Here is a 72,089-nt window from a genome sequence, read left to right as displayed (position 1 = left end):
GTTTAAGTCTACTTGCAGTATCCAAGAGTGCATGTCAGCATCCAAATGACACCCAATTTCAATCCCACTAGGTTTCTCTGCAGAAAATAACAGAGAGCGTTAGAGTGGGTCAGTCATAACATCCCTCTGCATACCAGAGAGGCAAGGCATGAAAGAAGTGTTTTCAAGGACACAACAGCTTCCGCTGCTCACAAATTGTATAATAAAAATTCTTTTGCTCAGTAGCCTGTTAAGTTCTCTTCTTGCATGAGCATCAGTCTCGCTCTAGGGCAGGGGTTCTCAATCCAGTCCTAGAGATACAGCTAGCCAGTCAGGTTTTCAGAATACTCCCAATGAATATGCATGAGATAAATTTACACACAATGGAAGTAGGCTAGGCAAATTTATCTCATGTATATTCATTATGGGTATCCAGTGATGTTTCTTGGTCAGCTGTCACCTGGGGTGGATCGCCGCTGTGCAGCATCCCCCCTGGGGTGCTGCTGCGTCGTCCCCCAGCACATTACCCCCCCCCCCCCCCCGGTGCATTGCTCTTACCTCCTGGGGTGCTGGGAGCATCCGAGTGGCTGTCGGCTCCACTGGTTCCCTGCTCCCTTTGCCCCGGAACAGGAAGTAACATGAGAGGGAGCAAGGAACCGGCGGTGCCGACAGCCGAGTGGCTGCTCCCTGCACCCCCCTACAGTCTGCACCCAGGGTGGACCACCCCCACCGCTCTGCCCTCGGTACTCCACTGTGGGCATCCTGACAACCTGACTGGCTAGCTGTGTCCTGAGGATTGGGTTTAGAACCCCTGCTCTAGGGCCACTTCAGATAGATAGATAGATAGATAGATAGATAGATAGATAGATAGATAGATAGATAGATAGATATTTCTTTTAATATTTACTATAAGATTCCTGTGAAGCACATGAAGTTACACTATATTCAAACCCTCTGATATTCAGCCAGCGTCAGGCTATGAGGTGTCTGGCTGCCCAATACCGGTGCTCGGACCGAATATTCAATTCTGGCCCATATCTGATGACCGGCATTGAATATCTGGTTTCACTTTTGACTGCAGCAACATAACTGGTTAAGCTGGCTTTTATGCATCCTACTTTAACTGCTAAACATAGCCAGTTTGGTGCTGAATATCTGTGCCTATCCAGCTATGTCGTGCGACATATCCAGTTAGCAGCTGGACACTAACCATGGATATTCAGAGGATATTCGATGAATAGTTACGCTCTGGAACTCTTTGCCAGACGATGTGGTATCAATGTTAGCGTATCCGAGTTTTAAAAAGGTTTGGACAAATTCCTGGAGGAAAAGTCCATAGTTTGATATTGAGACAGACATGGGGAAGCCATTGTTTGCCCTGGGATTTGGTAGCATGGAATGTTGCTACATTTTAGGGTTCTACCTTATGTTGCTGTTCTTTGGGATTCTACATGGAATGTTGTTATGTTTTGGGTTTTTGTCGGGTACTTGTGACCTGGCTTGGCCACTGTTTGGAAAACAGGACACTGGGCTAGATGGACCATTGGTCTGACCCAGTATGGCTACTCTTATGTTCTTGTGATAACCGGTTATCATCCACTTAATATCTGCAGTTAGGCACTAAAACGGTATTTAATTGGACAGGAGCCGTTCCTGGCCAGTTAAATAGTTTTGAATATCAACCAGTAAGTAATTACAGCAAGCTCTCTCAGTATAAGTTACAATATCAGTTGCAGTGCAACTGATATTGTAACTACATTCCTGAAATGTTAGTCCATGATCAATCATTGTTTATTGCCTTCAGGTGCCTTCATCTTTCACCTTCTGCATGAGATCTTTATTGTAAGAGAATTGTGCATAGAAAACAACAAAATTTGCCATTTAGAAAAACACATAAGTACTAAAATAGATAATATCAATAATTGTATTAAGTGGTATATAAAGTAATTAAATCAAATCAAATTTGCTTGGTAGCCTGTTAACTTTTCTTCTTGAAGGAGCAACAGTCTCTTTCTAGGGCAACCGCCAATGAATAGATTTCTTTTCACAGATATAGATAGATAGATAGATAGATAGATAGATAGATAGATAGATAGATAGATAGATAGATAGATAGATAGATATGGTGTCCAGAAAAAATGGGACCTCAAAGGTTTTCTAAATAACCCATCACAAGATGGCCGGCTTCGTCCAATAATGGAAACAAGAAAGCCGGCCCTGACTAGCATTTCGCCGGCTTCACTTGGTCCCTTTTTTTTCAGGACCAAGCTTCAAAAAGGTGCCCCAACTGACCAAATGACCACTGGAGGGAATCGGGGATAACCTCCCCTTACTCCCCCAGTGGTCACCAACCCCCTCCCACCCAATAAAAAAATATATATTTTGCCAGCCTCTATGCCAGCCTCAAATGTCATACCCAGCTCCCTGACAGCAGTATGCAGGTCCCCGGAGCAGTATTTAGTGGGTGCAGTGCACTTCAGGCAGGCGGACCCAGGCCCACCTCCCCCCCACCTGTTACACTTGTGGTGGTAAATGTTAAGCCCTCCAAACCCCCCAAAACCCACTGTACCCACATGTAGGTGCCCCCCTTCATCCCTAAGGGCTATGGTAGTGGTGTACAGTTGTGGGGAGTGGGTTTGGGGGGGATTTGGAGGGCTCAGCACCCAAGGTAAGGGAGCTATGTACCTGGGAGCTATTTTTGAAGTGCACTGCAGTGCTCCCTTGGGTGCCCGGTTGGTGTCCTGGCATGTCAGGGGGACCAGTGCACTACAAATGCTGTCTCCTCCCATGACAAAATGCCTTGGATTCGGCCGGGTTTGAGATCGCCGGCATTAGTTTCCATTATCGGCGAAAACTGATGCCGGCCATCTCAAACCCGGCGGTCTCTGACATTTGGCCGGCCCCAACCGTATTATCGAAACGAAAGATGGCCGGCCATCTTATTTCAATAATACGGTTCGGGACCACTGTTTGTAGCGCCGGCCAAATTAGATGGCCGGCCATCTATTTGGCCGGCGCCGTTCGATTATGCCCCTCTATGTTGATTTATAGCATAGGCTCCAACAGGCACAGTTATAGAATTTCCCCCTATATCCCCTCATTCTATAAAAGTCACCAAAAATCACACATGAAAATTTAGGTGCGCATGCAATTTAATTGAATAACGAGCTAATTGCACCAATAATTGGCTTTTTAACAAGCAATTATTGGCACTAAGTAGATTTAATTGGAATTTGTGTGCAAATTTATGCTAGGATCGGTGCCTAAATTATACAAGCAAGTAAAAAAAGGGGGTGCAGAAATGGGAAGGTCAAGGGCAGAACAGGGGCATTCCTAGTATTTGTGTGCATTGTTATATAATAAGGGGGGGGATACACGCCTAATTTGTTAAATTGTATTTTACTAATTGTAGCCTGCACTACGCAAACTACTGAAGACCCATCTCTTTAACAAGGCATACCACAAAGATCAACAAATGTGAACTCCTATACATATATCCAGAACTGTCTATAACACTTGCTTACTACTACTACTTAACATTTTTAGAGCGCTACTAGGATTACGCAGCGCTGTACAGTTTAACAAAGAAGGACAGTCCCTGCTCGAAGGAGCTTACAATCTAAAGGACGAAATGTCAAGTTGGGGCAGTCAAGATTTCCTGAATTGAGGTATAGTGGTTAGGTGCCGAAGGCTTGTCAAACTACTATCATGTCTCATCATTATCAAGTTACCAACATCCTTCTGTTACACTAAATGTATACTGTCTTGCATATTTCCACTATCCATGATGTATTGTAAGCCACATTGAGCCTGCAAAAAAGGTGGGAAAATGTAGGATACAAATGCAACAAATAAATAAATAAATATTGTGTAAGCCACATTGAGCCTACAACTAGTGGGAAAATGTAGGGTATAAATGTGTTAAATAAATAAATAAATACTTCAGGTGCAAAGATTTGCACCATGTTTCAGTTGGTGCAATTGACCATGCCTAAAGTTAGGCGCGATTCTTGGCAGTAAACATTATTCTATAGCCACGCCTAACTTTAAGCACAGCTTATAGAATTGCACTTTTTTTCAGCGTCATGTATAGAATTCACCCCATAGAGGACAGGTTTATAAAGAAGTGAAGAGTATAAATCTTCTGTTTACTATATTAAAGTCTCAACGTTATGGAACAACACTACCGATCGAGCTTCGCTCAGTGCAGAACCTTGCTCAGTTTAAGAAAGATTTAAAGACCTGTTTGTTCTTTCTAGCCTATGACTCATTATAATAATGATTTTGGTTTCTGCTGTTATGCATTGAGAATCATTTGTTGTTTTACATTGCTGATTGTTTTATTATATTTTATGTTGTATGACTTGTATTGTTGATTTTAATCGGTGTGCACCTTTGTTCCCCACTTAGAATAGCAAGATATTGTGGGTTAGAAGTAAATGTTGTTATTATTATTATTATTATTATTAGGACTTTATGAAATAACTTTCCCTGATAGAACTGTAGCGTAACTGGGTATATACGTACATATCTTGTTCCCATCTATATATCTGCACTTGGCCTGTCAGCTAGATAGAAAAGTCTCAACATAGTAACATAGTAACATAGTAGATGATGGCAGAAAAAGACCTGCAAGGTCCATCTAGTCTGCCCAAGATAAACTCATATGTGTATACCTTACCTTGATTTGTACCTGTCTTTTCCAGGGCACAGACCGTATAAGTCTGTCCAACAGTATTTCCCTCCTCCCAACCACCAGTCCCGCCTCCCATCACCGGCTCTGGCACAGACCCCGTATAAGTCTGCCCTCCCCTATCCTAGCCTCTCAACCACCAACCCCTCTTCCCCCCCGCCACCCAATTTCATCATATCTATGTTATTTGAATGTTCTATTGTGTTGCTTATTAGGTGTTTAATTGGTATTTTGCTTATATTGTATTATATCTATGTTATTTGAATATTCTTCCATGCTGTATATTATGGTATTGTTTGTATTGTGCTGACATCATATTTCCAAGTTTACTTCATTTATGTTTGGTCATTTTACTATTGTTACAATGTTAACAAAATTGTAAGTTTTATGTTAAACTGGACCTGCTGTAAACTGCCTGGGATGAACCTGTTTTTAAAGGTGGTTAATAAATCTCAATAAATAAATAAATATGTGGTAAGCATTTAGCTCTGCTCTAGAGCTGGTATAAATGCTCACACCTAGATGCTCGAAGATACTCACGTAATTTCTAAATTATGGAGTAGAGGAGTGGCCTAGTGGTTAGAGCACCGGTCTTGCAATCCAGAGGTGGCCAGTTCAAATTCCCCTGCTGCTCCTTGTGAGCTTGGGGAAGACACTTAACCCTCCATTGCCTCAGGTACAAACTTAGATTGTGAGCCCTCCTGGGACAGAGAAATATCCAGAGTACTTGAATGTAACTCACCTTGAGCTACTATTGAAAAAGGTGTGAGCAAAACTGAAATAAATAAATATGTGTTATTGTTACTCCCACACACACAGTCTGCTCCAACTCCACCCATGTGTATGTCTACCTGTAAAAGTCCCAGAAAGCAACAAGGCAAACGATATGCAAAATCCAACGTGGAAAACAAACCAGCAGATCAGTATAATATCCAAAAAGACTTTATTGAGGATACCGTGTATGAAACAAATGCCCGACACAGGCTGTGTTTCGCCCAACAATAGGGCTGCGTCAGGGGCTAGTCTGCATCTTTCTTAAATAAGATCGGTATCAAATTATATGTCAAAACAAGAATATAAGGAATCTTCTTCATAAAAAACCAGCATGAGCAGCAGAAAATAGAATATCCTGGATGACGCCAGATAGACAATGAATAGCCTTCGTTAGCAGGCTATTCATTGTCTATCTGGCGTCATCCAGGATATTCTATTTTATGCTGCTCATTCTTGTTTTGACATATAATATGATACCGATCTTATTTGTGAAAGATACAGACTAGCCCCTGACGCAGCCCTATTGTTGGGCGAAACACAGCCTGTGTCGGGCATTTGTTTCATACACGGTATCCTCAATAAAGTCTTTTTGGATATTATACTGATCTGTTGGTTTGTCTACCTATAAAATACATGCTATGTAACCCACATGCATATTTACAGAATAGCATGTAAGCAAATTTTTGGCATTTACACATGTATGTGCATGCATATGATGGTACTTTAGGAGCCCTTTTACAAAGGCACACTGAAAAATGGCCTGTGGTAGTGTAGACGCGTGTTTCGGGTGCACGCAGAATCATTTTTCAGTGCACCTGTAAAAAAATGCCTTTTTTAATTTTTGCCGAAAATGGACATGCGGCAAAATGAAAATTACCGCGTGTCCATTTTGGGTCTGAGACAGGGGCTTATCTGGACTTCGCCATTAGGGGGGTCCAGAGTCGAGGTGAGGGGGCACATTTTAGCCCCCCCCACCGCCATTGCCGATGCCGCCCGCCATTGCCGACACCCCCCGCTGCCGCCAGAACCACCTCCAACAACTGTGGCCCACCCGCCGTCGCCGTGACGTCGTCTACCTTTGCGGGCGGGGGACCCCCTGCCAGCTGAAGTCTTCTTGCTTCGTTTGGTTTCTGAGTCTGTCTGACGTCCTGCACTTACAACGTGCAGGACGTCAGACTGACAGAAACAGAACGAAGCCCCGCAAGGCTTCGTTCTGTTTCTGTGAGTCTGACGTCCTGCACGTTGTGTACGTGCAGGACGTCAGACAGACTCAGAAACCAAACAAAGCAAGAAGACTTTGGCTGGCGGGGGTTGGGGTCCCCCGCCAGCAAAGGTACTAGATGACAACAGCAGGTTGACGGCGGGTTGGTGGCGGGGGGGGGGGGGTTGAGAGGGTCATTGGCATTGGGGTCCAGGGCCAAATCTACAGGGGCCCTGGCCCCATGGCCCCATGGCAGCTACACCCCTGGTCTGAGACCTTACCGCAGGCCATTGACCTAGCAGTAAGGTCTCATGTGGTAACCGGGCAGTAATGGCCTACAAGCGTAAAATGCCGATTACCAGAAAATCGTTTAATTTTATTATGTCACCCATATTCTATATGTAATATCAATTGAATGTTTTCTTTTTTATCTGATTGTTTATTTTATTATGTCATCCATGTTCTCCATATTATACTAATTGTATCTTTTACTCTGGAATGGCGAAAGCCATTACGGAAAATTGTAAGCCACATTGAGCCTGCAGATAGGTGGGAAAATGTGGGATACCAATGCAACAAAGAAATAAATAAAATAAAAATATTTTTCCGGAGCGCGTAGCGGACGCGTGTCAAAAATGAAATTACCGCAAGGGCCACGCGGGTGACGTGTGCTGGGTGCACGTAGGCACCTACGCGGCTTAGTAAAAGGGCCCCTTAGTCATTTGCGCATGTATTTGCCGCAAAAATGTTCGCGCCGTATTCATAGCATTGCCCCAGTACGTTTTTGCGTTCTTCTGTTCTGCTCACTTCAGACAACAGTGCCCAATGCTTTAAGCTTCCCTGCCTGCAGCCCCTGACTTGGAAGAAGCAAAGCCTTGTAAAGTGGGAGGGTAATTCTGTCTTCAGTGCTCACTTAGGCTTAATAGCTCTTTTGAGCAAACACTGCCAAATGTGGTTAACTATAAGCCTGTGTGGTGGGTTTGAAATATGATCGGCTGCCTGGTAGGCACTAAGCTGAGATCAATGAAAATCACTAATTTCTCAGTGTTTTATGGGGTTTGTGTGGACAGACTTTATGGAAGGAGAGACAGAAAAAGCAAACTTAAATCTCATCAGCCGGTTTTCTAGGCAGTCTAATGACATGGAGGCAAGCTTTGTCTTTTTCTGTTCAGTAAAAGTAGAAAATCAAAATAGTAAGGAAAACACCGTCTAACATCAAGATGCTACTGTTTCCAGCAACTTATATAGTTGTTCTAAGATGTTTTGAAAAGGTTTTACCATACGGGTCACCTATACAGAAAAAGAAACCATTAGGCTCAAGTCTCCAATAAGCCATAGATTCTCATATATACTCTATGTTTTATGTAAGTTTTAGCCAGTACACTGCTCTCTGCTCTGGCAGCTATAGCACTCTAGCAAATCACAACAAAGTATAAACTATTCCTGGTAGGTGACCATACATGGTCCTCCATAGGAAGAAACGAGGGAAATATCATTTTAGAATTAGACCTGATCTAGGCTACTATTAAGACTTTGTTTTCTGATGCTGGAGGATGAGATTCATAAGTGGTTTGGGCAAGTTTCTGGAGGAAAAGTCCATCAAAAAATTATTAGCCTGGTAGATCTAGGAGAGCTAACATCTATTTTGGGGGATCTGTTTGGTGTTTGCATCCCCAACTGAGCACAATTGGAGGGAGGATGCTGGACTCAGTGGTCCTTGGTCTTGACTCAGCATAGCTTTTCTTAAGTTCTTAAGGATTCATTTGATCAGCTGGTTAAACCCTATTCCAATGTCTAACAGCCTCCCGATGTGTTCCCAGTCTGCATTCGTATGAAAGGGTTAACAAACACCTGTGAGATCCACTAACATGTTCCAGGCCTAGTGCAAGGGTATTAAGCACCCTAGGCAAACCTTCAGCCTTGTTTCCCAATCCCTCAGACCCTTCCCAACTTAACTTTCAAGCTCCTAGACCCCATCTCCCATCCACACAATATTTTAAATTGTGATTGTCCCAAGACCCCACCCTCCTCCCAGAACAATGCTGTAAAAATGCTATTTGTAAAGCATGGCTATTTGATAGCTGCCAACCTTCCCGTCAGTAGAGGTATGTGTTGGTGCTATGAGAACTTACTGTACTGCACGATTTCAGCTGCTCATTGTTGCCCCCAAGAAGCTGCTGAGCTAGGTAACAGCCTAGTCTTGCTTAAGGGTTAAGCCAGTCCTAAAATGTACAAATCTTCTTTATTTGCAGCTGGTTGTAGATTTATCCCAGATAATGCCACTGAAAATCTTTACTGATCACCCCAATATACGATATACGAGGCGCCTGTCAAGGTTTCATGTGACTTATTAATTGATCAGTAAATGCTCCATCAATCGATATATTATGGAACATCTATTGATTGACCCCTGAAGAAGGCTGATACAGCCGAAACACGGACCGTGTTGGGTCCTAATAAAGGTTTTTCTGGAGCATCTTACCCTTGAGCGTGGTGACTGATCTCTTGACATTGGGCCCTCTCCACCCCCCCCCCTTTTTCTGTTGTGTTCGATTGCTGTGGAGAGTGTGAACCCCATTTTGTTTTTCTGAGGGTAGTAGGGGAGCACATCAAATCAAACAAGGACTGTAGACACACTTTACAAATATATTCCAAAGCGAAGAGGAACTGAAAGGGATTGAGTGGAGGAAAAGACCTCAAACCATCTAGGTGGTAGGGCTTACTCCACGCCCAGTGGCTTCAAAGCACTCTCCGGACCTTAATTCATCACTGGCCCAAAAATCTCCTCTCACAACACTTGCCAAGCAGGACAGGAATACAAGCATTGGAGCCGACTCTGTGGGTGCTGTGGGTGCTTGAGCACCCCCAATATTGAGAAAATTCCTTGTATGTGTCCAGGGAGGGGTTATTTTCATTGGGCTTAGCACCCCCAATAATTTTGAAAAGTTGGCTCCTATTAATACAAGCACAGCACAGCTTAGATTTCCTGAGACCCGCACAGAGCCAGAAGTTGGTAGGAGGGTAAGAATAAGAAAATGAAGGGAGTGGAAGCAAGAGAGACAGGGCTCCATTTTTACGGGGACTAGGCACATGCCTAGTTTGCCTGTGCCTTAAATCAGCCCTGCTTACACTGGATCCTGAAAAATGTGTTTGAAAACCTCTATCACGGGCTGATGGACTATGGTGTTGGATCGCAAACATGCTAATAAAATAATAGAGTAAGAAAGGAAGTGGGAATAAAAAGAATCTCTCTGTAGTTATTTGCCCCTGAATTCTAGAAATGGAGCACAAATTTATGTGCGCAAAATTACACGCTATCATGAGACGCGTGCATCAGTGGCGTAGCTACGTGGGGCCTGAGGGGGCTGGGGCCCCCGCAGATTCGCCCCCGGACCCCCCTCCCGGCGAACCCGCCCCCGCCGCCGCCTACCTTTACTTTTGCTGGCGGGGGAATCCCACTCCCCGCCAGCCGACGTCTTCTCAGTCCTTCCTGCTCTTCAAATTGTTTGCTGACGTCCTGCACAGCACGTTGTACGTGCAGGACGTCTAGGGTTACCATATGGCTCCAGAAAAAGGAGGACGGATTGAGCCAGCCGGGTTTTACTTCCATTGCTTTCAGCAATGGAAGTAAAACCCGGCTGGCTCAATCCGTCCTCCTTTTTCTGGAGCCATATGGTAACCTTAAGGACGTCAGACTCAGAGAACAGTTCTGTCCTGCACGTACAACGTGCAGGATGTCAGCAAACAAATTGAAGAGCCGGAAGCGACTGAGAAGAAGACGTCGGCTCGGCTGGCGGGGAGTGGGATCCCCCGCCAGCAAAAGTAAAGGTAGGCTGCAGCGGCGGCGGTTTCGCGGCGGGAGGGGGGGGGCGGCGCCGGGGGGAGGGCTAAAATGTGCTCCCTCCCCCCGGGCTCTGGACCCCTCCCCCATGGGAGGCTGGCTACACCCCTGGCGTGCACAACTAAATCGGCTAATGAGCCAATTATCAGGTGCTAACAATCAATTGTTGATGTTAATTGGCAACAACTTGGATTTGCGTGCACATTTTACTACGTGCTATTCCATAAAGATGTGCGTGCAAATCGTTTAGCATGTAACTCAAAGGGGGCATGGCCATGGGAGAGGCATGGGCGGGTCAGGGGCGTTCACTAAAGACACACCCAGTGTTACTGAATACCGGAGATCTGCAACTAACTTACGTACCAGGATTTATATCAGTTGGTGTAAATCCTCACACCCAAAGCTTGGCGTGGAAATGAGCTGTGTGTCCTATTCTATACGTGGTTCACAACTCCGAGTGCCGTTTACAGAATACCGCTCTGTGCTATTTTTCACCATTCTATTCAGTGGCGTAGCCAAGGGTGGGCTTGGAGTGGGCTCAAGCCCACCCAGTAGCAGCACACCTGTGATGTGACGGGCAGGGATTCCCAAGCCCCACCAGCTGAAAACTCCCAACCAGTGGCGTAGCAGGGGGGGCTGCCACCCATGGCGGGGCGGTTCGCCGTTGCATCCCCCCCCCAGGTGCAGCACGATGACACCCCCCCCCCCGACCAGCTCCCGCACCCTACCTTTAAAAAGAATATCGGGAGGCGAGGCGCAGCGCCTCGCGCCTGCCCTGCACATAAAAGAAATGTGGACCATCGGGCCTTCTCTTGCTCTGTCTGTCCCGCCCTTGCGGAAATAGGAAGTTGCGTCAGCGGAGGGCGGGACAGATAGAGCGAGGGAAGACCCGATGGACGGTCCACATTTCTTTTACATGCAGGCCGGCAGGCGCGAGGTGCTGCGCCTCACCTCCCGATATTCTTTTTAAAGGTAGGGTGCGGGAGCTGGTCGGGGGGGGGTGTCGATTCGCCAAGGGGGGAGCTGGCAGGGAGCAATCCCCCCCCCCCGAGCTGACACCCGGGGCGGACCGCCCCTCCCGCACCCCCTTGCTACGCCACTGCTCCCAACAACTGTTCGTCCTGCATACCTTGTAAAGAGCAGATCTTCGCCTGCAGCAAGCAGCGACTGATACATATTGCTCGCACCGGCCCCACAGCCTTCCCTCTGATGCATTCCCGCCTATGCAGAAACAGGAAGTTACATCAGAGGGAAGGCTGTGGGGCCAACATGAGCAGTGTGTATTAGTTGCTGCTCGCTGCCGGTGAAAATCTGCTATTTAAAAGGTGGGGGGGAGGGGGATGTTTGAGAGACCATATGTCATGCAGACGAGAGAGGGAGAGACCAAATCACCTGTGGAATGGGGCAGGGTTCTTCTGCCCACCCAGCTTGGGCCCTGGCGCCATTTACTGAATCTAGTCCTTGATGAATAGAGCTCTCAACAGGGAGGGGCATGGGCGGGTCAGGGGCGTTCATTTTTCAGGATCCAGAGTAAGCAGGGCTGATTTAAGGCACAGGCAAACTAGGCATGTGCCTAGTCCCTGTAAAAATGGAGCCCTGTTGAGGAGTGGCCTAGTGGTTAGGGTGGTGGACTTTGGTCCTGGGGAACTGAGGAACTGAGTTGGATTCCCACTTCAGGCACAGGCAGCTCCTTGTGACTCTGGGCAAGTCACTTAACCCTCCATTGCCCCTATGTAAGCCGCATTGAGCCTGCCGTGAGTGGGAAAGCGCGGGGTACAAATGTAACAAAAATAAAATAGATACTATTGGAGATTCTACATGGAATGTTGCTACTATTGGAGATTCTACATGGAATGTTGCTATTCCACTAGCAACATTCCATGTAGAAGGTTGCGCAGGCTTCTGTTTCTGTGAGTCTGACGACCTGCACGTACGTGCAGGACGTCAGACTCACAGAAGCAGAAGCCTGCGTGGTCACATTGGTGATCTGCAAGGGCCGACTTCTACATGGAATGTTGCTATTCCACTAGCAACATTCCACGTAGAATCTCAAATAGTAGCAACAGTGGAGGAGTGGCCTAGTGGTTAGGGTGGTGGACTTTGGTCCTGGGGAACTGAGGAACTGAGTTGGATTCCCACTTCAGGCACAGGCAGCTCCTTGTGACTCTGGGCAAGTCACTTAACCCTCCATTGCCCCATGTAAGCCGCATTGAGCCTGCCGTGAGTGGGAAAGCGCAGGGTACAAATGTAACAAAAATAAAATAGATACTATTGGAGATTCTACATGGAATGTTGCTACTATTGGAGATTCTACATGGAATGTTGCTATTCCACTAGCAACATTCCATGTAGAAGCCTGCGCGGCCACATTGGTGATCTGCAAGGGCCGACTTCTACATGGAATGTTGCTAGTGGAATAGCAACATTCCATGTAGAATCTCAAATAGTAGCAACAGTGGAGGAGTGGCCTAGTGGTTAGGGTGGTGGACTTTGGTCCTGGGGAACTGAGGAACTGAGTTGGATTCCCACTTCAGGCACAGGCAGCTCCTTGTGACTCTGGGCAAGTCACTTAACCCTCCATTGCCCCATGTAAGCCGCATTGAGCCTGCCATGAGTGGGAAAGCGCGGGGTACAAATGTAACAAAAAAAAAACAAAAAACTGCTAATTCTTAAAACATGGCCATTGTCAAAAACCAATCTCATCATCCTGAGGGACTATATTCCCAGCCAATAGTGACCTTAGGAACAGGAGAGGCCCTTCCTGTTCAACCCAAGCCGTTTAACCTCACCTCACCGCATCCCAGGCACTAACCATCGTGACTACCATATTCCGAAGTGTGACTCTCTGTCCTTTCATTGTGTAGAAAGAAACGGCCGAAGGCCCTAATTATGACTAACCCTAACCTTTCCCAGAGAAGTTGACAGTAACATTCACTCAGCTGTTTGATATTTAATTAGAGTGCTTTCCAAAAATACAGAAAGCAAACCAGTACGTCAATATTTACTGTACCAGGTCTATGAATATTAAAATACTATAAAAAGATGAATGTGGGTGCAGACAGGTCGTCTTGGCCAATAGTGCTGTCTGTGTTGAAAACATATAATTAAAGTTTCTGAAGCATGAAGCAAGGCTATTCCTACGAGTTAATGATCATTCATGCACGCTTACAGCTTTGTTGTAAAGATCACAGAGCAGGGCTTTATTAACTGTTTGAATATTCTTCCCAAGTGCAATGGGATTACAAAAACAGGTGTCAGTTACCCGACGTTTAAACAAATAAGGCTAATTAACATATAGGAAGCTGGAGTCGATATTAGACACATTGTAATAATGTTCACAGAAGGGAGAAAGGAACATTGAGGCGTGAACGGAACACTAATGGATTCTAGAATGCTAAGAACAAACAATTTCTGATTGGACATAGGTTTATGAAAGATTTTGCAATAGCAACTTTGTTTCTCTCCCAGTTCATACACACTCTTTCTCACACACACACACACACACACACACACACACATCTGGTTCATGAGGAGGAACCTCATGCTGGCATTTGCTTGAGGGTGTTTAAATTTGGAGAAGCACTGCTCTGTACTTGTACAAGCTCTACCCTCAGAGACCCTTTTAGCACAGATACCTTTTATGCCGCAGGACAGGACAACATTCAACTCCTGATTTCAACTGGGTAAAATCCAGTGGTGTAGCTAGATGCCTAACTTTGGGTGGACCTGGTCCTAAGCTGGGTGGACATGAAATTCCTACTCTCTGCCCTCTGCCCCTCAAAATATAAATACCTGAGCTGGTGTGGGGGGGGGGGGGGGTGGATCCCCAAGCCCCACCAGCTGAAGATCTCCTTTCTCTTCGGCAGCCTGAGGTCTTCCAAGTGGCAGTCCACTGCAATGTCCCAGGGTCGCTGCCACCGCTGGCAGGCTGTACATGCCCATGTGCAGGGGGGTCTGGTTTCAGGGTCGGCATTGGTTTGGAGACCTAGTGCCGGCTGCTGCTTGGAAGAGCTCTGGTTGCCAAAAGGGGAGGAGGTCGTCAACTGATGGGGCTTAGGGATCTCTGCCAAGAATGCCATAATTTTGGGTGGGCCTGAGTCTAAATTTACCAGTGGTAGAGCCACCTGAGCCCACCCATGGATACACCATCATTTGAAAATGACTTTAGTGTGGTTTGGGGAAGATTCTATAACTGCCTAGTAAGAGTCTATTTTACAGTGGAAGGTTCAAGGTCACGTTTATTTGATTGTCCGCTTAGGGTCAGACCATCAAAGTGGACTGCATACATATATAATAATTCTCACCTCCAACGTTCTCATGTGCCTAGGGACCGTGGCTCCCTCGGAGATGGTCTGCTAGGCAGTTTAGAATGCACTGACGTCAGTGATGTCACTGTGTTTCCCTACTCCTCCCCCTGCCTACCAATCAGCTCTCAGTGCCCCCCCTTCGGCGCAACACCCAAGCCCCTCCGCCCCGGCACAGCACCCAAGCCCCTACCCCCCTCGACGCATCATCCCAAGACCCTCCCCCCGGCGCATCACCAAAGCTCCTACCACCCCCCCCCCCCCTCTTGGGCAATTCAACTCCCTCGCCACCCGCAGCCGCCAATACTAAAAGATTTTTAACCTGAAACGCGGCTCCATAGACAGCCATCTGGCATTGGCTGTCGTCATTGCAGCCGCTCCTCCTCTCCCCTCCATGTCACTGCCCCTGCAGGAAGACACCGGAGGAGCGCAGCGACGTCAGAGGGAGAGGAGGAGCAGCTGCAGAGATGACAGCCAATGCCAGATGGCTGTCTACGGAGCCGTGTTTCAGGTTTAAAATCTTTTTTTGTTTTTTTTCTTTTTGTACCGGCCGCTGCTGCTCAACAGGAGACGCAGCAGCGGCTGGACAGCGTTAGTATTGGCGGCTGCTGGTGGCGAGGAGGTTGATGTGCCCGAGGGGGGGTAGGGGCTTGGGTGATGCACTGGGGGGGGGGGGGTAGGGGTTTGGGTGATGCGCCGAGGGGGGAGGGGAGGGTCGCTGGACATGAGTGGCTGGAGGGGGGCAGGGGGAGGGGAGGGTGGCTGGACATGGGTGGCTGCAGGGGGAGAGGAGGGTCGCTGGACAAGGGTGGCTGCAGGGGGGGCAAGGGGAAAGGAGAGAAGGGTCGTTTGACATGGGCGGCTGCAGGGGGGCAGGGGAGAGGAGGGTCGCTGGACATGGGTGGCTGCAGGGGGGGCAGGGGAGAGAGGTGGGTCGCTGGACATGGGTGGCTACAGGGGGGGCAAGGGGAAAGGAGAGAAGGGTCGTTGGACATGGGCAGCTGCAGGGGGGCAGGGGAGAGGAGGGTCGCTGGACATGGGTAGCTGCAGGGGGAGAGGAGGGTTGCTGGACATGGGTGGCTGCAGGGGGGGCAGCGGGAGAGGAGAGGAGGGCCGCTGCACATGCGTGGCTGCAGGAGCAGAGGAGGGTTAGTGGGGAGGGGGTCCTCAGACCAGATGGGTGCCTGCAGGGAGGGCAGGGGAGACAGGAAGGATGCTGGGGAGGGGGGGGGATTACCTTGCTAGCGCCCGTTTCATTGCCTACCGAAATGGGCCTTTTATACTAGTATTAAATAAGAGAAAAGAAAAAGAGAAAGAAAAAAAAAGTTACAATCTGATAGAAGTAGCAGAAAATATAAAACAACATAAAACATCACGAAACTGCTGCATTCCAATGGACCCCGGGATCTGAAGCAGTCCATTTCCCTAATTAGGTCTTAATCATACAGTAAAAGCTGAGCGAAATAAATGGGTCTTCAATATCATTTTGAATCAAGAGAGAGAATCTTCTGTACATAGCGCAAGAGGGAAGGCCTTCCACAGCGTAGGTCCTGCTACACTGAACATCGATGTTCAATATGTACTTAAGGTTACGTCTCGAACTCCAGGAATAACCAGCAGATGAGGTTGGCTGGAGCACAAGGCCCTTAGTGGAGCATAGGTTAGAGATTGGAAAACAAAAGTAAAGGGGAACCCGAATGCAAAATACTCGCTTCTTTATAGAATACTAGCCATTAAGCCAGGGGCGTATCTGCGTGGGGCCACAGGGGCCTGGGCCCCCGCAGATTTCGCCCTGGCCCCCCTCCCGCCGCCAACCCTCCCCCACTAATGTTGTTTACCTTTGCTGGCGGGGGACCCCAACCCCCGCCAGCCGCCGAGGTCTTCAAAGTTCTTGTTCGTCGTCCTCCGTGGCCATGCTGTACCCTGTTGATTCGGAGTCTGTCTGACGTCGCACCACGTTGTACGCGCGTACAACGTGGTACGACGTCAGACAGACTCCAAATCAGCAGTGTACAGCATGGGCACGGAGGAGGACGACGAACAAGAACTTTGAAGACCTCGGCGGCTGGCGGGGGTTGGGGTCCCCCGCCAGCTGAAGAATTATTTTTAAAAGCAGGCGGAAGCGGACCTCGGCTGGTGGGGGTTGGGGTCCCCGCCAGCAAAGGTAAACAACGTCAGCGGGGGAGGGTTGGCGGCGGGAGAGGAGGTGGAGAGAGTCGTTGGTGGCAGGGGGGGGCTCTGGTAATGGCGGGGGGGAGTCGTTGGTGGCAGGGGGGGCTCTGGCAATGGCGGGGGGGGGGGGTCGGTGGTGCCGGGGAGGGGGGCTAAATGTGCCCCCTCCCTCTGGCCCTGGCCCCCCCTACTGCCAGAGTCCAGATACGCCCCTGCATTAAGCCCGTTAAAACGGGTGAGATTTGTGTTTTGCAAAATGTAATAATTCTCACCTCCATCCATCCATGTCCATCAAACCTCCTCTCTCCCCTGCCCTCCCCCCCCCCCCATGTCCAGCAGCCCTCCTCTCTCCCCTGGCCTCACCCCATACACCAACCCTCCTCTCTCCCCTGCCCTCCCCCCATATCCAGCAACTCTCCTCTTTTTCTTGGCCTCCCCCCCAACCCTGCTCTCTCCCCTGCCCTCCCCCCATGTCCAGCAACCCTCCTCTCTCCCCCCCTGCCCTCCCCCCATGTCCAGCTACCCTCCTGGCCGACGCTCCCTCCCCCCTCCGTGCCGGGCCCCCTGCACTGACATGAGAGCACCTCTCACTTCCGTGTGAAAGCGCTGCATATTTAAAGAGGTACTTGACACTTTTAATAGATTCACACACACTTCCACATTTATATGGGAATTGTACTTTAAAAGTAAGAAAGGGTTATAAGGGACTACCCAAGTGTTATTAATGAATTTTCCATTTAAGAGTGTACTGACGCCGTTATCCCTTCTGCGGTATTTAGGCTATCCATGACAGTTCTCAATTGTTTCGTTTTGGGATTGTTTTGGAAACTGTTTGGAGCACCTCCTGTAAACCACGCAGGGAGAATTTAAGTTATGGTCACTGCATGGACCATGTATCAAATGTTTTGCAACTGTTGCATGGAGACGTGGAAAGTTTTTTATGTCTGGAATTTCAGCGCATACGATTTTGTCAATTATTTCCTTTGTTTTCGGCTTGTGTTCCTCTTTCAAGATAATTAATATACAAGCACGAGGTAAACCGTGCTTTTGAAATTCAATCACATGAATTTTTGCAAGAGGGACACCAAGTATATGTTTTTTGCATATATCGTGTAGTAACTCTTTTAGTTTTAAATGAAACACCCTTGCCACCAAGTCAGGTCGAAACTCTGGTGACTGACCTTTTTTTAGATTTTGAGTAATTTCTTCCCATCTTGGGTTGCAGGTCATAGTAATGAAGAGGTCTGGCTTGCCATATTTGCGAACTATTGCCATTGCATCCTGATAATTTTGATGCATATTTCTGGGGCTGCCGGCAAATGTTGATGGTAAAATAAATGCCTGGCCAGGTGTAAATCCTCCATTTGCAGCTTCACTTGCAAGGTGTTCCATAAATCTTAACAGTTTTTGATTTTGTCGAATGTAATTTAGTCTGTTTGCCTCTGTTTTAATATATACATCGACAAAATATTGTTGTGTTAGTTTATCCGCACTAAGAAAAGGATTGAGTTTGTCTCTTATTGCAAAACGGTACCCAAAGTGCTACATTTGCGTAACTCGTACTCTTGGGTTGTTTGATTTGCAACGAAGGTACAATATAGTTTTTGGTTGTTTAGACAAAGGAATATCTATCCCCCAGCTCTGACCTCCATATGGAAAGAGTAATGGATATACCATTGGTTGTAGATTGGGGTCCAACACACTGATTATTTCAGTTTTGTTTTCTTCATTTGGCTTGTTTCGGCATTGTATTATCAGATCTCTACGTAAGGGAGGTTCCCCATCTGTATTTTGAAAAATGAAAGCCACCTCATTGGCTCTAGGGGCACTGTATCGTCTTGGATCGTTTTTGCGAGCTTGAACAATGGCCATTGAAACTGTTGGAGGTTCTAGTCTTCGTCATTGAGCTTCAGATATGCATTCATTTTCCACTTCGTATAGCATCTTGCATGCGTCTGCAAATGGATTTTCCCGTGCCATAAAATCGCTTAATTGTCTCATTAATGTATGGTTGATGTGTGCATTTGGGGAGATTTGTAGTCTGTGAACGGCTGCTTCATCAGGATCAAGAATATATAATTGAGGAAATTGTCTTTGAGTGTTATTGGGAGGATGTAGTGCTGCTGTTCTATGGTAAATAGTGCCATTAATTCGAAAACAATAAGGGCCATATCCAGGTGGTGGTGCAATGTTAGCTTCCATGGAGGCAAAAGCTAAGGAAATATTAATGGACCTAATGTTTTGTAGAAAAAAAGTCTTTGAATATTGATGTTCACCGGAGATAAGCTGTTGTATTAATTCACTGGACCTAATTCCTGGAAGTTGTACTTTGCCCTTACTACAGCATTGTGTAAATAGTTTGTCAGAAGGTGTTTCATTGTGAAAATGTTTTGCATTGCAAAATGTACAGACTGTGTTCATTGGACCACAACTATAGTATTGAATTTCGTTCTCATTGAGACAGTCTGTTATTGCAATTCCTGTGGTTGCAGTTCGGTACTGTGCTGTCACTGTATCCGTTCTTCTTGCTTTATTTTGTGCTGTGTCACGTGGTTTTTTTTTTGTTTTTTTACAGATTTGCAAATCTTTTCCGTTCCAAATCTGTTCTCTTTTCTCTATTCGTTCTTCGTTGCTTGTCTGTCATTTTTGCATGTCTTTGCTGTTCTAAATCTGTTCGTCTTTGTCTGGTTGTTTGTCTCTATTTCTCTGTCATTTGTTTAATCCTTTCCCGTTGTAAATATGCTCTTCTTTTTCTATTTGTTACTCTTTGTTCATCTGTCATTTCTTGAAATCCTTTGCGTTCTATAGCAGTGCGCCTTGTTCTGTGTGTTTGTCTTTGCTCGTCCGTCATTTGAGCAATTCTGTGCCTTTCTAAATTGGTGTTTCTTTGTCTGCAGTGGCGTAGGAAGGGGAGGGGGGGCGGTGGGGCAGTCCGCCCCGGGTGCACACTGCTGGGGGGGTATTGGCTCCACTGGTTCCCTGCCCTCTGCCCCGGAACAGGTTACTTCCTGTTCCGGGGCAGAGAGAGCAGAGAACCAGCGGAGCCAACGCAGCTCCCAGCGACATGCACTCGGGGGCGGATCGGCCCTCTCGCCCGCCCCTCGCTTCCTAATTCAATGTAAGAATGCACTCCGGGGGGGAGGGTGCATGCCGAGGGGGGCGCCGTGCTGCACCCGGGGGGGTGCGCAGCAGCGACCCGCCCCGGGTGTCAGCTGCCCTCGCTACGGCACTGTTTGTCTGTTACTTGTGCTTTCCTCATCAGTCATCTTTTGTATCCTGGACCTTTTCCTTGCAGTGGCTTGTTGACTTTCACGTGCCTTTTCATCTTACTCAGAGCTGCACGCCTTTTTCGTTGTACTTCAGCTCTTTTCCGTTTACCTTCAGCCTGCTCCTCAGCAGTTAGTGTTCTTTTGGACCCATGTGATGTGCACCATGTTGGAGTGTGTCTCTGCTTGTTGTTTGTGATGTACAGTATGTTGGAGTGTGCCTCTGCTTCTCCTCTGTGCCCTGCCCTGCCCTTGATGTGCAGCGATTCTTCCCCCCTCTGATGCAATCAATGTGCAGCGATTGTCCTGTGCTCTGCCCTCACCCTCTCTCTCCTCCTCTCCATCTCCAGCGATTGTGGCCTCTGCGTGATGTGCACCGATTCTCCTGTGTCCTCCTCTCCCTTCCCATCCTTATTCCGTGATTCTGCCCTTGCCTCCCATGCCATCCATATCCTGTGATTTGCCTGTGCGCTGTGCTGTAATCACTTGTGATATACAGTACATTGAAGTGTCCCTCTGCTTCTCATCTGTCCCCTGCCCTCCCCTGCATGTCCAGTGATTTTTCCCTCTCCTCCCATCCTCTGCCATCCCATCCATGTGGAGCGATTCTCCTGTGTCCTGCCGTCCTGTGTCCTGCCCTCTGCCCATATCCATCATTTTGCTTCTTTCCTGCCCTGCCATGCCATCCATGTGCAGCAATTCTCCTGTGTCCTGGCCTCCTGTTTTCTGCCCTCTGCCCATATCCAGCATTTTGCTTCTTTCCTGCCCTGCCATCCCATCCATGTGCAGCGATTCTCCTGTGTCCTGCCCTCTGCCCATATCCTGCATTTTTGTTCCCTGCACTGCCATCCCATCCATGTGCAGCGATTCTCCTGTGTCCTGGCCTCCTGTGTCCTGCCCTCTGCCCATATCCATCATTTTGCTTCTTTCCTGCCCTGCCATCCCATCCATGTGCAGCGATTCTCCTGTGTCCTGGCCTCCTGTTTTCTACCCTCTGCCCATATCCAGCATTTTGCTTCTTTCCTGCCCTGCCATGCCATCCATGTGGAGCGATTCTCCTGTCTCCTTCCCTCTGACCATATCCTGCATTTTTGTTCCTTGCCCTGCCATCCCATATATCTGCAGTGTTTCTCCTGTGTTGTGCCCTCTGCTGCATTCTTTCCTGTAAGCCGTCCCTTACCTCAGGCAGCTTGTTCTCGCGTTAGCTCCAGCGTTCCATGTAGGCAGATGGGGCTCATGTCGATGTGTGCAGCATTCCTTTGCTGCCAGCTGTCATCTGCCTCGTTCCCTGCAAGCAGGTTGCTATGGCCACCTCAGGTTGCTATCGCCATTCCGTTGCTGCCTTTAGATTTGTTCGTGAAATCCTGACGTCAGCCAGCCTCCAGCGTTCCACCCTCTGACATCATTACGTTTTGATGAGAGGGCGGGACAGAGAGAGTGAATGGAACGCTGGAGGCTGGCTGACGTCAGGATGTTGCGAACCCAAACAGCCAGCCAGCCATGGCACATGGCGGTAAAAAATTATTATATAGGATAATATTTTATTGCAACTGTAACTGCAAGGGGAGGGAAGAGGAAGGGGAAAAGAATGTTGGACCCCCTCAGTCCACCTTTGAGAACCCCCCCCCCCCCAAAATGGACTTCTGGCTACACCACTGCTTTCACCCAACCCCAACTCAGGCTAGGCCCCCCCTCTGGGCCTATCTAAAGTCCCTGGTGGTCCAGTATGGACAATGAGGGCAGGAGCGAACTCCACTTGCTTTTGCCTCTAGCCGCTGTGCTTAGAACATGGCTGCCATGACTTCTTGCAGCAGCCTTGTGGAACTACCGAGTGTTTCGAGGGGGGAGGGAGGGGTATCTCTTATGCAGGCCCTGGCTGAACATTGGCCAAGAAATGCATAAACTCCAGCGACCAGCACAAATTAAATTAGCCCAGGATATTCAGTGACAGTCCCAAACGGCATTGTAACCTTTCTACCCTCATCTCCCCTTACGTTCCCGCCCGTAACCTCCGTCCACAGGATAAATCCCTCCTCTCAGTACCCTTCTCCACCACCGCCAACTCCAGGCTCCGCTCATTCTGCCTCGCCTTACCCTATGCTTGGAACAACCTTCCTGAGCCCTTACGTCAAGCCCCCTCCCTGCCCGTCTTCAAGTCTTTGCTTAAAGCCCACCTCTTCAATGCTGCGTTCGGCACCTAACCCTTACCGTTCAGTGAATCCAGACTGCCCCAATTTGACTGCCCCTATCGGACAGACCGTTCACTTGTCTATTAGATTGTAAGCTCTTTGAGCAGGGACTGTCTCTCTTTGTTAAATTGTACAGCGCTGCGTAACCCTAGTAGCGCTCTAGAAATGTTAAGTAGTAGTAGTAATTTTGTAAGCCAACATTGAGCTCGCTCTAGTGGGAAAATGCGGGGTATAAATGTACCAAAAATAAATAAATAAATAAACAAACATGGCCTGGCGCTAAATATCCAGGGCTAATATTAGCCGATGACAGTCAACATTTAAGAAAGTGCTGCCAGCTACCAGCTAAATATCAGCCGAAGGGACTACACATATCACACTGCTTTTGGAAGCATGTTTAAAATCAAGACTGGCGAAACACAGTCTTGTGTAGAGCTGTTAATTTGAAAAAGAGCTGAGAACCTGATAAAAGATAAAGAAAAGAAAAATAGGATTAACCTTGGGATATATTTTGATTTTTCAATCTGAAGACATCAATGGACTTCACAAGAATTATTTGGACTACAACTGCACACAGTTGATTTGTTTTAAGGACTCTTTAAATATCCACGGTTTTTTCTGTGGTTGATTTTTGGAGACTACACAATACAGGATATTTGGGATTTATTCATCACTTAACAGATAACTACTTACAAGAGGACCTTACGAGACTGGGAAACTGGGCGGCTAAATGGCAGATGACGTTTAATGTGAGCAAGTGCAAGGTGATGCATGTGGGAAAAAAGAACCCGAATTATAGCTACGTCATGCAAGGTTCCACGTTAGGAGTTACGGACCAAGAAAGGGATCTGGGTGTCGTCGTCGATAACACACTGAAACCTTCTGCTCAGTGTGCTGCTGCGGCTAGGAAAGCGAATAGAATGTTGGGTATTATTAGGAAAGGTATGGAAAACAGGTGTGAGGATGTTATAATGCCGTTGTATTGCTCCATGGTGCGACCACACCTTGAGTATTGTGTTCAATTCTGGTCGCCGCATCTCAAGAAAGATATAGTAGAATTGGAAAAGGTGCAGCGAAGGGCGACTAAAATGATAGCGGGGATGGGACGACTTCCCTATGAAGAAAGACTAAGGAGGCTAGGGCTATTCAGCTTGGAGAAGAGACGGCTGAGGGGAGACATGATAGAGGTATATAAAATAATGAGTGGAGTGGAACAGGTGGATGTGAAGCGTCTGTTCACACTTTCCAAAAATACTAGGACTAGGGGGCATGTGATTAAACTACAGTGTAGTAAATTTAAAACAAATCGGAGAAAAGTTTTCTTCACCCAACGTGTAATTAAACTCTGGAATTCATTGCCGGAAAATGTGGTGAAGGCGGTTAGCTTAGCAGAGTTTAAAAAGGGGTTAGACGGTTTCCTAAAGGACAAGTCCATAAACCGCTACTAAACAGACTTGGAAAAATCCAAAATTCCAGGAATAACATGTATAGAATGTTTGTACGTTTGGGAAGCTTGCCAGGTGCCCTTGGCCTGGATTGGCCGCTGTCGTGGACAGGATGCTGGGCTCGATGGACCCTTGGTCTTTTCCCAGTATGGCATTACTTATGTACTTATGTACTTGCTTTAAGAGTGGTTGCAAATGTCTACCAAACATTACAGTTTATTGACTGATACAAGAAAGGAGGGTGATGCAAAGGGTGGTTTTAGGTATTGGACTGAGTGGTATATTTAAGGGGGCTTTTTTTGTGGGGGTACTGAGTACCAGCACCTTTTCCACTGTCTGCTCAAATTGACCCAAGGACCTCAAGTTTTAATGAAAGAGCTCAGGCTCTACACACCAATTCTGCCTTGTCATAGGTTCTGTGACTGGTTGCCTGGGGCCTGGCTATTTTGGGGTGGGTCCCTCAGTGATCACCCCACCCTTGAAGGGTGGCCTAGCATTTGAGTACCGGCACCTTTTTTTGCTAGGAAAGATGCACTGTATATTTATAATAAACATTTCGATTAATAAAAATCTATTATTATTAGTTGTTAGAGTTAAAATCAAAATTGGCCAAAATGTTTCTCTCCTGGAACTGGGTAATTTGGCAGCTCCGATATTTTTGGCCTTGGCTGAAGGTGACCCGGTAGCTACATGTTATCAGCAAAGGTTGAATCGGTCCTGCGTTTACCTCCATCCTGTCTCTCTTCTGGTAATCGTTAAGGCACAGGCCTGAAAGGATCAGAAGACCTCACAAGGATAGAGTGAATGGAGGGTTTAAAAAAAAAAAAAAGGAGCAACTCAAATAGATGGAAATGTTCAATCCTGACAGTAGATGTAATAGTTTTATTTATGAAAATCCAGTTTAAAACTTTTTAACTAGGCCACTGATCTTATCCTGCCGACCCACTCTAATATGCAGCCACTTCAAAGGAGTTACTCCAGGCCCAGGCCAAAGGTTAATGTAACAAACTCTATTTCCAAAAATAAGCCTTCCACATCCTTTAAGTAGGTTTACCTTCAGAAGGCAGAAAAGGGAGGTCTCACAGGTGGTAAGGAGCGGAGATCATTTCATCCCCTGAATCCTAATACCTTTTTAAAAGTGATGCCTCTGTGAACCTGCAGGGCCTTCCTTTAAATTGCATAACAGAGCACAGAGCCAAAATCCACAGCAGGGAAGCCACAAAAAACCCTCAAAATAATTTGGCTGAACAGGGCTCTTTTTTGCTCCCAACATGATCAAAGGTCATTTCAGCTCCCACCAGGTATCAATGCATGGACAGAGGGAAATGAACACTACCTTGATACATTTTATTATAAATAAGCAAATAAATAAACATCTAATGTGTTAAAAGCAAGGCTTAAATTTATTTTGAGCTTTCAGGGCTCCCTTGAATGTTGGCAGACTCGTGTTTTTTTTTCTTCCAGAAACCAATGCGATCAGTTGTATTTTTCATAGAGCGTCAGGAGCCATTTCTGGTCAGTTAAATTGCTTTGAATATTGGCCCCTAAACAGTCAGCAATATCCAGGCAGTATCCATATAGTTATGTGGATAAATTTAGGCTCACAAAAAGATTGCCTTATCTTTAAACGCACATGCTATCTGTAGAGCCAATGACAGCAGGCGCTCTTCATGTTTATTGAACGCCACTTGCTATCTGACGAGCAACACAGAATATGTAGAATAGAGTTAAATGTCGTGGCTGGCATTTAAGAATATGCTGACCACAGGGTTTGAATTTTGATTTAAAGGTTTATATCCAAGTGGGATTCAGCGGACTTAGTTTAATAAAGACTCCTGAAGGAGTAGCCTAAGTACATAAGCATCGCCATGCCAGGACAGACCAAGGGTCCATCAAGCCCAGCACCCTGTCTCCGACAGCGGCCAAAAGAACAAGCAATTTGTCTCGCCCATCCCAGAAATAGTGGATTATTCCCATGTCTATTCAATAACACTCTATGGCGTTTTCCTCCAGGAAGCTGTCCAAACCTTTTTTAAAGTTCGCTAAGTCAACCGCCTTAACCACTGTTTCCAGCAACGAATTCCAGAGTCTAGCTACGCGTTGAGTGAAGAAACCTTTCCTCCGATTCGTTTTAAATTTACTAATGATGATAGAGCAGTATAAGAAGCAGGGAATCCTCAGTTGCTCCTTGTGTTCTTGAACAAATCACTTAACCCTCCTTTGCCTCCAAAACAAACTTAACCCACAATATTCAATCCTCTGCAGCCAACAGTTTTAAAGCCACTAACTACCATCAGCTGAATGCAACCCAAATATTCAATGTCAGAATATGTCTCAGCGCCAGAATTGAATTCCCGGGTCAGTTGCAGGCTCGGACGTTGTGTGGGTGCTGGCCGATATTCATAGCTAACCAGAAAAGCACCAGGTAGGCAAGTGACCAGGTGATCCTCATGTCCACCAGCCACCCAGCTATCTACATGCCTAATGATCGAATCACCAACTACAACAGCTGTCCTAACCCTTCCTGCCTGGGCAGAAGTTCTCAGAGATATATCCTCGGTACGAGAGGATAGTGCATCCCCTGGTGGGCAGGTCCTGGCTACAGGAGTATTTCCTACATCACCAGGGCGATGCTGTCCTTCTAGGAGACCTCCCTCCTCCAAGGCAGCATAGGCGCTGCCAGACTGGAGGTGGAACTTCTCTACAACATCCCTGTAGGTCTAATCTATGTACCTTTCTGTCTCTCTCAGCTCCTCCAAGTCTGCTACTCTAGCCTCAAGAGAATGGATCCATTCTTTGAGAGCTAGGAGCTCTTTGCATCAGGCACACATATATAACCTCTCACCAAATGGGAGATAATCATACATGTGACACTCATTGCAAAAGACTGGATAGCACCCCTCTCGCTGCTGGACTGCTGTCTCCATCTTAGTATTTGGGAGTTTTTCCAATTATTTAAAACTTGCTAAGGTATTAAGGATATTAGTCTAATATTTTTAAAAAGTCTTTAGCTTATATGGTATAATGTATGATTTATTTAGTGTTTTCTTCTTAGAAAGTAATGAAATGTAATTAAAACTCTGTAAGAGTACTCCTCCCTTGTTATCCTAATTAGAATAACTGGGGTGGGTGGGAGTTGGGGAGGGTGGATGTTATTGAAGACTAAACTAGGCTCTGCTGTGCCTGCTAGAGGCTATCTGTTAATGCTGTAGTATAAAGTTCAAGTTTTAAAATTAAGGAGGAGAGAGTATGGAGGTTTTACCAATTACGAATGAATAAATTTGATGGATTTCATTTTTTAAATATCAACTCTCTTGTGGTCTTGAACATTTGTGCTTTGGTGACTTCCACTTTTGCTTGTTTGTTTTCCTGATTTCCTGTGGAAGAATTTTGTTTTCCCTTTTTTTTCCTGTGTCCTAAATTAAATCCATAGAGCCGGCATCAGTCAGTGGTCCATATGCACATTAGGCACCACCAATTCTATGAACAACAGCACTGAATATACATAATATATTTCACCATCACAGCTGGTATTTTTAAAAAAATGCTGACTACAGGGTTAAAATATTGATCCAGCAATCTATTACTATGCTATCTTCAAAATTAAAAGAGCAACGCTCAGGGACATAATGCCAAACTAATTGTTCTCGCTAAACCAGGGCTTCCCAAACCATGGGTTGCAACCCCAAACAGGGTTATGAAACCTGCATTTGGGGTCACCACCTGAGCAGACCCTCCATAGCAGGGGCGTATCTGGCCTCCGGCGGTAGGGGGGGCCAGAGCCAGAGGGAGGGGGCACATTTTACCCCCCCCTGCCGCCACCGACCCCCCCCCCCCCCCCCCCCCCACCGCCACCAATGACTCTCTCCACCCCCCCTCCCGCCGCCAGCCCTCCACTGCTGCCGTTTCTTACTTTTGCGTCCGCTTCCTCCTGCGCCTTTAAAAATATTTCTTCAGCTGGCGGGGGACCCCAACCCCCGCCAGCCAACCCGAGATGTCAATTTGCAGGTTCTTCCTCCGCCGTGGCCAACATGCTGGAGTTGAAAGCGTCTGAATCCAGTTCGGAGTTACCTGCTGACGGCTGTGGCCCCACGCAGATACGCCCCTGCTCCATAGAGATGTCATCAGCCCATTCCTCCAGGGGTCACAGGCTTCCTGTGGCTGCACAACTGGTGTCATTGCCTTGGAAGGTTTGATAAGCGCTGTACTAAATACTTTTAGGTTTCTCATAGCTATTCACCTTTGGCTTTCTTCTGCTTCCTCTTCTCTTTTTCTTCCTTTTTCCCTCAGGTCCTTAGAACACAATCTCTTCCTCCTCTCCCTCCATTAGGATCTGCAGGACACGGGACTGCTTTTGTTTCAATAATACGGTTGGAGCCAGCCAAATCTCAGCATTTGGGCCAGCTTTAGAGATGGCCGACATTGGTTTCCGGCGATAATGGAAACTAATGCCGGCGATCTCAAACCCGGCCAAATGCAAGGCATTTGGTCGTGGGAGGGGCCAGATTTGTAGTGCACCGGACCCCCTGACGTGCCAGGACACCAACCGGGCACCCTAGGGGGCACTGCAGTGGACTTCAAAAATTGCTCCCAGGTACATAGCTCCCTTACCTTGGGTGCTGAGCCCCCCAAATCCCCCCCAAAACCCACTCTTCACAACTGTACACCACTACCATAGCCCTTAGGGATGAAGGGGGGCACCTACATGTGGGTACAGTGGGTTTTTGGGGGGGTTGGAGGGCTCAACATTTACCACCACAAGCGTAACAGGTAGGGGGGATGGGCCTGGGTTCACCTGCCTGAAGTGCACTGCACCCACAAAAAACTGCTCCAGTTACCTGCATACTGCTGTCATGGAGCTGGGTATGACATTTCAGGCTGGCATACAGGCTGGCAAAAAATGTTTTTTTATTTTTATTTTTTGGGTGGGAGGGGGTTGGTGACCACTGGGGGAGCAAGGGGAGGTAATCCCTGATTCCCTCCAGTGGTCATCTGGTGAATTGGGGCACTTTTTTGAGGCTTGGTCCTAAAAATAAATGGACCAAGTGAAGCCGGCAAAATGCTCGTCAGAGCCAGCCATCTTTTTTCCATTATCGGGTGAAGCCGGCCATCTCGTTACCACGCCCCCGTCCCGCCTTCTGTACCCTGCCGAAACGCCCCCTTGAAGTTTGGCCAGCTCTGCGATGGAAAGCAGTCGGCTTTCGATTATACCGATTTGGCCGGGTTCAGGAGATGGCCGGCCATCTCCCGATTTGTGTCGGAAGATGGCCGGCGATCTCCTTCGAAAATAAGCTGGAGTATCTCCCCCAAAGTGTATAAGGGGCCCTTTTACAAAGGCGCGCTGAAAAATGGCCGGCAGTAGTGTAGACGCGTGTTTTGGGCGCATGCAGAATCATTTTTCAGCGCACCTGTAAAAACAATGCCTTTTTTAAATTTTTGCCAAAAATGGACGTGCGGCAAAATGAAAATTGTCATGCCTCCAGCCATTGACTTAGTGGTAAGGTCTCACGCAGTAACTGGGTGGTAATAGTCTATGCGCTTAAAATGCCGATTACCGCCCACGTGCCAGAAAATTAAAAAAAAAAATTTTCCGGCACGCATAGAGGACACCCGTCAAAAATGAAATTGCAGCAAGGGCCACACAGTAGCTGGGCAGTAACTCAAAATTGATACATGTTGGGCACACATTGGCGCCTACACGACCAGGGCCGGTGAAACCCAGTAAGCGGGGTAAGCACCGCAGGGGGGCGCCTGCCTTCAAGGGCGCCGCTGCGCTGCTGTGCCGCCATACCACGCCGCCCTTGGGGGTTTAAATCTTTTATTTACCTCCATCCCAGCGTCCGTGTCATTTCAAAGCCCTGCCCGTCTCTAGCCTTCCCTCCCTTCGTGAGTTCATTCCCGCAGAGTCCCACCTTCTGACATCATTTCCTCGAGGACGGGATTCTGCGGGAACGAACTCACGAAAGAAGGGAAGGCTAGAGACGGGCAGGGCTTTGAAATGGCGCGGCTGTTGGGACGGAGGTAAATTTTAAAAAAGACTTAAACCACGAAGGGTGGCAAGAAGAAAAAGAGGGATATTGAGGGGAGAAGAGGGCGGGCAGGTGGGCATAAATGGGAGGGGGATGGAGGCGAAGGAAAATCACTGGACAGGGGCAGGGTGGGAGAAGAGAGAAAGGATATGGGGGGGGCGCCAACTGACAGTGTGCAGGGGGGCGCCAGAGACCCTAGGACCGGCCCTGTACACGACTTAGTTAAAGGGCCCCTGAATTGGATGAGAGTTCTCGCCATAACCTCAGTAGAGTCAGTAGAGAGTGCGTGGAATAAAGTGGAATAAATAAACTGACTTCCTGCCAGTTTGCTCTGCTGTAATTCCCATTCTCTCTGCCCAAACTCGTTCTCCACTAAGGAATGAATCAATTGTAGAAACCAAACAGCCAAGAAGGAGAGAAGGATGCAGATACCGTAGATGAGAAAAACTTGTTGAACGTTTCATCATTTTTACTTGCAGGAATGAAAGACAACTGTCACCTCGCAAGCTACAGCACATTTATTTTCCTGACCATCTGTGAGGTATTATTGCCGACCTTGCAGAGAGGCAGATTTACATTGAGGTTCAGATTTTTATCTATAACTGGCCTCCCAGTTTGGTATAAATATATATAAGATGGAATTCCTTTTTGGTTCATGTTTAGAGCTGTGGTTTCAGGAAACCACATTTGAAAAGTTCTGGGGCCCAGGTATAACCATTCTGGCACATCTGGCTTCAGAGATTCAAGAGCAGCAAGCTATGAATGGAAGATGGAAGTGGGCACAGAAGCTGAGGCCAGGCTCTTTCCAGCGCACAGTCTGGTGACAGATGAGGTATTACCAGTACTGCCATGCCAAGAATTTTGCTTGAAGTTATAGCTCCATATCTATGACCTAAACTTAATCGGGTCAATATTTAAAGCCATTGAACTGGCCAGGAAAGGGCTGCTGGCTGGTTAAATGGTACTTAACCGGCTATCCAGCGATATTCATAAGTACATAAGTGTTGCCATACTGGGACAGACCGAAGGTCCATCAAGCCCAGTATCCTGTTTCCAGCAGTGGCCAATCCAGGTCACAAGTACCTGGCAAGATCCCAAAACAGTATATCACATTTTCTGCTGCTTATCCCAGAAATAAGCCGTGGATTTTCCCAAGTCCATTTTATTTATTTATTTATTACATTTGTACCCTGCACTTTCCCACACATTGCAGGCTCAATGCGGCTTACATAGTAAATATAATTACAATTACAAAGTCTTGAAGGAGAATATTACAAGCAGTGAAAGTGGGGTTTTGAGGATAAAAAGTTGAACATGTAGAGGCAAACAAAGGAAAGGCTTTGTTATTTATTATTTTAATAATGGCTTATGGACTTTTCTTTTAGGAAGCTAGCCAAACCTTTTTTTAAACCCCGCTAAGCTAATTGCTTTTACCACAGTCTCTGGCAAAGAAATTCCAGAGTTTACTTATAGGTTGAGTGAAGAAATATTTTCTCAGATTCATTTCTATTCAGCGGGAGATAGCCGGCTATCTCCTGCTGAATATCACCAGTTAGTGCCTAGCGGACAGCCGGTTATATCGCACGATATAACTGGCTATCTGCTGATATTCAGCGCATTCCCAACTAAGTTTGGTGGCCAAATTAGGCTGATGAAATAGCAGGCCTATCTTTGGGCAGTTTCAACTTAACCGGCCAGTGCTGAATATCGACTTAGCCGGTTAAGTTGAAACCAGCCAAAAAACACTTAATGCTGGTCACCGGAAATGGCCAGGCATTGAATATCCGGGCACAAGGCCGAGTGCAGGAGGCAGTCTGGCTACCTCCCACAGTCTGAATATCAGCCCCAACATGACTTGATAATTCTGTGTTGTACATGAAAGCTAAGCCAGTCCTGGTTGTATGAACATTGTACTTCTATCTGTGTAATTCTTGCTTTTCTTAGGCAAAATAGAATTACCCCCCCCCCCCCCCCCAAGATGGTGACCGTGTTTTCTATATGCTAATTTATATAATCAGATGACAGCCTTCCCACCAATCACAGGATACCTGGTTGAAACAAGAGTCATGCATTCGATTTCAGCATTAAGTCTCATAGGATTTACTGTATTCAACAGTAGAGAGGTGTGGTAGCCGTGTTAGTCCACTTTTAAAGGTAATCAATAGAAATCAAACAAAATAAAACATGGAAAAGAAAATAAGAGATGATACCTTTTTTATTGGACATAACTATCACTTGTCCAATAAAAAAGGTATATAGCCCATTATAAACCATAAAGTTATATTGCTCTGTTTATCACCCTCCTTTCACCTATCCACCCCCATCCTGTTAGACTATCACTGATATGCTTTGATGTTTCCATGCATACCTCCTACCCACCCCGTTTCACTTATATATACTGTGATCTACCGCTTTTGCTTATTTCCGATCTGACGAAGAAGGGCAACCTTCGAAAGCTAATCAAGAAACGTATTTAGTTATGTCCAATAAAAAAAGGTATCATCTTATTTTCTTTTCCATGTTTTATTTTGTTTGATTTCTATTGATTACCTGTATTCAACAGGAATATATTTATGGTTATTCCTACTTGGTGGGAAGGCTGTCATCTGATTATATAAATTAGCATATAGAAAACTCGGTCGACATCTTAGCTGTATTAGTTTAAGTCAGCAAGATGAGCGATGGCTATTAGTAGGTAAGAAGATTTTGTAGCTCAATGTTTTAAGTATTTGGGATCCTATTAATTGGATTTTTTATTTCAGGAGAGATCCTTGAAAAGCTTTTTAGCAAAACATGTGCCATGTCGGATGATTAAGTTCCCCTGTGCCGACAATTTATTATGAGAGCTAACGTCTAAGCTGAGTAAAAATTAGTTCATTTAAGTATTATGCTGTATAAACTATTTAAGAAGAAAGTGTTTAATAAATGGGATGGAGGGAGGTATATTATTAGTATGTAAATCACTGTGGCAAATGTTTGAAACCACATCGTAATACTGCTGAGGTTGCTATATTAATTATATATAACTAGTAAAAAAGACCCGTTTCCAACAGAAAGGAAACAGGCACTAGCAAGGTTCCAGGGCCCCCTCCCCACTCCTCCTCCCCCTCCCCCTCTCCCTCCCCCTCCTCATCCTCCCCCCTCTGACCTCCCTCCTCCTCCCCACTTCCGACCCCCTTCCTCCCCCTTCCTCCTCCCCCTCCTCATCCCCCTCCTCATCACCCCCTCCTCCCCCTCCTGACCCCTTCTTCCTCCCCCCTCCCCCAGGACTCCCCCACCCTCTCTCGTCTGAGGACCCCACCCCCTCTTCCCTCCCCCCTCTTGTCTCAGGATCCCTCTCCCCCTCCCCCCTCTCGTCTCAGGACCTCCACCCCCTCCCCCCTCTTCCCCCTCTCTCGTCTCAGGACCGCCTCTCCGATTTCCGCCGTCCAGCACCTCCTTCCCTCTGTCTCTGTGGCCTCCTGTTTGCGGAAGGGGGGGACCACAAGAACAGCGAACCACAGCCTGTCTGAAGCGGCGTCTGTACTTGGTGGACTTGAGTGTTGCCGGCCAAGCAGGAGGTAAAACTTTTTAAACAGCAGCTGCCACGTACGAAGGGCTGGGGCACTCGCACATGTCCTCCTTGCACTCGGAGGCCACAGAGACAGAGAGTAGTAACATCTCCTGACGTCAGGCAAGCAGGCTTCTACTGCGGGAGAGCGACGTCAGGAGATGGTTACGAACGCAGTGAGAGACATTGGAATGTTGCAGGAGCAAATTATTATATTAGATAAGATTCTATAAGAACTTGATTGATATATCTGGATTTGCTGTTTCTGGGGCCCATTCTTTTACGCGCTTCCGATTCACGTGGCAGAAAATATTTTTTATTTTCTACCACGTAGCGCTACCCGGGCGGTAATCAGCAATGTACGCACGCTGACGATTACCGCCTGGTTAACATGTGAGACCTTACTGCTAAGTCAATGGGTGGCGGTAAGGTCTCAGGCCCAAAATGGACATGTGCCAATTTTTATTTTGACGCACGTCCATTTTCGGCCAAAGAAAAAAAGGCCTTTTTTGCAGCTGCGCTGAAAAATGGGCCTGCGCCCGTCCAATGTACGCGTCTACACCGGCGCAGGCCACTTTTCGGCGCACCTTAGTAAAAGGACCCCTCAATTTTTGGATGATTGGATTGCCCAGATCAACTTGCCATATCCTAGAAATTTACAGAATAGAGCCGGTGGTGGGAGGCGGGGCTGGTGGTTAGGAGGCGGGTCTAGTGCTGGGCAAGACTTCTACGGTCTGTGCCCTGAAAATGGCAGATACAAATCAAGGTAAGGTATACACAAAAAGTAGCGCATATGAGTTTATCTTGTTGGGCAGACTGGATGGACCCTGCAGGTCTTTTTCTGCCGTCACCTACTATGTTACTCACGTTACTAACCATTAGGCTACTCCTCCAGCAATATGTTCCCAATACACAGGGTATTATGATGGCACTTGAAATCATGCTGTAAGATTATCTTTGCTACATATCAGAGCTAACTGACGTACAAACGACTTTCTAGCAAAACAATAAACCAAGCTACAGCCAATGTGACATAATGAAGGCATGAATTAACTTACGGCTAGCGTTTATGATTAATTAGGAAATCAGCAGCACTCAGTTGTGGAAAACAGTTGGAAGGAAGGATTGGAATGTAATCTATTATTTCACAGCAGTGTTGTTTCCTCCTCCGACTAGCTCTCAGAACTCCCCTGAAATATTAAAATGCTTACTTCATATGGGGAGGCAGGGAGGAGAGGTTTTGAGAGGGGAAACCTAAAAACGATCTATGAACAAGCCTACTTCTGAAGTCTACTGAAGACCCATCTCTTCAACAAGGCATACAACAAGAATCAGCAATTATGAACTCCTAGTGGCCTAGTGGTTAGGGTGGTGGACTTTGGTCCTGAGGAACTGAGTTCAATTCCCACTTCAGGCACAGGCAGCTCCTTGTGATTCTGGGCAAGTCACTTAACCCTCCATTGCCCCATGTAAGCCGCATTGAGCCTGCCATGAGTGGGAAAGCGCAGGGTACAAATGTAACAAAAATAAAATAGATACTATTGGAGGTTCTACATGGAATGTTGCTACTATTGGAGATTCTACATGGAATGTTGCTATTCCACTAGCAACATTCCAAGGCTGCGCAGGCTTCTGTTTCTGTGAGTCTGACGTGCAGGACGTCAGACTCACAGAAGCCTGCGCAGCCACATTGGTGATCTGCAAGGGCCGACTTCTACATGGAATGTTGCTAGTGGAAAAGCAACATTCCATGTAGAATCTCAAATAGTAGCAACAGTGGAGGAGTGGCCTAGTGGTTAGGGTGGTGGACTTTGGTCCTGAGGAACTGAGTTTGATTCCCGGCACAGGCAGCTCCTTGTGACTCTGGGCAAGTCACTTAACCCTCCATTGCCCCATGTAAGCCACATTGAGCCTGCCATGAGTGGGAAAGTGGGGGGTACAAATGTAATAAAATAATACCCAGAACTGCCCTTACAATATTTGCTTGCCAAACCACTATCATGCTTTTTTCACTATTACTAAATGCACACTTTCTATATAATTCTTATACAATTCTTAATTATTTCTTACTATGATTGCTTGCTAAAATACTATCATGTTTTACCATTATCATGTTACCCAAAATCCTTCTGTTATACTAAATGCATACTTCTCATGTATTTCCACTATTCATGATGAATTGTAAGCCACATTGAGCCTCCAAAGAGGTGGGAAAATGTGGGATACAAATGCAACAAATAAATAAATAAATAAACTTGGTAATTTCCTTCCCACTCCTTTGGATTTCTAGCTGAATCAGAACTGGCCTCTGTTAGGATCCAGTGCAATGAACCTTCATTCATAGCAATGCTGGATTGTTCTCTTACAGGAGGTCAATATACAAAAGCTACAGTCGGTGTATTTTTTAAAATGCTGGTCACAGTGGTTAATTACAATACATACATCCAGTACCACTATGCAGATTACATATCTCTCTATATAAAAGGCAACACCAACGTTCTATGAAGCCTCCAGCCAGAAGTGTGAAGGGGGCGAGATATCCGGTTTCCCTATGAGTGTCTGCCCCGCCCTCTCTGTAACACAGTCAGTGAAGGAAAACAGCAGAGCACGAAATCAAATCGCTGGCTCTGTAACAGTGAAGGACTCAGAGGGGGGAGGGGAGAGAGGCCAGAGGGCACGGACACACACACTGCCACATGCACACAGAAGAAAACATTGCTAGCCCCCGTTTCATTTGCATCAGAAACGGGGCTTTTTTACTAGTATATATATATATACAGAGAGCAGTGACTGTCACTGGGTCTATGGATAGTCAGTAATGTGAAGCCACTATGCGAATAGTAAAGCACTTACCGCACGTTCATTTTAGGGGGAGCCCTTACCGCTCCACCCATTGAGATGGCGGTATAAATATTTTTTGTAGTGCCGGATATGAGGGCATGCTAGGGGTGGGAAGTACTGCCGGGCTGCTGTGGTAGCCCGGCGGTATTTCCTGTTTAGCGAGCGTTAAGTCCTCGTTGGGCTTACCGCCGCTAACTAAAAGGCGCCCATAATGCTTTAGCAACGTTGCATGAGGATCTTAATTTAAAAGCTGGTGATTCCTATGACTTACTGTATAACAAGTTCACAGTTTTTACTGGGAAGATGCTGAGAAGGCAGGAGCCATTTGGGAAGGACGCCATACCTTTCCTACTAGGTCTTTGCCCTACAGAAAATTACACTCCTGCCTTTGTCTACTAACATATAACCCAGTGGCATAGCTACATGGGGCCACGGGGACCTGGGCCCCCCCCCCAATTTTCTCCAGGCCCCTGGTTTTGCTGACAAGGGTCCCCAACCCCCGCCAGCTGAAGCCTTGTCCAGCACCAGTCTCTGGCGCCACCATGTTGCCTGCCCTGCTCTCTCTTCCCTCTCATGTCCTGCAAGCTCCTTTTAGTGAAATTGAGCAGTTTCACTTAAAGGAGCGTGCAGGATGTGAGGAGGAAGAAAGAGCAGGGCAGGCAATGCGGTGGCACCGGAGACTGGCACTGGACAAGGCTTTGCTGCAGCACTGGGTGGGGAACGTCAGGGCGGCGGGGGAAGTGGTGAGGCGGCTGTGGGGGGCGAGGCGGCGGGGTGGCAGACTAAAATATGCCCCCTCACCTCGAGCTCTGCCCCCTGCCACTGTGAGGTCTGGCTACGCCCCTAATTATAACCACATACAGAAGACCTACAGATATGCTGTACTTTTAAATATTAATTTACAATGAATATTCTTTTGTCCTGTTCACTTTTATTAACTTCCCTATATAGCAACATTAAAATTTTACATTTACATTGGAATCTTATAACCTGCTAGAAAAAGAGAAGACGCATTCTCAAAACAACCGTACAAGAAATAAACATAAACAATAAAAAAGAAAATACAAAAGAAAAGAAAAGTATTTAATAAACTCCTGAACGAGAAATAATGTCCCTGAGAGAGGAAGGTAGCTAGACGCAGCTTGATATGTTAAAGAAGACTGGAAGGGTCACAATGCTTTTACTTTACGAACAGTGGGGAAAACTAACATATAAAGATTCTTAGTACATCTATTATGATTTCTAGTCAAGAAAACAAAATGTTCAGGGATCCTTTCACAAAGGCGCGATAGCGATTTCAGGGCACGCTAATCATTAGCATGCGCTAAACGCTAGCGATGCCCATAGAAATATATGGGCAACTCTAACGTTTAGTGCCTGCTTATTTTTAGCATGCGCTAAAAACATTAGCAAGCCTTTGTAAAAGGAACCCTAAGTTAGATAAGTAATAAATAAGTCACTAAGAGGTCCTTTTACTTAGGTGGCGTACCAAGGGGGGGCGGTGGGGGTGGTCCGCCCCGGGTGCACGCCGCTGGGAGGGTGCCGCACGTCTGTTGGCAACGCTCGTTCCCTGCTCCCTCTACCTCGGAACGGGTTACTTCCTGTTCCGGGGCAGAGGGAGCAGGGAACGAGCGAAGCCGACAGGCGCGCGGCACCTCCTCAGCAGGTAAAGATGCATCCAGGGGGGGTGGTCATTTCGTTGGGGGGAGGTGTCCGTCGTTTTGCCGCTGGGGGGGGTGCCATGCGTCTGTTGGCAACGCTTGTTCCCTGCTCCCTCTGCCCTGGAACAGGAAGTAACCCGTTCCGGGGCAGAGGGAGCAGGGAACGAGTGTTACCAACAGACGCGCGGCACACCCCCCCCCCCCAGCAGGTAAAGATGCAGCCAGGGGGGTGTCCGTTGTTTCGCCGGGGGGGTGGGCGCATTGGTGATCCGCCCCGGGTGTCAGCCACCCTAGGAATGCCACTGGTGCCCTGAAAAGTGGCCTGCGCTGGTGTAGGCACATGTATTGGACGTGCGCAGGTTCATTTTTCAGCACACCTGCAAAAAAGGTCTTTTCTGGGGTTGAAAATGGACATGCGGCAAAATGAAAATTGGCGCATGTCTATTTTGGGCCTGAGATCTTCCCGCCACCCATAAACTTAGCAGTAAGGTCTCACGCATTAACCAGGTGGTAATCGTCAGCGTACGTACAATGCCGATTACCGCCCAGTTAGCACCACATGCCAGAAAATGTCTGGCATGCCCACTGGGCGTGCGTTCAAAATGAAATTACCGCCCGGGCCACGCGGTAGGTAGGCGATAGTCCCAAATTGGCTTGCGTTGGGTGCACGTAGGCACCTATACAGTGAGTTGGACACTAGGGGTAAATTCTATATATGGCGCCTTAAATATTGGCGCCGTAAAACCATGCAGTTAGCATGACTCTATAAAGTATGCCTAAAGTTAGTCTTGTGTCTAAAATTTAGACGCACTCATTTAGGCCTCTTAAAACTAGGCCTAAATATGTGTGCCTAAGTTAGGCACAGATTGGGTGTATTTTATAATAATGTGCATACTTTTTTGAAACACCCACAACCTACCCATTCCACACCCAAAGCCACACCACCTTTTCAACTTTGCGCATTAGCGCTATAGAATACGCCTAGAAAGTTGTGCATGTAAATTCTAATTAAAGCTAATTAGTGTCGCTAATTGGTTGTTAAGTACCAATTATCAGCGCTGATTGGCTTGTTAATCAATTAAGTTGTGCGCACTAATTTGGCCGTGTCGCCATATATAGAATTTGAGGGTAGGTGTGTTCATTGCCACGCACTAACCAATTAGAGCATGGTTAGTGTGTAAGCCCTTACTGTCTACAAAATAGGTGTAGGTAAGGGCTCACGCATTAATGGGAAAATTAGCGCAAGGCCATTAATGCTCTAAATAGAAAAGTTATCCATTTTACCCACATGGTAAAAATGGCCTTAGCTCATGGGAATGACCCACAGGCTAAGGATGATTTTTACCGCAGCTTAGTAAAAGGGACCCTAAGGAATTTCCCCTGTAGTTTATTGGGGGTCTTTTTTACTAAGGTGCGCAAAATAATGGCATGTGCTGGTGTATTGGATGGCCGCAGGTCCATTTTTCAGCGTACCTGCAAAAAAGACCTTTTTTGCCAAAAATGGACATGCGACAAAATTAAAATCAGCACGCGTCCATTTTGGGCCTGAAACCTTACTGCCATCCGTTGACTTAGAGGTAAGGTCTCATGCATTAACCGGGCTGTAATCGTCAGTGTGCGTACACCGCCGATTACTGCCTGGTTACCGCATGTGGTAGAAAATAAAAAATACTTTCTGCCACGCATATCGAACGCACGTAAAAAATGGAATTACAGCCCGAGGCGTGTGGTAGCCAGGCGGCACCTCCAAATTGACGCACGTTGGATGCGTGTAGGCGCCTACGCTCCTTAGTAAAAGGGCACCTTAATTGCTAGCAATTATTCCAAATCTTGATATCCTATATAATAATTTGCACCTCCAACGTTCCATCGCTGTCTGGCTGCCTGGGTTCGTGACATCTCATGACGTCAGCCAGCCTCCAGCGTTCCGTTCCACCCTCACTGCCCCGCCCTCGCGTCAAAACGTAATGGCGTCAGAGGGCGGAACAGTGAGAGGGAAGGGAACGCTGGAGGCGAGCTGACGTCAGGATGGTACCAACAGAAGGGAAAGCCAGCCAGGCCAGCCAGAAAACGATGAGGTACAAAGGAAGAGAGAATTGCGGGACATGGAGGGGAGGGGAGGGCAGAGCACAGCACAGCAGAATCGATGGACATGGATGGGAGGAGAGGAGAGGAGAGAAGAGAATTGCGAGACACGAATGAGAGAGCAGGGAAGAGAAGAATTGCTGGACATGGAGGGCAGGGGAAGGCAGGGGAGAGACAAAAAATCGCTTACAAGAGAGCCTTTCTAGGACCCATTTCATTGTTCAGGAAACGGGCTGGGTTCCACTAGTTTTCTATAAAGTGAGTTTTCCTTCAGTATTCTCTACAAAGTATAGATCTGCAAATCCATGCATTCACTAGAGAGCCTCTACACACATCAGAGGCAAAATTCCAGAAAAAAAAGCACACCCCTTAATGACTACTGTTACATCAGCTTCACGAGGCAGCTAGAAATTTTCCAAAAGGTGTCTTCTGTCAATATAGGGATAAGTCATTGTGAATTCACCCATTTCTGCTTCTCTTATCTTTCCCATCTTCACTATAAATTATATGATAACCATAAATCTGGCCTCACTACATTAATCGTAGTTCCTGGGCTTTACAGAAATCCATGACTTTAGCCAAATCTGTCAGTGGGTTGCAACTCTCAGAGAATTTTTTTTTTTTTAAGATTGCAACATGCATCTCTAGGTGAGCTGCAAAAACAAGCTACAAGGTACATTTATTGTTAAGTGGAAAGTTGCTTTTAGGTCTTAAACCCTGGCTCTCCAGATCACTGCTTTGTTGATTTTAACTTTTGCATAGGAAGGAATTGAAATATCTAGTTCAGGACATTCAGAATTCTCTGGTATTTTAAAAATCCCCTGTACAAAGTCCGGGATGAAAGGAGCACTTTGATAAAAGTTAAGAACGTAGGAGTTGCTCTACTGGGTCAAACCAAGGGTCCATCTAGCCCAGTATCCTGTTTCCAACAGTGACCAGTCCAAGTTACAAAGTCCAAAAAGTGGCAAGATTCCATGCTACTTAATCCCAAGGATAAGCAGTGGGTTCCCCAACAGTGCCTTAGAAAGGTTGTATGGACATTTTCCTCCAGGAGTTTGTCCAAACATTTTTAAACCCAGCTACATGAACTGCGCTCACTTTAGAGAGGGTGCAAAAGCCAAAAGGGAAATTATTTGGCGTGTACTCCAACTTGTCTGTCTATGTCTATGTCTATGGGATATGCATAGAGGAATCCTGTGCAGAAGGAATGGATCCTCAGAAGCTTAGCTGAAATTGGGTGGCGGAGCAGGTGGGGGGAAGAGGGGGTGGTGGTTGGGAGGCGAGGATAGGGGAGGGCAGACTTGTACGGTCTGTACCAGAGCCGGTGATGGGAGGCGGGACTGGTGGTTGGGAGGCGGGAAATACTGCTGGGCAGACTTATATGGTCTGTGCCCTGAAAAGTGGATGGACCATGCAGGTCTTTTTCTGCCGTCATCTACTATGTTACTATGTTACTATGGTGCTCATGTTCAAAAGAGAAAAACATCTGAAAACCGTCATAAAGGGCTAGATTCTATATAAGGCGCCTAATAAATCAGCACTGAAAAGAATCTGCATAAATGGTATTCTATAAGCTGCGTCTAAACTTTGGCACAGTTTATAGAATTAGCGGAGAGGTCACGCATAAATTTAGGTATGGCCATTTGCCAAATGTGCGTAACTCAAAACCATGCCCCCAATCCGCCCTGAAATGCCCATGACCCTCACATTTTGTGCCACAGTTTTTTGGCGAGCGGTAAGCACTTAGTAAAAAAGACCCCTTGGGTGCGGGGATTTACACCAAGGTTTTGTTGGTATAAATGGCCGTGCCTAAATGTAGTTGCGGTTCCTGGCCCTAAACGCTATTCTATAAACAGCACCTTACTTTGGGGTCCTTCTACTTAAGGTGTGCTGAAAAATGGCTTGCAGTAGTGTAGGCGCAGGTTTTCAGTGCGTGCCGATCCATTTTTCAGCGCACCTGTAAAAAAAAAAAAGGCCTTTTTAAAATTTTTGCCGAAAATGGACATGCGGCAAAATGAAAATGGTTGCGCGTCCATTTTGGGTCTGAGACCCTTACCGCCAGCCATTGACCTAGCGGTAAAGTCTCACGCTGTAACCGGGTGGTAATGACCTACGCATGCCAAATGCCACTTGGCGTGCATAGCTGACGCGTGCCAAAAAATAAAAAAATATTTTTCAGGTGCGTGTAGTGGACCCGCGCCAAAAATGAAATTACCGCAAGGGCCGCACAATAGCAGTGCGGTAACTCCATTTTGGCACACGTTGGGCACGCATAGATGCTTACACGGCTTTATAAAAGGGCCCCTTTAAGCACTGTTTATAGAATAGCAATAAGTGCTATTTGGGGGGGGGGGATATTTTAGGTACCATGTATAAAATTTAGGGCCTCTTTTACTAAACTGCGCTAGTGATTCCTGCACGGCAAATGCGGAGTAGCCCATTCAAAATGAATGGGTTGCGGCGCATTTCCTGTACTGGGAATCACTAGTGTGGCTTGGTAAAAGAGGCCCTTTAGTCCCTTGTGATACAACATCAACTCTGGCAGTATTTTATAAGAAGGATAATTATACTGTAGCCTAATGTTTATGATGACCCTGTGGAGAAAATAGATGAAAAGAAGGAATAAAATATTCTGTTCAATCAGGTTTGTAAGTGTATTTTGTCCTGAGCAATCAATGATTATTTAGATATAATTGGTCAACGGATGTTCAATATATATATACTAGCCGTTGAGCCCGTAAAAATGGGCTGGTATTGGGGTTTTCCTTCCTTCCCCCTCCCCCCCCCGTGAGGTCGCCACCGCTACCGTTCCCCCCCCCCCCCCGGAGTCGCCACCGCCGCCATCCCTCCACCCGGCCCGGGCCTTCTCTCTCTCTCCGCTACTAAACTTACACATCCATTCGCCGGAACGCAGCACGCACATCAGCTGAGCTGCCGTCGGCCCTTCCTTCTCTGCCTGTGTCCCGCCCTCCTGTGACGTAACGTCAGCGAGGGCGGGACACAGGCAGGGAAGGAAGGCCGACGGCAGCTCAGCTGATGTGCGTGCTGCGTTCCGGCGAATGGATGTGTAAGTTTAGTAGCGGAGAGAGGCCCGGGCCGGGTGTGGGTGTGTGTGTGTGTGTGGGGGGGTAACGGTAGCAGCGACCTCGGGTGGGCGGGTGGGGGGGGAGCGGTATCAACCTCGGCGGCGCAGTTTCCCTCTCTGTCCCGCCCTCGTCATCACGTATTGACGCGGGGGCGGGACAGAGAGGGAAGTCTCTACTGTGCATTTGCGAGTGAGTCGGTCACTCGCCGTTTATATGTTTGATAAAATAAGCTGCTCATTTATTATTTATATTTTAATTGCTTGGATTCTGCTTAATCCACCTTAATATTGTTCATGTACACAGCTATCATTTAAGCTTCAGTGGTTTGTTTCCCAGCTAACCCTGAATGCAGGGGACTAGGGTTCCCTTATATTCCGGTAAAACTTCATGAGATAAATTTGCATACAGACTTTGGATAGCCAGAAAATCTGACTGGCTGCAGAGCCACCTGATTTGGGAAGAGCCATGATAGATAAGTGGTGTGGGATAGAAATGTGACGCCGATTTTTAAAAGGGTTCCGGGGGTGATCCAGAAAATTACAGACCAATAAACCTTGATGTCAGTACCGGGCAAAATAGTGGAAACTATCATAAAGAATAAAATTACAGAACACATAAACGAACATGGTTTAATGGGACAGAGTCAGCATGGGTTCAGCCAAGGTAAGTCTTGCCTCACCAATTTGCTTCATTTCTTTGAAGGCGTAAATAAACAAGTGGATAAAAGTGAGCTGGTTGATGTAGTGTATCTAGATTTTCAGAAAGCTTTTGATAAAGTTCCTCATGAGAGACTCCTGAGAAAATTAAAGAGTCATGGGATAGGAGGCAAGGTTCTGGTGTGGATTAGGAATTGGTTATTGGACAGAAAACAGAAGGTAGGGTTAAATGGTCATTTCTCTCAATCGTAGGAGCCAGTGGGTACTGTGGGTGCTTGAGCACCCCCAATATTGAAACAAACCCTTGACCATGTCCAGGGAGAGATAATTTTGGTTGGGTTTAGCACCCCCAATAATTTTGAAAAGTTGGCTCCTATGCTCTCAGTGGAAGAGGGTGAGCAGTGGGGTGCCACAGGGGATCAGTACTGGGACCGGTGCTACTTAACATATTTATAAATGACACGGAAATCGAAACAAGTGATGTGATTAAATTTGCAGATGACACAAAACTATTCAAGGTTGTTAAAATATGTGCGGACTGTGAAATCTTGCAGGAAGACCATAGGAAACTGGAAGACTGGGTATCCAAATAGCAGATGAAATTTAATGTGGACAAATGCAAGGTGATGCATATTGGAAAGAATAATCTGAATCATAGTTACCTGATGCTAGGGTCCACCTTGGGGGTCAGCACTCAAGAAAAGATCTAGGTGTCGTTGTAGATAATACGCTGAATTCCTCTGCTCAGTGTGCAGCGGTGGCCAAAAAAGCAAACAGGATGCTAGGAATTATTAGGAAAGGGATGGTGAATAAGACTGAAAATTCTATGCCTCTGTATTGCTCCATGGTGCGACCACACCTTGAGTATTGCGTTCAGTTCTGGCCGCCGTATCTCTAAAAAGATAAAGCGGAATTATAAAAGTTCAAAGAAGAGCGACCAAAATGATAAAGGGGATGGAACTCCTCTCATATGAGGAAAGGCTAAAGAGGTTAGGGCTTTTCAGCTTGGAAAAGAGACAGCTGAGGGAGGATATGATTGAGGTCTACAACATCCTGAGTGGTGTAGAAAGAGTAGAAGTAAATCGATTTTTTATTCATTCCAAAAGTACATAGAGTAGGGAACTGTCAAGGAAGTTACGTGAAAATACTTTAAAAACAAATAGGAGGAAATATTTTTTCACTCAACGAATAGCTAAGCTCTGGAGCTCTTTGCCGGAGGATGTGGTAACAGCAGTTAGCGTATCTGGGTTTTTTTTAAAAAGTCCATAGTCTGCTATTGAGACTGACATGGGGAAGCAACTGCTTGCCCTGGGATTTGTAGCATGGAGTGTTGTCACGATTTAGCCACTGTTGGAAACAGGACACTGGGCTAGATGGACCATTGGTCTGACCCAGTATGGCTATTCTTATGTTCTATATTTACTGCAAGATTTAATTACTGCAAAATGGCAAAATTCATTCATTCCATAAAAAACAAAAGAAATCTCTTTTTTCTTTTTAATAAATAGAAGTTATAGTAAATGCAGCTAATGCACATAGGACTTCTTTTACTAAGCCGCCCAAGTGATTCCCATGTGGCAAATTACTACTACTACTACTTATCATTTCTATAACGCTACTAGACGTACGCAGCGCTGTACACTTGAACATGAAGAGAAAGTCCCTGCTTGACAGAGCTTATAATCTAATTAGGTCAGACAAACAGGACAAACAAGAGATAAGGGAATATTAAAGTGAGGATGATAAAATAAGGGTTCTGAACAAGTGAATAAGTGTTAGGAGTTAAAAGCAGCATCAAAAAGGTGGGCTTTTAGCTTAGATTTGAAGGCGGCCAGAGATGGAGCTTGACGTACCGGCTCAGGAAGTCTATTCCAGGCATATGGTGCAGCAAGATAAAAGGAACGGAGTCTGGAGTTAGCAGTGGAGGAAAAGGGTGCAGATAAGAGAGATTTACCCAGTGAACGGAGTTCCCGGGGAGGAATGTAGGGAGAGATGAGAGTGGAGAGGTAGTGAGCAGCTGCAGAGTGAATGCACTTATAAGTCAATAAGAGGAGTTTGAACTGTATGCGGAAACGGATAGGAAGCCAGTGAAGTGACTTGAGGAGAGCTAATATGAGCAAATGAGAGGAAGCCCATAGGAATTGAATGGGCTTCCTCTCGTTTGCCACTCCAGAAATCGCTAGCGTGGATTAGTAAAACAGGCCAATATTTAGCTATTTTAACCACTTTAACGTACATCCTCCCTACCCCCCCCCCCCTCCACCATATTTACTTATAAAGAGAAAGACCTACTACAGAGAGAAACCACAGTTCGTTCACACGTCTCAACAAAAAAACACTGGTTCAGGTTATGAAGGATGGGAAGGCAGGGAAAAGGCAGCTCTATGTGTGTAAGTTTCCTAACTTGTTTGCACCTCCCATTAAAAACAGCAATGAAAAAATCAGCTACAGAAAGAGATCAAAGTCCTTGGACAGCTTTGGGGTCCTTTTCAGTCTGGTCAACTTGGCTTTGCTCGGCTGGGTCCCAGGTTCATTCTTGTTTTTCTACACCACTTTCTACCGCTGGCTTCGTAATTTCCCTAAGACAATGGGCCCTTACTCAATAAAGATATTTTCCATAGGCACAGAATAGAAAAAAAAAAAACTTCATTTTTGAATAAGGTTCTTTGTATCTTAGCTGATTGCCTTCATGCTTCACTGTAAATTCAGCATTTGCTACTGGGACCATGTTTGGAAATGAGATGATTGTGAAGGACCCCCTTTGCCATTGTTGCTTTCTGTGTATAGCACTCTTCTGCCATCAGGCACTTCCAACCTGCTAATCACACTTGAAGCCTTTGCTCATTACAAGCTCATTTGGGAAGGAAATAACTTAAGCACCCAAGGGTAAGTCACCTTGAGCTCAGATTTGAACAAGGCCAGTAATAAACCTACATTCAGAAAGAGACCTCATATTCTTGGTCTGATTTTTCAACAGGATTTCCTTATAGACGCCAAGGAGAGAGACTTCCTTGGTAAGCCAAGTGTTTTTCGCTTCGCAGAATTCTGAAAAGATTTCCTTGGTGGCAGCAATGAAGTTGCTAAAAAAGTACTCAGCATATGTGGAATTCTGTGCGTGTAGTTACACATGCCAAGATAATTGGAATTTAATGCATATATGAGCACTACATGCTACTCTATGAAGTAGTACGTAAGTGCGTTAAGGGCCCTTTTACGAAAGGGTTGGCACACGGCAACAGTCTTGCCATGGGCCAATCTGGAACTACCGCAAGCAGTGGTTCCCACCCACAGTGCATGCCATTTAACATATAGTCCAAACAAAAAAAACAGCTCCACGGGCCTTTAAAAATGGAACACAGTTCTTTAATGAATGAGCCTTGACAAAAAGACCCGACACGGGCCGTGTTTCGGTGACTAGCACCTGCGTCAGGGGTCACAGTGATGACGTGGAAAACTTGGGGAATAACTCGAATATATTCCTCTACAATATATTATTCCTTACCCCACGTCTCATGTAGTAAAAGCTACAAAGCACCAAGGCACTTTCACTTTCTGTATCAAAATGGTGCATCCATTTTGATACAGAAAGTGAAAGTGCCTTGGTGCTTTGTAGCTTTTACTACATGAGACGTGGGGTAAGGAATAATATATTGCAGAGGAATATATTCGAGTTATTCCCCAAGTTTTCCACGTCATCATTGTGACCCCTGACGCAGGTGCTAGTCACCGAAACACGGCCCGTGTCGGGTCTTTTTGTCAAGGCTCATTCATTAAAGAACTGTGTTCCATTTTTAAAGGCCCGTGGTGCTGTTTTTTTTGTTTGGACTTTAGTTTGTACTTTGTTCCCTCTCTTTTGTTATATCCATTTAACATATAGTAACATAGGAAATGACGGCAGATAAAGACCTGTACTGTCCATCCAGTCTGCCCGACAAGATAAACTCATTTTGCATGGTATTTGATACTTTGTATGTATACCTGAGTTTGATATGTCCTTGCTTTTCTCAGGGCACAGACCGTAGAAGTCTACCCAGCACTGTTCTTGTACTAAAAGTTCTGAAGATTCTGGAATCCTAAAGAGTTACAAGATTCTGGAATCTCAATTAGTCGCAACATTCCATGTAGAACCCCAAAGAGTAACATTGTAACATAGTAAATGACGGCAGATAAAGACCTGTACGGTCCATCCAGTCTGCCCGACAAGATAAACTCATTTTGCATGGTATTTGATACTTTGTATGTATACCTGAGTTTGATATGTCCTTGCTTTTCTCAGGGCACAGACCGTAGAAGTCTACCCAGCACTGTTCTTGTACTAAAAGTTCTGAAGATTCTGGAATCCTAAAGAGTTACAAGATTCTGGAATCTCAATTAGTCGCAACATTCCATGTAGAACCCCAAAGAGTAACATTGTAACATAGTAAATGACGGCAGATAAAGACCTGTACGGTCCATCCAGTCTGCCCAACAAGATAAACTAATTTTGCATGGTATTTGATACTTTGTATGTATACCTGAGATTGATATGTCCTTGCTTTTCTCAGGGCACAGACCGTAGAAGTCTACCCAGCACTGTTCTTGTACTAAATGTTCTGAAGATTCTGGAATCCTAAAGAGTTACAAGATTCTGGAATCTCAATTAGTCGCAACATTCCATGTAGAACCCCAAAGAGTAACATTGTAACATAGTAAATGATGGCAGATAAAGACCTGTACGGTCCATCCAGTCTGCCCAACAAGATAAACTCATTTTGCATGGTATTTGATACTTTGTATGTATACTTGAGTTTGATATGTCCTTGCTTTTCTCAGGGCACAGACCGTAGAAGTCTACCCAGCACTGTTCTTGTACTAAAAGTTCTGAAGATTCTGGAATCCTAAAGAGTTACAAGATTCTGGAATCTCAATTAGTCGCAACATTCCATGTAGAACCCCAAAGAGTAACATTGCAACATAGTAAATGACGGCAGATAAAGACCTGTACGGTCCATCCAGTCTGCCCAACAAGATAAACTCATTTTGCATGGTATTTGATACTTTGTATGTATACCTGAGTTTGATATGTCCTTGCTTTTCTCAGGGCACAGACCGTAGAAGTCTACCCAGCACTGTTCTTGTACTAAAAGTTCTGAAGATTCTGGAATCCTAAAGAGTTACAAGATTCTGGAATCTCAATTAGTCGCAACATTCCATGTAGAACCCCAAAGAGTAACATTGTAACATAGTAAATGACGGCAGATAAAGACCTCTACGGTCCATCCAGTCTGCCCAACAAGATAAACTCATTTTACGTGGGTATGTGATACTTTATATGTATACCTGAGTTTGATTTATCCTTGCCTTTCTCAGGGCACAGACCATAGAAGTCTGCCCAGTACTGTTCTTGTACTAAGTTCTGAAGCGAACATCGAAGCCCCTTAAATTTACACTCCAGCCCATCCCTATCTATTCAGTCACGATCAGGGCGTAGACCGTAGAAGTCTGCCCAGCTCCTGTTTTGTTTCCAGTTACCGGCGTCGCCACCCAATTCTCAGCTAAGATTCCACAGAACCATTCCTTCTAAACAGGATTCCTTTGTGTTTATCCCACACATGTTTGAATTCCATTACCGTTTTCATCTCCACCACCTCCCCCTGACTCTTCTCTTAGGAAGGTGTTAATGCCTATCCTCGCATACTGACATCAGTACTTTAACAACTTATAGAAGCCTGACTTGCTGGTAAGAGTACAGTGTTCATTCCCTTACAGATATACTGTAAGATTTTACTGTGCATTATCTCTGAGAACTACAGTTTTGTCTCTGATTGTTAGAATTAACAGGAACGGAGTGGAGGACTGGCCTAGTGGTTAGGGTGGTGGACTTTGGTCCTGGGGAACTGAGGAACTGAGCTCAATTCCCACTTCACGCACAGGCAGCTCCTTGTGACTCTGGGCAAGTGACTTAACCCTCCATTGGACAGGGGCGTAGCCAGACAGCAGATTTTGGGTGGGCCTAGACAAGAAGTGGGTGGACACAAATGTTCTCCCCCCCCCCCCCTCCCCCACCAACTTAAAAAAAATATCTCAGCTGGCAGGAAAACACTGCTCTCTACCTTGGCAGCCTGCAGCAGGCATGCGCTGAAAACTGAGCATTCGCAGTTGACAGTATCGGCAGCTTAGGAAGCTCAGACTTCTGAAGTGGAGAGCAATGTTTTCAGCACCATCAGGAAGAGGTCTTCAGCTTGCGGAGCTTGGGATCCCCACTGGCTACCACTAAATGTGTGCTGCTGTTGGGTGGGCCCCGGCCCACCCAGGCCCACCCGTGGCTACGCCACTGTTGCCCCATGTAAGCCACATTGAGCCTGCCATGAGTGGGAAAGCGCAGGGTACAAAAGGAAACAAAAATAAAATAGATACTATTGGAGATTCTACATGGAATGTTGCTACTATTGGAGATTCTACATGGAATGTTGCTATTAAACTAGCAACATTCCATGTAGAAGGCTGCGCAGGCTTCTGTTTCTGTGAGTCTGATGTCCTGTGTGGCCACATTGGTGATCTGCAAGGGCCGACTTCTACATGGAATGTTGCTAGTGGAATAGCAACATTCCATGTAGAATCTCAAATAGTAGCAACAGTGGAGGAGTGGCCTAGTGGTTAGGGTGGTGGACTTTGGTTCTGGGGAACCGAGGAACTGAGTTCAATTCCCACTTCAGGCACAGGCAGCTCCTTGTGACTCTGGGCAAGTCACTTAACCCTCCATAGCCGCATTGAGCCTGGCATGAGTGGGAAAGCGTGGGGTACAAATGTAACAAAAAAAAAAATGAGAATGTTCTCAGAGTAAGAGGCATTTTTGTTCACCTTCTGCCAGATCCTTTCAAAGGGTACTCGCACTAGAGCTCACTCTGATTTTATGACCTGGTTGTGGGGCAAGGAAGGCTCCTCTCCCTGTGAGATCTGTTAATGATCTTTGGAGATTTTGTAAGGCTGTTAAAACTTACTTGTTTTAATCTAGCAATTTGATGAGTTGAAATGGAAATTGTCAGGCTGGAACCCTTGTTTAATTTTATTTTATTTAGTAATACGTTGTACTGTTTTATTATATTATGAATGTAATTCTGTAATCTGTTCTGGGCGCTGCAAGGACAACGGGCTAAATAATGGAATAAATAAATTTAAATAAATGTAGTTTAAAAACTCAGTTTCAATTGTAAAGATAACTGCTAAGTTATAAGTATACTGTGGATTCTTTGTTACTGCTTCACACATGCTATATGAACAGTGAGAGATGGGAAAGATGAAAGAAGATTACAGAGGCCATGGATTGTGAAAAATGGGGGGCAGTAGATGGTAAAGGGTCAGATTACACAGAATATAAGCCAAAGTAGATCAAAGGACAATAAACAAAGAACTGGATCATAGAGTAAAGAGCCTGGTATGAGAATAAAGAGGTACACAGAGATCAGATCATATGACACCTATTTTAAAGGAGCTTCACGGGTTACCTGTTAAATTTCAACAGAAACCAAACAAAATAAAACATGGAAAAGAAAACAAGATGATACCTTTTTTATTGGACATAACTTAATACATTTCTTGATTAGCTTTTGAAGGTTGCCCTTCTTCGTCAGATTGGAAATAAGCAGTGTATATAAGTGAAAACATTCAAGCATTACTATGACAGTCTGACAGGGTGGGAGGATGGGGGTGGGTCGGAGGTATGCATGGGGACATCAAAGCATATCATTGATATTCTAACAGGATGGGTGTGGATAGGTGAGGGGAGGGTGATCAACAGAGACATACAGCTTTATGGTTTATAATGGGCTAGGAACCCCAGGTCCTTGTTAAGTCCTTTCTGTTGGGTGTTAAAATATTCAATCATTCTGACTTCAAAGGTCTTACATTCTTGTATGGTTTTAAAGTTACCTTTCAGGATTCTCACTGTGAAATCACTGGTACAGTGTCCTGGTTCTGTGAAGTGCTGTCCCACCGATCTGACGAAGAAGGGCAACCTTCGAAAGCTAATCAAGAAATGTATTAAGTTATGTCCAATAAAAAAGGTATCATCTTATTTTCTTTTCCATGTTTTATTTTGTTTGATTTCTGTTGATAACCTTAAGAGTGGACTAACACGGCTACCACACTCCTCTACTGTTAAATTTCGAGTGCTGTTCAAAGTCTTGATTCTGATTCATCAACGGGTTTCTTCTATAGTTCCAAAATATTTTATAAATGCTGTGTTAATATATCAACCACAGCAGGCATTACGATCAGAAACGGCAAAGCAATTGCATGCTTCCTTTTGTCATTTGGCTGATACACGTAATCAAGCTTTTTCTATTGCAGGGGTGAGTTTATGGAACCACTTGCCCAGACATTTGAGACATTGCTCTAAGAGGCATCAGCTTAAGAAATATTGGAAAACGTTTCGTGAAATTCTTTGGTGATGACTGATCTCAGACATGTAATGAACTGTTCTCCTAGGATTGTGGTTCGATGGTAAATATATATTTTTTAAGTATATTGTTTTATGCTGTTTTATTTTATTGATTTTATGTATATTTTTATTGTAACCCACTTTGGATTAAAGCAGGATATAAATGTGAAAAATTAGAGGCAAGAGAGATGGCTATTGGAGAATATAACTTGTGAGACCAATAGCCTCTGATTACATTTACTCCATAATACATTTCAAACTAGATTAAACTCCTTTCCAGGATGGCTAAAACCAGTGCACCTGGCCATTTTAATCTGATTTCTGAAGACAGTAGAAGCAAAGTAGGTCCTCCTTTCCATTTATCTTTTCTCCTGATGTGGAGGATAGGTCAATTCAACGGAAGAATAAGACATCACTCATCCAACATCTATTATGCTACTTTTTCTTTGTTATTCATTCCTCTAAAAATTTGTGAGTGTGCCTTATATGGCCATCCCTAATTTTATAAAACAAGGGAAGGCCCATATGAGACACACTAACACATTTTTAGAGGAATGAGTAAGGAAGAAAAAGGAACATATTGGATGTTGGATGAGTACCTCCTTCCCTTTGGGAACCCATGAAGGTGAGGGGTGAAGGGAAAGACACTCTTCTTACTTTCTGAGCTTGTGTGGGAAGAGTGCATGACGTTTTCCAAACCAGAATCCCAGCCAATAAATCCACTCACCCAAAGGATTGGAAATATGGGGGGTGGCGTCTTTCAAGTGGTCTGAAGCTTTGCATTACCTTTGTTCCTTTTTTCCCCTTACTATTATGCCACATACAAAGTGGAAAGGGATGGTCAAGCTCACCACCTCTGTGAGCCAGATGTCCACCCCAGTGCAGAAGTCCATCATCTGATATGCCACCAGACTCCCTATCCTGCTTATAATCGAAAGAGAAAAACGCCTATATTGCGACCCAAATTGGGAGATGGGCGTCTTTCTCCCGTGGGCGCCCAAATCGGTATAATCGAAAGCTGATTTTGGGCGTTTCCAACTGCAATCCATCGTGGAAATGGGTAAAGTTGACGGGGGCGTGTCGGAGGCGTGGTGAAGGCGGAACTGGGGTGTGGTTATCGGCCAAGGAGAGATGGGCGTCTTTAGCTGATAATCGAAAAAAAAGGCGTTTTTACCGCGATTTTGGGTCACTTTTTTTGGACCCTTTTTTTCACGAACAAGTCCCAAAAAAGTGCCCCAACTGACCAGATGACCACTGGAGGGAATTGGAGATGACCTCCCCGGACTCCCCCAGTGGTCACTAACCCCCTCCCACCAAAAAAAACCCACTTTAAAAACTTTTTTTCCAGCCTCTATGCCAGCCTCAAATGCCGTGCCCACCTCCATGACAGCAGAATGTGTTCTATCCTGTGACAACCTTTCCCTGGTTCTGATGTGGGTCTCGGGTGAGTGTGACACCTTTTCTGTTAAGGGCACTGCAGAGTCACATCAGCAATGCATTGTGGTGGGTGTAGGGTATTGGGCTCACGATGTTGGTAGTTGGTAGGCTCTACTCCCATGGTGCTTTTCCCCCTGCTTACTGGGTCAGAGTGTGCCCTGTTTTGTTTCCGATAGTCCATGAGGTAGTGGCCATTTTTGTAAGCCAGTTTTAGCTCCCTTTCACATGTTAGCCACGTTACAGAACTTAGTTCTTACCTTGAAGGTGGATGAAAGAGGGCATTGTACAGCATTCTGCCAGCTCAGACCTACTGCTAATCTCAGTACCAGGGAGAATCGTTGCCAGTGGGGCACAACCTCTGAGCTGCAGTTAACTGTGAGTAAGCGTGCTTATTCCAATAAAGGACGTTTGGGTTTGGGTTAAAGGAAGAGCTTGACTACTACCAGTGATCCAGCACGCAACCGTCTTAGGCAGTTCTGTTGCAACCATGCACATACAGCATTAAGTCCAGTTTGAAATAAGGAGATGTTTGGTAAGAGAGAATCAAAAGAACATCATCCGCTTAATAGAAAGCACTCGTATTGTAATCCTGAATGAGAACTGTAAGAGGACTGAGGAAAACGTTGAACCAGAGAGAAGATAACACACAGTCACTGTAGAATAGGTTGCAGATTGTGAGTGAGGAAGTGCAACTGAAAAAGATCGGTCACTCAAAAATGAGGAAAACCAACGAAAGACAGAACCTGTAATCCCCAAATCTGCAAGATGGGTAAGTAAAAGTGAGTGACTTACCAGATCAAAGGCAAGAGAGCATAGACATCCAAATCCTGATTTTTATAAAGCCAGGATATGGACGTCTAAAAATATAGTGCAACCGTATGGCAAGGGGGCGTGGTTTGGGTGTGTTTTGGGTGGGACTAGGAAGGAGCCAAGATATGGACGTCCAACTCTGATTTCAGAATGGGAAGGGATGTCTATATCCAAAAAGACAGACATTTATATTTAGACCTAGTACTTGGCACATCCAGGTTACAGGAAGGTGCTCTGAGCAGCTGTTCACTGGAATGATTTATTTATTTATTTACTTATTTTTTTATTTTACATTTGTACCCCGCACTTTCCAACTCATGCCAAGGTTGCCAGATGGGAAAAATTTTCCCCGCCCAAAATCAGCCTTAAACCAGCCCAAAACCCGCCCAATGTCAAACCCCGCCTCCAACGTCATCGACCCCGCCTCCAACGTCACCGACCCCGCCCCCTGACGTCACCTCTGATGTCATTTCCCCGCCCCTAACGACACCTCTGGCGTCATAAACCCCGCCCCCGATGTCAACCCCGCCCCGGAAAAGCTTCTATTGGACCAAATTGGACCAATTGAAGCCCCGGAAAAGCTTCTATTGGACCAAATTAGACCAATAGAAGCCCCGAAAAAAGAGCCCACACCCTGCACAGCTGCAGTGAAAAAGAAGCCCAATTTCCCGCAGCCTTTGATAATTTCCCGCATCCTGGTTTAAAAACCAGCCCAATTGGGTGGGAAACCAGCCCACCTGGCAACTCTGCTCATGGCAGGCTCAATGCGGCTTACATGAGTCACAAGGAGCTGCCTGAAGTGGGAATTGAACTCAGTTCCTCAGGACCAAAGTCCACCACCCTAACCACTAGGCCACTCTTTCCACTGGTAGTTTAAGATGAGTTGCATTCAGGTACAGTAAGTAAGGCAATTCATCTCCTTAATCTCTCAGTGGTTGCTGTACCCTTCCTTCCCCTGAATGTAAAACTAGCAAGGGAAACCAGCGAGCATTAAAAACACTAGCACACCTTTGTGAAAGGACCCCTGGATTTCTGGGGCTGGCAGATTCTATTCCCCCATGCCTCCAAGATCTGCAGCAAAAAAAAAGAAATGGATCAATTTTTCTGGTGCTTGGGAAAATCCATGGATTTTGTCAAAATCAAATACTCTGCATCCCTAATCATAAGATAACCCATGTTAAAATATGAGAAGTGTGGTCTTTTTTTTTCTTGCTGCTATTTTGGGGGTCCTTTTACTAAGGTGTGCTGAAAAATGGCCTGCAGTAGTGTAAGCGCGGGTTTTGGACACGCGCAGAATCATTTTTCAACGCACCTGTAGAAAAGGCCATTTTTATTTTTGGCGCTCATCCGATTGTAAGCTCTTTTGAGCAGGGACTGTCTTTCTGTGTCAGTTGTTCAGCGCTGCGTGCGTCTGGTAGCGCTATACAAATGCTAATAATAATACACACATCCGAAAAAGAATTTTTATTTTCAGATGCGCGTATTGGACGCACGCCAAATGGCACTTGACGAGCATAGGTCATTACCATCCAGTTACCGTGTGAGACTTTACCGCTAGGTCAATGGCTGGCAGTAAGGTCTCAGACCCAAAAATGGACGTGCGCCAATTTTGATTTTGCTGCAAGTGCATTTTCGGCAAAAAATTTTAAAAAGTCCTTTTTTACAGGTAAGCTGAAAAATGGATCGGCGCGTGCTCTAAATGCATGCCTACACTACTGCAAGCCATTTTTCAGCGCAACTTAGTAAAAAGATTCCTTAGTTTCTGATTAGCTGCCTGACAGAACACAGATCAAGTCAACTATCCACAGAGTCGTCATGAATTAGAACATCGATCCAGTGGTACTTAACAACAACATAGCTTCCAACTCATTTATTTCCGGCAGAAATACAGTATAACCTTCGATCACCATCCCATGCAAACTAAGCAAAATAAAATTGTATTAGCATAAGCCTAGAGTAGCATTAACCTGCAGCCTGCATGCTTGTGAGATGGGTGAACCTTTAAATTCAAATCATCTCGATGAGTTGTGTTAAGCGCTACCCAATACATCTTGGCACATCTCTTCCCCTAATTAGCTTCAAGGATTCTTAGCTGATGAGAGGCTGACATTCATCTGTTTATGCTTTTTGTCTCCACTTCTACTGAGCCCAAATAATTTGTATGAATGGTGTGCCCTATAGAACCTTGGGCGTGGTTAAACGGAGCTTTAGTGAAAGGATTATTGTTTTAGACAATCTTCTTACTCAGAGTATCCGAGGAAGATAATGCAGAAATTCAAAAGTTCCTATATATTTTTATAATGTAGAAAGGTCATTTAAAAGCGTGATTCTCTCATCACTACATATGCATCTACATAAATAGGTATTTTGCCATTGGCATGCCACTACCCTTATAATTCTTTAAACAAAGTCTTCGCTCTTTCATAGTTTTACGGATGTTTGAACTAAGTAGCTTTTCTTGGCTTGCCGTTGAAATTAAGCATCTGCCTTTCAAAATTTGACTGGCTCTAAGGCCTGGAAAGAATAATCCATTTGCCTCAACTAATCCAGTCTAAAAGTAGTCCGCTGCATTTGAAAGCAAAATACATCACCTGGAGCATTGGGGGCACACTTGCCTGAGTCATTTCTTTCCCTGGAGCTCACAGTTCCAATTGGCTAATCCATTTAACAAAATGAATTAAGTGACCATGACTTGGAGTTTCATGGAAGGCCAAAGCCCCGCTTGCAAAAAGCAAAGGAATTTGTTGTGAAAGCTTTGATGATCTGAATGAGAAGAGGGGCTTTCAGATATGTTTTGCCCACCTCCTTCAACATCATTGACAAGTGAACAAAATGCGTTAAGCTTTCCTTCACCAAATTGACCCACAAATTGGCAATTATATGGGATTACCACTCCTTCATCTCCCTCAGATACCAACAGCTGGTTTTCTACCAAAGCCACGATTTGTTTGTCAATAATAAATTAGTCTTTGCTAGTTTAAACCGATCACGTATTTATTTTTTCATGTGTATGTCTGCTTGCTTGATTTTACATCATCAGGAATCATCGTGATTAGGTCTAATTTCATTAAGTCCAGTCCAAGATTAATAGGTTCATGGCCAGAACATAATTTGAAACTTAAGGATAGTTTTGTAAGAAGAAAGAATACTACAAAACTATCCTTAAGTTTTCTTTTTGGCTTCAGATAAAAAAAACAATAGAATTAAAAAAAATAATAAAAGCATTGTCTTTGTTTTCTGGCATTGATTTAATATTCATCCATCTAGGTTTTAGCAATGTTTTTTTATGAAATGCATCTTTTAGAGAGTTTCACAAACCAGCAGCCATTTTAACGTTCATGATTTTGTTGATACTGGCTTATTCTGAATGACAAAGTTCTGATGAGATGAAGGGTCTGTCAATGCAGACAAATGTCCTGCAATTTTCCATAGTTTGGTTCCAAATGAAAAAGAAGCCCACATCACTTCTTCGTTCCATGACTTGTTGTAGCAGCGATTCAAAGGCGTCTGAGTTTCCGCGACGTATCAGTTTGCTGCTTCCCTGGCTCCTGTCTTTACCTGCATGGTTTTAATTTCTGTACCTCCTTTTCCAATTTTTTTTTTTTTGCTAACAGCTATTTTTACTTTTTTTGGTTTGGGTTTTGCTTGAAAAATTTTTTTTTTTAAGTCCATAGCCTACACAAAGCCATACACATCTCTTTCCTGCATAACTCTTCAATGTCGCAAGATATTCAGTTCTCAGGAATTCCACCATGCTGTACAAATTAAATAAAAGACACGTAGGTGGGGTGGCTGTGTCCTGCGGAGATTTACTCTTGCAGTGTTAGAAACACTTGGTTAATGTTACCATCTCACTGCACGTCGATCACACAGGCTGTTCCAGTCCTGGCTTTGCCTCGTGCATGCATTGATGTGTAATTAACATAGTAACATAGTAGATGACGGCAGAAAAAGACCTGCACGATCCATCCAGTCTGCCCAACAGGATAACTCATATGTGCTACTTTTTGTGTATACCCTACTTTGATTCGTACCTGTGCTCTTCAGGGCACAGACCGTATAAGTCTGCCCAGCACTATCCCCGCCTCCCAACCACCAGCCCCGCCTCCCAACCACCAGCTCTGGCACAGACCATATAAGTCTGCCCAGCACTATCCCCGCCTCCCACCACCAGCTCTGGGACAGATCATATAAGTCTGCCCAGCACTATCCCCTCCTCCCAACCACCAGCCCCGCCTCCCACCACCAGCTCTGGCACAGACCGTATCTGCCCAGCACTATCCCCACCTCCCAACCACCAGCCCCGCCTCCCACCACCAGCTCTGGCACAGACCGTATAAGTCTGCCCAGCACTATCCCCGCCTCCCAACCACCAGCCCCGCCTCCCACCACCAGCTCTGGCACAGACCATATAAGTCTGCCCAGCACTATCCCCTCCTCCCAACCACCAGCCCCGCCTCCCACCACCAGCTCTGGCACAGACCGTATAAGTCTGCCCAGCACTATCCCTGCCTCCCACCACTGGCTCTGGCACAGAGAGTAAAAGAGGAGTTTTGTAAAACTGACCAGCAAATTAGTGCAGCAAATAAATAAATAAATTATATACATGATTATAGGCTTCGCTGGATTTGTTCATTGAGAATATTTTATGCCACATGAATTGTATTTGAATACCTTCAGGTAAATGTCTATACAACCTATTCTATTATTTGAAATTTAATGATTAAATTACTGTACATATGATTTGGTCTTAATGTCTCAATTGTTTGATTTTTATATTTCATGCTTTTCTCTGTATTCATGTTTTTTGTATTGAGGTGTTCTTATGTAATTCTGCTTTTATGAGGGAAATCACTGGGACACTAAGAAATGAAATGTCCTGTATGCGACAGACAAATCCAGAATAAGGTCAGCCTGGTCATTCAACTTGGGGTCAGGGGCGTAGCCAGACCTCGAGAGGAAGGGGGGCCAGAGCCCAAGGTGGGTGGGGCATATTTTGGCCCGCCTCCCTGCTGCTGCCCTTCCGCCGCCCGCTGCTTCTGCCTTCCCGCCGCCACCACTAGAAGGTACCTTGGCTGGTGGGGGTCCCCAACCCCCACCAGCTAAACCATCTGTCCCACGCTGCTCTTACATTGCTGGCGCCCTGTCCTGCTTTTAGCGCCATGCACGCTCATTTCAATGAAACTGAGCATGCTTGCTCAGTTTCATTAAAACGAGCGTGCATGGAGCTGAAAAACAGGACAGAGTTGGTCCAAGAAAACAAGAAGTCAGATGATCCGCCAAACCCAACGTGGAAGCGAACAAAAGAGCAGATCACTAGGTGGTATTAATAAGACTTTATTGGAGAAATAATCGCCCGACACAGACTGTGTTTCGCCCACAAGGGCTGCGTCAGGGGCTTTCAGTTGCTGTAATATCAAACAAAGCAAAAGCATATAAACAGCAGGTCAGCTTCTTCTCAAGCAATATTGCGCTCAAAATCGGGACATCATATGATCAAAAAGATCTTCTATAGTAAAAAAACCGGAAGTGAGCAATGACTTCCTTTATATTAGTACAGATGTCAAAGGTCAGACTTTCAATGCTGAGAAACCATTGAAAGTCTGACCGGTTTTTTACTATAGAAGATTTTTTTGATCATATGATGTCTCGATTTTGAGCGCAATATTGCTTGGGAAGAAGCTGACCTGCTGTTTATATGCTTTTGCTTTTTTTATTTATTTATTGCATTTGTATCCCACATTTTCCCACCTCTTTGCAGGCTCAATGTGGCTTACAATACATCGTGAACAGTGGAAGCATATAAAAAGATATACAATTAGTATTATAAAAGGATCTTGGGTAACATGATAATGATAAAACACGCGAACATGATAATGATGAGACAAACTAGTAGATTAATAAGCTAGTTTTGTAAGGCATTTCTAGATAGTTGTGTTGGAATTCATATTTGTTGGTCTTTGGGGTATGCCTTGTTGAAGAGATGGGTCTTTGTTTGATATTACAGCAACTGAAAGCCCCTGACGCAGCCCTTGTGGGCGAAACACAGTCTGTGTCGGGCGATTATTTCTCCAATAAAGTCTTATTAATACCACCTAGTGATCTGCTCTTTTGTTCGCTTCCAAACAGGACAGAGTGCCAGCAATGTAAGACCATCACGGACAGGGTTGGGGACCCCTGACAGTCAAACCGGGGGGCCCGGAACCAGTTTGAGGGGGCCCATGCCCCCATGGGCCCCCGTAACTATGCCACTGCTTGGGGCGCGTGAGCTAGAATCACTAACTGGGTCCCAGGGTGGTTAAGGGATTGGGGCCTACCTTGCTGCTCTGAATATTAACTTTGGCAATGAGGCCTCTTGTAGTGCTTGGATCCTGGGCATTGCCTGCTTTCCCCCCTCTGAAAACCATGCTTTCAGAGGGGGGGAACTCTGTTTTCATGCTTCTGAATTTAGCAGACTAGACCTCTGTGTTTGTACATGTATCTCCCTTTGAGATTTATCTTCCCAGGTAAAGCAGTGTAGAGTAGAAAATGGCCTTTAGTTTTTGAAATGAGTCTAAACACCAACATTTGCTTTTCATGTCATGTCATTTGCAATTTGAAGGGACAGAAAGAAACACCAACTAAACATCCTTTTGTTTTCACTTTAGCATATACTAAAATTTTAGCGCACCCTTGGCATTGAGTGTTATCCCTAGCAAAGGCCTGTTAAACTGAATGACAAAGCTGCAACTTACTCAAACCCTGAATAGCTGGAGACAGCAAAAAGGAAGAATTTTAAACAATTTGACCCAGTTCATCTTCCTCAGCCGTGAAACACAGGCTAGAAAGACAATAATGTATTGCAGAGATTTGCCTGCTTGTACTAATGGCTGACTTTAAGCCTTTGTATTTAAGAATGCACCTTCTGTAGTTGGGTAGGAGTCCCTGCAGTACATTAAGAACATAAGAGTAGCCATATTGGGTCAGACCAATGGTCCATCTAGCCCAGTATCCTGCTTCCAACAGTGTCTAATCCACGTCACAAGTACCTGGCAGAAACCCAAAGAGTAGCAACATTCTATGCTAACAAAATCCCAGGGCAAGCAGTGGCTTCCCCTATATCTATCTCAAAATCAGACTATGGACTTTTCCTCCAGGAACTTGTCCAAACCTTTTTTAAACCCAGATACACTAACCGCTGTTACTACATCCTCTGGCACTGAGTTCCAGAGCTTAACTACTCATTGAGTGAAAAAATATTTCCTCCTATTTGGTTTAAAAGTATTTCTATATAACTTCATTGATTGTCTCCTAGTCTTTGTACTTTTTGAAAGAGTGAAAATTTGATTCACTTTTACCTGTTCTACACCACTCAGGATTTTCTATACCTCAATCATATCCCTTTTTTTGTCAAAAGATTTGAACACAAGTTCAAAACATGATAAACTTCTAAAAAAAGTAGAACCAGTGTCCAATATATGAAGGCAGAAGGAATTCCAATTATCCTAAAATCAACTTCACTTTAAACATAACCAGTTAGGAAAGATGTCTGAACTGGAATGGTTAAAGAGCACAAATCCCACTGGAGAATGCTGAAGTTGTCTAAAGAAATCAACACAGTGAAACAGACACCGATAAAGGAAATTTGACCAAGGTGACTATAATTTATCTTTAGAAAACATGAAAACACTTTGGGGTATGTTTTCTAATGCGCGTTAGTGTTTTTAACGCGCCTGTAAATTTAAGGCTCATTAAATGCTAACATGCCTATACATTTCTATGGGTGCGTTAGCGTTGAACGCGCGTAAACAATTTACGCAAACGCGCCCATAGCGACGCTTAGTAAACATAGGCATTTCTTTTGACTTATTTTTCACATCCACCCTAGGCACATAAGCTTATAATAAGACCAAATGCATAGCTCGGTATGCAACTGACTCAAAGAGAAAAAGTTCTAGAGATTTCCATAGAAACACAACCAGTGTCAGACTGCCCTTGTCCCTGGTACATGCCAGGCAATCTCTTCAAATGAAGTCAAGCCTTCAAAGCCATATATTTATGCCACAAACATCAACACACCTGAATCAGCTTAAAAATAAAACAGCTTACTGTAAAAGCTCGTTTGGTTACCACATGCCCAAGTGTAAAGGAATCTCCCAGTGGTCACTTGTTGCAAGCCCTCTTTCCCTTTGATGCCCTCCATTCATCTTTTGTGTTTCTTTTCAGCACACACATAAATCATTCGCAGACATCAATGCCAAAAAGACTAATAGTAGGTCTCAGCTTGCCCTGTAGCCTCTGTGTTACTCCTGTTATTTTCTTCTTAAAAGGACAGGAAAGACCATCTGTCTCTTTGGATAGCTGGTAATGGTCTATGGTTTATCTCATAATATATCATCCTTTTTTTTTTTTTGTTACGGTGGAAAAAAGGGTCACTTCTTTCTGTGTTGCACAACTATTTCAAGGCATGACTGACTTCGTCACAGTTAATATAAGGTAGATTCACTGCTTGCACACATGTAAAAGTAAAATGTGTCCAATACCAGTCAGTGGCAAGCAGTCTTTTACAATGCTGATGGGCAAAAGTCAACGTATTAATTTATTTATACGAGTCCTAGACTGTCTTACCGGTACATGTCATCTGAAGTGTTGTACAAAATTGTTGGTTCATGTGCTTGTTCAATGTTTTTCCCCCACTGATTTCCCTGCAGCTGGGCCCAGTCTCCGGGTGTCCCATGGGTTTCAGCTACAGGGCCAGCAGAAAAGTGGGGGAGGAGGAGACCTCTCCTCACCTCCAGTCATGGGTCCTGAAGATCCAGAGTCTTAGTTCAATGGACAGTCACTCATCAAATCATAGTTCTTTTACTTTCCTTCCAGGCTAGTTGCCACTCACTGGAGGAGGAGACCTCTCCTCACCTCCAGTCATGGGTCCTGAAGATCCAGAGTCTTAGTTCAATGGACAGTCACTCATCAAATCATAGTTCTTTTACTTAACTTCCAGGCTAGTTGCCACTCACTGGAGGAGGAGACCTCTCCTCACCTCCAGTCATGGGTCCTGAAGATCCAGAGTCTTAGTTCAATGGACAGTCACTCATCAAATCATAGTTCTTTTACTTTCCTTCCAGGCTAGTTGCCACTCACTGGAGGAGGAGACTCTCCTCACCTCCAGTCATGGGTCCTGAAGATCCAGAGTCTTAGTTCAATGGACAGTCACTCATCAAATCATAGTTCTTTTACTTTCCTTCCAGGCTAGTTGCCACTCACTGGAGGAGGAGACCTCTCCTCACCTCCAGTCATGGGTCCTGAAGATCCAGAGTCTTAGTTCAATGGACAGTCAGTCACCAAATCATAGTTCTCTTTACTTTCCTTCCAGGCTAGTTGCCACTCACTCTTAAGAAATCCAATGTTCATTCCAGAAGTCTATAGGATAGAAATAGTCTTAACTGAAGGGCCCTTTCGCTAAGCCACAACAAAAAATGACCTGCGGCAGGGCAAGCGCTTCTTTTGGGTACGTGCCGGGCTAGTTTTTACCGCATCCTGGAAAAACGGCCTTTTTTTAAGGGGCCGGAAAATGGACATGCAGCAAAATAAAGCCAGTGCATGTCCATTTTTGGCCTGAGACCTTACCGCCACCCACTGACTTAGCGCTGAGGTCTCATGTGCTACCCGGGCGGTAGGCATGTAGCGTTCGCCCAAAGCCGTCTACTGCCGGGTAAGTGCCATGCGGTAGAAAATATACCCCACATTATCCCAAATAAGTTTGGGTTCAATGTGGCTTACATCAAACTTTTAAAGCAAGTTACAATAAGAGAACTATTATCAGGGCAAAACCTCAAGGATTTGCTACAATCTCAGTCACAATGTCTAGGATCGGATTTAGGTCTAGGTCACAGGGCATGTGGCAAGTGCATATTTTGTCCTTGGATGATAAGGACAGACTTTTTTTTGTAATCCTTATGATCAGAGGAAATATCAACTTAGATATCACACTAATTACGATACTACACACGTTGTGTACGTGTTAACCTGTCCATGCGACAAAATATATGTGGGGAAGACCACCAGGGTGTTAAAACAACAGCTGAGTGACCATAAATTTAATCTCACCCATCGGAGAAGATTAGTCAGGCATACCCCTCATGTATTTGAAGATTTCAAATGTTTCGTTATTGACCATGTAGTTAAATCTGTAAGAGGAGGAGATAGAGATAGAAAATTACATCTGATAGAACAACGTTGGATACATAGGTTGAAGTCTTTAGTACCAGTAGGACTAAACAATAGAATAGAGTGGAATGCTTTTATTTAAGATACTCATTCCGGTATTCAGCATGTTTCTTTAAGACTCCCTAGTCGCATACGATTGGAGGAGAGAGGGATGGCGTTAGTTTAAAAGCTGGCAGCCATTACACAGCCCAATCCTCGTTAGAATGAAGGCAGAACACTAATAGGTAAGCAATTACAGGTGTATGTGCGTCCTAGCCTTACCCTGTTGCCGCGACCCTTAACACCTCTCAGACTAATAGATGTATGTACTTTTTCAGAGCATTCAGTGAGGCGGAGGACTTCGCTCCTTAAGAAGCTTAAAGCGAAACAGAAGCTTGCTGTAGAGCGTCCCCAGCCAAAGCAACTGCCACAAGCTCAGATAAGTGCAGCCGGGATTTTCTCTTTCCATATAGGGGAGTAATAGAAAGAGTCCCTATAGAATTTAAATGTCACCAGGAGGTTTTTGACTGATGAGGAGCTCGCCCGATATCCACTTTGAGAAAAAAAAATGGTTCTTCAATAGTGGATGTTGTAGGCCTCAACCACATACTAACGGAGAGCAGAAAGTGTTGAGCATCTGAAGTCTTTTCCTCCTTGATAAAGATCTCAGAGAGGATTATTTGCTACTTTATACATTTAATATATGCATAGTCAGATAAAAAAAACCAAATAGAATTTGATAAATATGTACACATAGACGAGGTGCAATATTCTGAGTGAAGTTTTTTGACGAGAGTCTTTTAGGCCAGAGTAAGCAGCATTAAAGAAATCAAATTTGAATAGCACTAAAGATAGAACTAAAGAGCAAAAAAAACCCAAGTCTTTTCAATCTCTACAGAGAATTAGAGACACTAGAAATCACCACGGAAACCTGAGAGGTTCAAATGATAGGTATTGGTCAATAGCTATCCTGAGATTATCATGGTGGTAGAAAAAGGGTAGGATACAATATCAGTAGTGACGTTTTTATTAATCATTGGGTGGGCAGAATTTGTTACGATTATGAACTTGTTTTTATCCTTATTCAGTTTTAATTTAAAATTGGCAGCCCAAGATTCCATCAGATCCAAGTTGGACTTAATTCTAGGCAAGATTTCTTCTCTGTTTTCTTTAAATGGTTTGTAAATAGTGACGAAGAGAAGAAATCTGCTGAAACACGGAGAACTCAAACGTCCCACGAAAAAACAAGTGGGTAAAAAAAGTGGGAGAGCGACCAAGGATACCAGAAACTGGAAGATGTTTGTTAATAAACAACTTTATTAATGATTTGGAGACGCGACACAACGTCGTGTTTCGGCCGTCAGGCCTGCATCAGGAGTGAATAGTGACAACATCAGCATAAATAAAGGTATTAAAGCCATTTGATTCCATTAATCTACCTAGTGGGACCATCATTATATTAAATAGAATGGGAGAAAGTGGGGGAACCCTGGAGCACCCCACACACAGCCAGGGTGAAGAAATGTTACCAGATAACTTTACTACTTGATATTGTCTTGACTTTAAGAAATCATTGAACCACTGCAGCACTTCACCACAAATGCCAAACTGATCCATCAGACTCAGTAAATTATTATGGTCAACCATGTCAAAAGCGCTGGGCATATCAAATTGTAAAATCAAAATTTTCTTGCTCCAACTTAGATCCATCCTGAAACTGGTTATCAAGGTGGTAAGAACTGTCTCTGTACTAAATGCAGGTCTAAACTCTGAATGAGAACTACAAGATATTATAAGTCAAAAGGTATTCCATAGTTGACTAGATACCAGACCTTCCATCACCTTTACTAACAATAACATGGAGGCCACTGGTCTATAATTGGATACTTTACAAGTGCAAAGTGATGCATGTGGGTAAGAGGAACCCGAATTATAGCTACGTCTTGCAAGGTTCCGCGTTAGGAGTTACGGATCAAGAAAGGGATCTGGGTTTCGTCGTCGATGATACGCTGAAACCTTCTGCTCAGTGTGCTGCTGCGGCTAGGAAAGCGAATAGAATGTTGGGTGTTATTAGGAAGGGTATGGAGTCCAGGTGTGCGGATGTTATAATGCCGTTGTATCGCTCCATGGTGCGACCGCACCTGGAGTATTGTGTTCAGTACTGGTCTCCGTATCTCAAAAAAGATATAGTAGAATTGGAAAAGGTACAGCGAAGGGCGACGAAAATGATAGTGGGGATGGGACGACTTTCCTATGAAGAGAGGCTGAGAAGGCTAGGGCTTTTCAGCTTGGAGAAGAGACGGCTGAGGGGAGATATGATAGAAGTGTATAAAATAATGAGTGGAATGGATCGGGTGGATGTGAAGCGACTGTTCACGCTATCCAAAAATACTAGGACTAGAGGGCATGAGTTGAAGCTACAGTGTGGTAAATTTAAAACGAATCGGAGAAAATTTTTCTTCACCCAACGTGTAATTAGACTCTGGAATTCATTGCCGGAGAACGTGGTACGGGCGGTTAGCTTGACGGAGTTTAAAAAGGGGTTAGATAGATTCCTAAAGGACAAGTCCATAGACCGCTATTAAATGGACTGGAAAAATTCCTCATTTTTAGGTATAACTTGTCTGGAATGTTTTTACGTTTGGGGAGCGTGCCAGGTGCCCTTGACCTGGATTGGCCACTGTCGGTGACAGGATGCTGGGCTAGATGGACCTTTGGTCTTTCCCAGTATGGCACTACTTATGTACTTATGTACTTATGTACTCATGCTAGACTTGGGGTTCTTAGGAATGGGCATGAGAATTATTTTGCCTTTATCTTTAGGGAGTAAGCCTTGAGACAATGTAAAAGAAAGGTTAGATATAAGACAGCTAACGAACAGGTCAGGTGCTGACTTCAATAAATAGGCAGGGCACACATCTAACAAGCAATATGAAGGTGAATATTTGGAGAGAAAGAATTTAACTGAAGCAAGAGTTGGTAGAGAGAAGGAAGACCAAACCCTAACAGCAGGTGAACCTAGGGAAGAAATGTTTGAAGAACTAAGGGCGTCTTTTACAAAGGCACACTAGCGTTTCTAGCGCACACTAAAAATTCACATGCACTAAACGCTAAGATGCTAATTTTTAGTGTGCACTGAAAACATTAGCGTGCCTTTGTGAAAAGATACCTAAGTTGGTCGGCTAAGGTAATATTAGTACCATTTAGCTCATTTCTGATTTTAATAATTTTCTGCTCAAAATACTAATACTACTAGGGTTACGCAGCGTTGTACAACTTAACGAAGAAGGATATAACTCGCAAGTTGATCTGCAAATGGGATAGGTACATTGATGGTGGCTACTGAATGAGTATTTAGCAAGGAATTAACTAAGGAGTAGAGCTTTCTAATGCTAATTGCCTAGGAACCAAATGGTGGAACTCCTTACCTCCCAAAATAAGAAATATACAGGAATATACTAGATTCTGCAAAATCCTCAAATTGTTCCCATTCAAACAAACACTCAGAAAGAATAACCATATCTCAAACAACTAATTATTATCTAAATTGGTTATTACTCTATTTACCATTAACCTTCTCTTTGCTTTATATTTCTCATTCATACAGTGGCGTAGCCACAGGTGGGCCTGGGTGGGCCAGGGCCCACCCTATTAGGGCTCAGGCCCACCCAACAGTAGCACATGTTTAGCAGTAGCTGGTGGGGATCCCAAGCTCCACCAGCTGAAGAGTTTCCCCTGATGTTAACGAAAATGCTACTCTCCATGAAACTAGCACGTGCACACGCTCAGTTTTCAGTGCATGCCTGCTGTAGACTACCAAGGTGGAAAGAAGCGTTTTCCCACTAGCTGAGATATTTTTTTGGTGGTGGCGGGGGGGAGGGGGGGAGAACACTTGGTGCCCACCCACTTCTTGACTAGGCCCACCCAAAATCTGTTGTCTGGCTACGCCCCTGCATTCATAATAGATTTTCTAAATGTTAAACATCCGTAGCTATCCCAGTACATGTAAGGTATACAGTATTGTAAAATTGGATTCTTTCAACAAATTACTTTCTTATGCATTATTCTTTGTTATGTCTCTTATACTGTTTCTTATATGCCACATTGAACTCAAACTTGTTTGGGATAATGTGGGATATAAATGTCACAAATAAATAAATAATTTGGGGACCACCAATATGCTTTGCGTAGTAAGAAGCTTTAGCTTTCTTAATTGCATGCTTGTATTCCTTACATAGTTTTCTCCAGGAGGACCAATTTTTCTTGGTTCTAGATTTGGCTCAGATTCTTTCTTGGTGCCTACATTTTCTCTTTGCCACTAGACGTTCCTCTGTAAACCAAAGGGATAGTTGTTTGGTAGGCCTCAGTTTTGGTTTCTCAGGAGCTATTCTATCCAGTGTTGCCCTATTTATGTCATCCCAAAATTGAAAGAAATTACAGGAGAAGGACGTTTACGATGACTGATCGAATAGTATAATAGACCAAAATTCACTCAGTAGCACTAACTCTGCCCCTAGTTATGCAGAGGGTTCTATTATTTGCCGGAACATTCTTTCCAATTAAGAATCAAAGTTAACTTAAAATGGTCAGGCCAAGGAGCAGGAGACCACATTGGATATGTGATGAACAAGTTAGTACAGTCGGTGAATCTATACGCTAGGAGATCTAATTGGTGACCTTTGATATGACATGGAACACCAGTGAAAAGGGAGACTTGCCAGTGATCAAGGAATTCTGTGAAACTCTTGGGAGTCCGTTTACAAAGGCATGTTGAAAAATAGCTTGCGATAATGTAGGCATGGGTTTTGGGCGCGCGCTGATCCATTTTTTAGCATGCCTGTTTAAAAAGGCCTTTTTTTTTTACTGAAAATGGACGTGCGGCAAAATCAAAATTGCCACGCGTCCATTTTGGGTCTGAGACCTACCGCCAGCCATTGACCTAGCAGTAAAGAATCCGGAGAGTAAATGACCTACGCGTGTCAAATGCCACTTGGCGCGTGTCCGTTACGCACTCCCGAAAATAAAAAATATTTTTCTGACGCGCGTGTCGGACAAATGCCAAAAATGAAATTACCGCAAGAGCCACATGGTAGTCAGGCGGTAACTCCATTTTGGCACATGTTCGGCGCGCATGGAAGCTTACGCGGCTTAGTAAAAGGGCCCCATGGTGTGGGAATCATTTAATCAGTCTAGATGAAGATTTATTTTATTTTAGTTACATTTGTACCCCGCGCTTTCCCACTCATGGCAGGCTCAATGCGGCTTACATGGGGCAATGGAGGGTTAAGTGACTTGCCCAGAGTCACAAGGAGCTGCCTGTGCCTGAAGTGGGAATCAAACTCAGTTCCTTAGTTCCCCAGAACCAAAGTCCACCACCCTAACCACTAGGCCACTCCTCCACCTAGTAACAACATGCTATCCAAGTAAACACAAGTATTAGAAATTAATTCCATAATATCATTTTCTGTATCATTCCAATTGCCTGGAGGGCGATAAAGTAAAACCAGACAAATATGCTTAGACAAATAATCATCCCTAATATCACAAGCAATAATTGCTGATTGTGGAGAAATTAACTCAGAGACAGGTGTAAGCTTGAAGAAGGATTCATAAAGAATTGCTAAGCCACCACCTCTTTCCTTGACTCCAGTACAATGGAACATCTTATGATCGGGATGACATAAGTCATTAATGATGGGATCGTCCCTAGAATGTATCCACGTTTCAGTAGTCAAGACAAAGCCAAATTGTTCATCTGCAATCCAGGCACGTATTATTTCAGATTTGTCTACCACTGATCTAGCATTAATGTAACCTACTAGTATAGGTAAATAAGAATCAGTTGCAGTTTAAGAGGGTGTGATTTTAATTAAATGATGTTTACGCTGAAGTGCTTTTAACTTATGGCTATTTTTATAATAGGCTGAATTGCGAAAATTGGAATAAGGATAAGTAGAACGACCAATTAAAGGTTGACTAGATGCATAAATCACTGGGATATAATCAGAGATGTGCTGGTAAATTTTTAACAACAGGCTCTTTCTCAGGACGTAGCCAGCTCTGCAGTTGGAAGGCCCAGGGGTGGCCGGGAGGGGGGGGGGGAGCAACACTTGCCTCTCTCTCCTCCCTCCCTTCATGCAGGCACGCTAGGCCTACCTTTGCTGGCAGCCAATAAATGGACTGCCACCACTCCCGTCTTGCTCTGAGCAGCATGCTGGAACTTCTCTCACATGCTCGAGAAGTCCCAGCCTGCTGCCCAGAGCTGGAAACAAGGCGCGGGGAGCAGCAGTAGTCTATTTACTTGGCTGGCAGGGCTCAGCATCCCCACCAGCAAAGTAAAAGATAATTCAGCAGGGGGCCCAAGCCCACATTTTGGGAGCCAGTTGTTAAAGTAGCCATGGAGGGCCCTACTTTAACAACCGGCTCCCAAAATTCTTAAAAACTTAACAACCGGCTCTTGCGAGCCTGTGAGAGCCTGCTCCAGCACACCACTGGATATAATAATATTCCTCAAGTGCATGTAATTGGAGACTCAAGAATGGGAGCCACCTAACGAAAAGAAATTCCATTATGGACTGGTTAGGATTGGATAAGAAGAGAAGTTTGATGGATTAAGATCCAAAGGACACTATGATAATAGAATTAAAATAGTTGAGCAAATAGTGAGAAGAAAAGGAGAAAACGTTACTGACTAAAATGATAGACTAACCAGACTAGACTATTCTATAATAAAGCAAGGTTGAAGGAAATATAGGGGTCCTTTTACTAAGCTGCGTAAGCGTCTACGCGCTTCCAATGCGCACCAAAAGGGAGTTACATCATGGCTCTTGCGGTAATTTCATTTTTGGCACACATCTGATTCACACGTCCGAAAAATAATTCGTATTTTCTGCCGCATGTATCGGACGCATGCCAAGTGGCATTTGGTAAGTGTAGGTCATTACCGCCCGGTTACTGTATGAGACTTTACCACTAGGTCAATGGCTGGCGGTAAGGTCTCAGACCCAAAATGGACGCGCAGTCATTTTCATTTTGCCGCATGTCCATTTTCAGCAAAAATTTTAAAAAGGCCTTTTTTTTTACAGGTGCGCTGAAAAATGATTCTGCGCGTGCCCAAAACCCGTGCCTACACTACCGCAGGCCATTTTTCAGTGCATCTTAGTAAAAGGACCCCCATAATGAATAGATGAAAAGGATACGCTATTAAATGAGAGCTGTAAGTTCCACGAGACAGCAGCAGAAAGCAAGTTAGTTCATGACAAAAAGAATTTAACTAACGTGAAGCATAATATTAAATAGCCTGTATTAAGTATTGAACAAGAGAAGCTTAATTAGATGGAAAAATTAAGGACAACAACATATTATCCTACCAATTAGGCATAACGCCCACATGCCACCCAGGAGCCGCACGAAGGCAGCACACAGACGCATTTGTTAAAGTTCTGCACTTGATAGTAAACATGTAG

This window comes from Microcaecilia unicolor, chromosome 8 (assembly GCF_901765095.1).
Source record: "Microcaecilia unicolor chromosome 8, aMicUni1.1, whole genome shotgun sequence".
Taxonomy (NCBI): Eukaryota; Metazoa; Chordata; class Amphibia; order Gymnophiona; family Siphonopidae; genus Microcaecilia; species Microcaecilia unicolor.
Note: the sequence above shows the minus strand (reverse complement) of the source record.